The sequence below is a fragment of the Salvelinus namaycush genome, chromosome 1 (assembly GCF_016432855.1).
Source record: "Salvelinus namaycush isolate Seneca chromosome 1, SaNama_1.0, whole genome shotgun sequence".
NCBI lineage: Eukaryota > Metazoa > Chordata > Actinopteri > Salmoniformes > Salmonidae > Salvelinus > Salvelinus namaycush.
In genome coordinates this window covers 31450669-31521975 of record NC_052307.1, presented here as the reverse complement: position 1 = coordinate 31521975, position 71307 = coordinate 31450669, and the positions used below count along the sequence as shown (strand labels likewise).

Sequence of the window (71307 nt, the reverse complement as noted above, 5' to 3'; positions counted from 1 at the left end):
TCCTGTCTCGGAGCTCTGCGGACAATTCCTTCAACCTCATGGCTTAGTTTTTGCTCTGACATCTATTGTCAACTGTATATAGACAGGTGTGTGCCTTTCCAAATCATGTCCAACCAATTGGACACCACAGGTGTACTCCAATCAAGTTGTAGAATACTTATGGAAATAAGGTTTTCGCTTTGTCATTATGGGGTATTGTGTGTAGATTTTTATTTATTTAATCCATTTCAGAATAAGGCTATAACGTAACAAATTTTGGGAAAAGTCAAGGGGTCTGAATACTTTCTGAAGGCACTGTATATACGGTGCAACGTGATCGTACTGTTTTTAATGTGGCTTCTATGACAGTGAACTGTGTTTGCAGGTGATCAAGGGTGTATTCTGCCAATTCTGCTGGAAAACTTTTCTTAAACGGAAGCAAACAGAATGGGGATAAACATACTTGAACTTGTCCAATTGAAACTCAAATTTGCAAATACTAGACTAATGATTACATCCTATATCAGCTAGATGCAGGCAAGAGTGTGCAAGGCAGTATTGAATGTGTCTCTGTCTGTCACCTTGATTACTTAAAATTCTCTCGACCTGTAAACTTTCGTTCATAGGCTAGGTTGTAGTAACCTCATGATGGGTATAGGGAACATTTGAGCATCATGTTGTAGTCTAAACCTATCGGTCTTACATTGAGCTGGGTGAATGGAATGTGAATGACAGTCATCCGATATGCTGCGATAGAAATAAGGCCATGCTCATAAAAAAATTATCATCCTCCCTCATCTTAAACAGGATCGACCACCACTGGTCTACATGATGCTGATGAAAGCCCCCTTGCTGGACTTCTCTATGCTGTATGTTCGGCTGCAAACTGGACATCTCTCTTACAACCGCAGCAGGCGATCTTATGAGGTGGTGTGGACTGGGAGGGCCTGTGACAGGCGGATATAATAGACAGCCAAGTGGTAAATTGCATTCTGTTCTAAAGAAAGGACTAAGCTTTTTTGCTAATGCACTTCACAGCCAAAATGACCCTGCTAGTTGTATCTGCTTGGCAGGGGAATTAGCCTACTATTTTATCAAGCCGGGTAGTTTTTTAACACAACTTTTCACATTTCACATAACACAGATTACCTGTCGTTGTTGATGAAGCCGTCTGTGTCCTCAGGGCAGTAACTCGGGTCACTATCAGAGGCCTAATAATGGGATGTCCTTTTCATAGGAGTCGAGGGAGACTGGCAACAACGGAGGAGGTGTCACAAATGTATTTTTATTCTTGCCTGACAAGCTGTGAAAATAGCAAGTGAACATTCAATTAAATTATTTCTGGAGGTCACTAAACCATTGAAATCACATTGGTGGACATGTTATGATACCCACCTTTGCTCCTTCTGATAGGTCCCGGCATCCGTTCCTGACCAGGGGATCAGTCTGACACCCATCTGGGCACTTTGTCTAACAGAAAAACAGGGTCAACGATTGTCATCATCCCTCAATTATAAACATAGCTTCGAGAAATAACGTAATCTTGTTTGGAAGCTAATTCTATGCTTTACAGACGTAGACACTGGCTCCAGATTGGATTAGATTCAGGCCTGTGATGCCATTACACTATGCAGTCAACTGTGACATGATTTGCTATAGCCCTGGCTTGGTTTGAGTTTGTTGCTACAACTTAGTACAACGTTGTAGTCCGACATGAGTTAGCAAGTACCACCATAGCTGCATCCAATATTTATTTGTGCCCTAGACATGGGTTGCACCTCGGAGACTGGTGACTGTTTCATCTAAATTACACTAACTTAGAGTGGCATGGAAATAATAAATAACTAAATAATTAGTAGGAAACAACTTTGCCATATTATCAAATTTACTTCAGAGAGATTGCAATGCTGCCATTACTGTTACTAGCAAACGTCATCAAAAATAGCTAGCAATGCTAATGTTCGCTAGCTAAAATACGGTGGTTCCCTCAATCTTAGTCAGCTGGCTACGGTTATACTGCATCTAAAGTCAATCTGGCGACATCACAATCATGACAAAAGGTTTTCCTACTAATTATTTGCCTTTTGAAATGTTATCGTTTTTCCAAGCCAAATCCGAGTTGTCATGAGGTAGACTAACGTTAGCTCGCTAGGCTTTTCAGTCAACCGTGATCCTTTGAACTTGTTCATTAGGGGCGATGAAACAACCAAAAGGGTTCTAACTGGAACCAAAAAGGGTCCTCCTATGGGGACAGCTGAAGAACCCTTTAGGAGCCCTTTTTTTCTAAGAATGTTGACTGGGTGATGCTGAAGGGGTTTGAGTCAGTGTTCTGCAGTGTTCAGGTTGTGTGTGTGTTGATACTGAATGTGTTCCCTATCCCCCAGGTTGGCCTGCTGTCTGCTCTGAGGTGTGTGTTCTCCTTGCTGTGCAGCAGCAGACAGAGCGGCAGTGTGAGGATCCACTTCACCCATCCTTTGGGGTCACTTAGAAATGTTCTTGTTTTTGAAAGAAAAGCTATTTTTTGACCATTAAAATAACATCAAATTGATCAGAAATACAGTGTAGACATTGTTCATGTTGTAAATGACTATTGTAGCTGGAAACGGCTGATGTGTAATGGAATATCGACATAGGCGCACAGAGGCCCATTATCAGCTACCATCACTCCTGTGTTCCAATGGCACGTTGTGTTAGCTAATCCAAGTTTCTCATTTTAAAAGGCTAATTGATCTTTAGAAAACCCTTTTGCAATTATGTTAGCACAGCTGAAAACTGTTGTGGTGATTAAAGAAGTAATAAAACTGGCCTTTAGACTAGTTGAGTATCTGAAGCATCAGCATTTGTGGGTTCAAAATGACCAGAAACAAAGAACTTTCTTCTGAAACTCATCAGTCTATTCTTGTTCTGAGAAATGAAGGCTATTCCATGTGAGAAATTGCCAAGAAACTGAAGATCTCGTACAATGCTGTGTACTACTCCCTTCACAGAACAGCGCAAACTGGCTCTAACGAGAACAGAGAGAGGAGTGGGAGGCCCCGGTGCACAACTGAGCAAGAAGACAAGTACATTAGAGTGTCTAGTTTGAGAAACAGACGCCCCACAAGTCCTCAACTGGCAGCATCATTAAATAGTACCTGCAAAACACCAGTCTCAACGTCAACAGTGAAGAGGTGACTCCGGGATACTAGCCTTCTAGGCAGAGTTTCTCTGTCCAGTGTCTGTGTTGTTTTGCCCATCTTAATCTTTTCTTTTTATTGGCCAGTCTGAGATATGGCTTTTTCTTTGCAACTCTGCCTAGAAGGCCAGCATCCCGGAGTCGCCTCTTCACTGTTGACGTTGAGACTGTTTAAAAAGCTGCCAGTTGAGGACTTGTGAGGCGTCTGTTTCTCAAACTAGACACTATAATGTACTTGTCCTCTTGCTCTGTTGTGCACTGGCGCCTCCAGATATTCACACACACACACATTCATCCATGAGGCTGTCGATGGTACATGTGTGTGCAAATTCATTACCACATTCACAATCTTGGTTGGTTAGTTTGCTTTAAAGATTCATTATTTATATGACTATTTTTCATAAAACTGAAAACTGTGTGTGTGTGTGTGTGTGTGTGTGTGTGTGTGTGTGTGTGTGTGTGTGTGTGTGTGTGTGTGTGTGTGTGTGTGTGTGTGTGTGTGTGTGTGTGTGTGTGTGTGTGTGTGTGTTCATATTATGCCTAAGGATGGGAATATTACCTTTTCTGACTGTTTGAGTACTCTAGTGATTTTTTAAAATGTTGAGTACTCCAGTACAAAAACTGGAGTACTCAAGAAAAAAAGATGTGCACATTTATCTATAGGCCTATGCCAACAGTGTACAACAACGCCTAATTTATCATAACCATTACAGATAACAAATCCTAATTGCCTCATATACAGTATATTCAGTCAATAAAAAAGCAAGTGCCATTTAAGATGAATTTATTGGAACAATAATGTGAACTGATTATACTGTATTATATTGTGGAGGCAGTAACCTCAGCAGGGGCGCTTGCTTCTAGAAAAAGAAAGCCTATGGCTCTGCAATGGCATAGCGTTGCTTAGAACATTTCTGCAGACAAGACGCTCCTATTTCCCGAGCCCTTATCACAGTCAAGACACCTATTTTATAGTAAAAAAAACAACATCATGTAATAAGACAGAATAAAATAGAACAGAATATTTTTCTAAATGAACAAAGTTGCCACTGCGAAGTGATGCGCATCTCGCTTCTGGAACAGTTATTCTGAAAGAGTGATCATTTGAAACGGGGCTCAATTTGGTGAGTTGAAAGGCATTTATTTCAGGGTTACAACAAAAAATATGTCGATATACAGGCATTCAATTTAATTGTGCCTGTTCTTTGGATTTTTCTAAATGGATAAAAAATTCCACATTGAACACTGCATGGTGATGAATAATGGCCACAACATCTGTTTGGTGAGTAGGCCTATGCTTAATGATTCTGATGAAAATATGCTCTTTATCTTTAAAAAAAACGGATGTTTTTTTTGTATTTTCAGAGTGGAACCTGCCTACGTTTAGGAGGGTTATAGCCTAGGCTAACAAGTTCTAAATCACACTAGCAGTTTGCAAAGTAGCCTCAGCGTGAAAATAGACGGGACGCAATTATTCCAAAACAGCAGCTCGTTGTTGGAACACATATTTCCCTACTTCAGTCAACCAGTCCATTTTCAATTTGTAATAACAGGTTGTCACTTGTCAAGGAATGTAGCTTGTGTATCCCATCAGTTAGATACGTTTTTGTAGTCATTTATTTCTGTAGGCCTAACGTGAGCTTGTGTGTGCACTCAGCACGCGTGTGTGTAGTATGTGGTCAGAACACAATTGAGTGAATGAGACACGGAGGGGAAAGGGAATTTAGGGAGAAGAACTGTGTGATGCTTGGCTTGGTTTCATTTTTGTTGTGCCCCGCAAAAGCACATGTACAAATGGAACACTAGAGTCAAAGCAAATGAAAGTTGTCTTCAAGTCAACATTTCACTTGCCCGTTCGGCCAGCCACAAGGCATATTCCACCAAATAGTTTTACAGTATATATTACTTTTTTATCACTGGTTAAAGATCAAGCTTTGACGTCCGTTCGGGTACTAGAGTACTCGATTACTCGTACCCATCCCTAGTTATGCCGACCAATATTGTTGCAACTTGCAATTCTTCTTCAAGCATATCAAAACTTTGTTTGCATCCTGCGAAACTTTTAAAATTGAGTTATGAGCCTTTTCACAGCATTGTCACAGCATTGTCCAAATGAGTAGCAGGGTTCCATAACAATAAAATACAAGTCTTTCTGACAGAGAAGATAACAGAATAAATCACATCTTATCTCAATCTCTGTTATTCAGTGCTCACTTCTTCTGAAATTTAGAGGGGGATGAAGAGACAGGAGGAGAGAGGGAGATAGAAAAAAAGGAGAGAAAGAGTTGGCAGCGATTATCAGCAGTGGGCACTGAAGATGGAAGGAGAGAAAGAAGACACAACAAGATTACATTTAGTCAATCTGTATGGCTTTTCTTGGTTTATTGTTTCTGTTTGAAGTCTCTATTGTTCACAGCTCAAATAATAAGCACACCGACAGCAGTCAACAGGAGAGCTGGCCAAATTAAGCTGGGGCCTGGCGGGACACACAAACACACACTTTTGACCTCACTCAAACACACAGGTTTAAAGTGCCTAAGTGATGCACACACACACGGCCTGCAGTCTCTAGTCTATCTGTTTTATGTTTCCTGTAGTCTATCCAGCGTCACTAATTGAGATCATTTCCTGTTTTGAATTAGCTGATTTGTTGAAAGGTCTTCTGGCTGATATTTCTGTCTGTCTGTCTGTCTGTCTGTCTGTCTGTCTGTCTGTCTGTCTGTCTGTCTGTCTGTCTGTCTGTCTGTCTGTCTGTCTGTCTGTCTGTCTGTCTGTCTGTCTGTCTGTCTGTCTGTCTGTCTGTCTGTCTGTCTCTCTCTGTCTGTCTGTCTGTCTGTCTGTCTGTCTGTCTGTCTCTCTCTCTCTGTCTGTCTGTATCAACTGTCTGTCTGTCTGTCTGTCTGTCTGTCTGTCTGTCTGTCTGTCTGTCTGTCTGTCTGTCTGTCTGTCTGTCTGTCTGTCTGTCTGTCTGTCTGTCTGTCTGTCTGTCTGTCTGTCTGTCTGTCTGTCTGTCTGTCCGTCCTTCCTCTAGGTCTGATGTGATATTTGGCCAGAAGATGATATCATGGGTTCTGCCCCCTCATTATGTGCCTGAGCTCAGCCAATCAGAAAGAGACCCCAGCATCGCCCTCACACTGGACCTCACCTAATGTGAATCACACACACCAGGGTTTTTTCTGGATCAAAAATGGGCTTAGGTGGTAGGTGTCGTAGGGGGTTGGCAGGGGGTGTGGCAATGATCGCGGTTGGCAGTTGTGTGGCTACATTTCAGAGAAAATTATAGAGGCCCCCATCTTTGTGCTGTAGAGATAAAATAAATAAAAAGTAAGCCAATTTCCTGCAATTCTACAAATTTCTCCATTAAGGGTGGCTACTTTGAAGAATCTCAAATATAAAATATATTTTGATTTGTTTAACACTTTATTGGTTACTACATGATTTCATATGTGTTATTTCAAATTTCTCCAATCTGATGCAGTACTCCATCACTCTCCTTCTTGGTCAAATAGCCCTTACACAGCCTGAAGGTGTGTTGGGTCATTGTCCTGTTGAAAAACAAATGATAGTTCCACGAAGCGCAAACCAGATGGGATGGCATATCGCCACAGAAGGATGTAGTAGCCATGCTGGTTAAGTGTGCCTTGAATTCTAAATAAATCCCAGACAGTGTCACCAGCAAAACCCCCCACACCATCACACCTCCTCCTCCATGCTTCACGGTGGGAACCACACATGCAGAGATCATTCGTTCACCTACTCTGCGTCTCACAGAGACAGCAAGTAGAACCAAAAATCTCAAATTTGGACTCATCAGACCAAAGGACAGATTTCCATCGGGCTAATGTCCATTGCTCATGCTTCTTAGCCCAAGCAAGTTTCTTCTTATAATTGGTGTCCTTTAGTAGTGGTTTCTATGCAGCAATTCGACCATGAAGGCCTGATTCACGCAGTCTCCTCTGAACAGTTGATGTTGAGATGTGTCTGTTACTCATTTATTTGGGCTGCAATCTGAGGTGCAGTTAACTCTAATGACCTTATCCTCTGCAGCAGACGTAACTCTTGGTCATCCTTTCCTGTGGCGGTCCTCATGAGAGCCATTTTCATCTTAACGCTTGATGGTTTTTGAGACTGTACTTGAAGAAACTTTCAAAGTTCTTGACATTTTCCAGATTGACTGACCTTCATGTCTTAAAGTAATGTTGGACTGTCGTTTCTCTTTTCTTATTTGAGCTGTTCTTGCCATAATATGGACTTGGTCTTTAACCAAATAGGGCTATCTTCTGTATATCACCCCTACCTTGTCACAACACAACTGATTGGTTCAAACGCATTAAGAAGGAAAGAAATTTCACAAATTAACTTTTAACAAGGCACACCTGTAAATTCAAATGCATTCCAGGTGACTACCTCATGACGCTGGTTGAGAGAATGCCAAGAGTGTGCAAAGCTGTCATCAAAGTGTGGCTACTTTGAGGAATCTATATGTTTGTATATGTTTGTGGGAGAGAGAGGTGATTATGTGAGAGAGGGAGACAGAGAGAGTGTGTGAGGGAGGTAGAGAGAGTGGGTGGGTGTGTGTGTGTGGGGGGGGGGGGGGGGGGGGGGGCAACTGGGGACATTTTGTTGGTCCCCACAAGGTCAAATGCTATTTCTAGGGGGTTAAGGTTAGTGTTAGGGTTATGATTAGGAGCTAGGATTAAGTTTAGGGTTAGGTTAAGCTTAGTGTTATGGTTAAGGTTTTGAATGGGACTGTATTGTGTGTCCCCACAAGGTTAGGGTTAGGGTTGTGTGTGTTTATGTGTGTGTTACAACTGAAGAGTAAAGGTTTCAGATGTGCATAATGTTTAGAAAATGGGAACAAGCACCGGGCGACGGAGCAAACAGGACGCTAGGCCACTGAATTCTCACTCCTGTGGTATCTTAATACTACTCGGTATCGTGAAACTTGGCCTGGTGTTGTATCGTATCGTGAAACTTGGCCTGGTGTTGTATCGTTAGTAAAATGTTGGTATCCAAACAACACTAATTTCTAAAGATAAATATTGACATATGAATAGCTCAAAACATCTTAGCCTGCTATATGACAAGTTAATCAGTGGGTGATGAGGATTTCAGATGAAAGGTGGTGGGACAACAACATAAATTACCCCCCCCCCCTATCTGATAGTGGTAGATACTCTCAGTCTGCCCTATGGCTCAGCTCACACATCACATCGTTCAGACACACACACACACACACACAGGGCCCATCAACACAGAAAAGTCAGCTCAGACAGATCCATCTCAGCTCCTGAGCTCCATCAGTATGGGATATTAATTAAACATGGAAAATGTATGTGTTCATGCAACAATTGTTAGTGCATCGAACCGAATCGCATCGATTCGTTCCACTAATAAAATCGAATGGCACTGACTTGTTTAAAACTAAAAGTAGCGTTCCTGTATCTAGATGCGTATCGAATCGTGCTTGTAAGGAGAGATACACATACCTAATTGAACGACTGCGGAATGCAATTGCTTGACTGCCGGGAGATTAGCACAATATCATTCGAACTGCAGCAGCCCCAAACGATTCGTTCTCTAATTCGAGTGTTTAGCAGAGGCAGGGTATATATGGTTTCGTTTTACAAAGCTGTGTCCATCGATAACATTCAATAATCAATTAATTGCATTCATTCTTTCACCATTCAATCAATTATCATGTCCTTATCATTCGTTTTTTCTTCTCTATGCCTCCTGCAGCATTATCTATTTGTCTGTGCGCACATGATAGACAGTTGGTGGTCGGAGGACGCCGCTGAGCTCGTATTTATCCTGCAGAATTAATTGCGACCAGCAGGTCAAACGAACAACAAAAATTAATGTGTCACTCGGGAAAAACTTTAAAAGAATGACAAATTGTTCTTGAACTGCACATCGCTAGCTGACGCTGACTCTTTATGCTCAACGGGTCAAAAAAGTTCCAGTCTGCTCAGCTCACCCCATTTTCTCTCTATCCCTCTGACCCACTATTTCTTTCTTTCTTTCTGTCTCTCTCTCAGTTTCTCTGTCTCTCTCTGTCACTCTCTCCCTCAATCTCTATATGATTCCCTCATTGCTCCTGACCCCTCTCTCCCCACCCCTCTCCCTCCACCACTCCCTCTCTTGCCCACCAAGTCCAGATACTCACACACACACACATTCATCCATGAGGCTGTCGATGGTACATGTGTGTGCAAATTCATTACCACATTCACAATCTTGGTTGGTTAGTTTGCTTTAAAGATTCATTATTTATATGACTATTTTTCATAAAACTGTGTGTGTGTGTGTGTGTGCGTGTGTGTGTGCGTGTGTGTGCGTGTGTGTGCGTGTGTGTGCGTGTGTGTGTGTGTGTGTGTGTGTGTGTGTGTGTGTGTGTGTGTGTGTGTGTGTGTGTGTGTGTGTGTGTGTCCAGCGTGTGGAGTGTAGGCCATGCTGTGTGAGGTGGCAGGGGGCAGCATCAGGGGCAGGGGCAGGGGCAGGGGCAGGGGTGAAGAAAATAAAGGTAAAGAGCTCAGAAGGGAGATGGAGTTTGAAGTGAAGCTGTGTCAGGATGAACTGACTTGAGAGAGCCCTGCAACTCACACACCTACTTCCCCCAGGGTACACAGTGCTTTCGGAAAGTATTCAGACCCCTTGACTTTTTCCACATTTTGTTACGTTACAGCCTTATTCTAAAATGGATAAATAAATAAAATATCCTCAGCAATCTACACACAATTCCCCATAATGACAAAGCGAAAAGGCCACTGTGTTCTTGGGGACCTTCAATGCTGCTGACATTTTTTGGTACCCTTCCCCAGATCTGTGCCTAGACACAATCATGTCGCTGAGCTCTAAGAACAATTCCTTCGATTCCTTCAAATACAGGTGCACCAAGCTTGTAGCTGTCACACCCTGATCTGTTTCACCTGTCTTTGTGCTTGTCTCCAACCCCCTCCAGGTGTCGCCCATCTTCCCCATTATCCCCAGTGTATTTATACCTGTGTTCTCTGTTTGTCTGTTGCCAGTTCGTTTTATTTCCTCAAGCCTACCAGCATTTTTCCCGTGCTCCTGTCTTTCTCTAGTTTATTTTTTCTAGTTTTCCCGGTTTTTACCATTCTGCCTGCCCTGACCCTGAGCCTGCCTGCCGTTCTGTACATTTCAGACTCTGCTCTGGATTACTGACCTCTATCTACCTTTGACCTGTCGCCCCCACTGTTTTGGTATTAAACTTCTGTTACTTCGAAACTGTCTGCATCTGGGTCTTCTCCTGAGCCTTGACAGTACGAACTGGCCGTGACAGACCGAGCAGACTTGGACCAGCTCCGCAACGTCATCTCCTCCCAAGGAGCCACCATTGAAAGGCACTAGGAGTTGCTTCGTTGTCTTATGGAGGGGTTCCAGACCTTGGCCGAACGACATGACCGCGCGTCAAACATATTGCTGGAGTAATTCCGCGGGTTGTCTGTCAGGCAGCCTACCACGATGGTAACTTCCAAGCCCCTTAGTAACCTGGCTGTTTGCAGCTCGGCCTTCCCCATTACCCCGGTTTCCCGAGAACCCCGCTTACCTCCCATAGGAACGCTTCGCTGTAAAGTCGGGAACCTGTTGGGCGTTTCTTGCAAAGTGTTCTCCCCTCCTCCTTCCCCTCGGACCACTCGATGATAGCGTACCTCATCAGATTGATGTCCGGGCGGGCTTTCGCCTGGGCTCTGGCCGTGTGGGAACAACAGTCGCCGTATGCTTCAGTCTGGAGGAGTTTGTGGTGGAGGTGAAGAAGGTTTTCAATTCTCCATTGTCCGGGAGAGAGGCTGCCCAAAAGTTACTCTAGCTTTGGCAAGACTCCCGCAGTGTGGCAGACTATGCAGTGGATTTCTGCACGTTGGCAGCTGAGAGTGCCTGGAACAAAGAATTGCTGTTCGACACGTTCCTGCACGGATTATCAGAGGAAGTGAAGGATGAGCTAGCAGCCCGGGAGCTACCCGAGTTCCCCTGAGAGTCTCCGAAGTCTGCCGATTCACCTCTTCCCGATCCGAATGTCTACACCGGCTTCACACAAATAGTTGCCTGTATTGCGGGACTACTGGTCATTTTGTGTCCCTCTGTCCACTAAAAGACCAGGCTCAATGGTAGGGCGGAGTACTCTGGTGGGCCATACAGAAAACTTTTCCTCTCCCCTTACTCCTACCCCTTTGCATGCCATCCTGCTGTGGGGGAACCAATCAAAATCTCTCTGAGTACTCATCGACTCCTGGGCCAAAGAGAGTTTTTGGATGCTACCCTGGCGTCCGAGCTGGGCATCTCCACTCAGCCCCTCTCCACTCCCATGGACGTTAGAGCGCTGGACGGGCGCTCTATAGGCCGGGTCACCCACAATACCACTCCCATCAACGTACGACTGTCAAGGAACCACAGCGAGGCAATTTATGCAAATGAAGTCTCCTCAGGTTCCCGTGGTATTGGGATTCTCTTGGCTCCAGTGACACAATCCCCTCATAGACTGGACTGCTGGTGCCATCCTGGGCTGGAGCCCGTTCTGCCACGGCCATTGTCTGAAGTCAGCGCAGCCTGCCCCGAGACGTCTTCCTGTGGGCTTGGAAGTTGCCCCAGACCTCTCCGCCATTCCCGCAGAGCACCAGGACCTCCGGTAGGTTTCCAGTCAGGCCCGGGCTTCTTCACTTCCTTGCACCGACCCTATAACTGCGGGATTGACCTTCTCTCTCTGTCGGGTCCGGAGACCAAGGCTATGGAGACCTACATCGGGGACTTCCTAGCTGTAGGGTTTATCCGTCCTTCTGCCTCCCCCACCGGCGCAGGGTTCTTCTTTGTGGCTACTGGGGCCTCAATGTTATCACAGGGAAGAACCATTACCCGCTACCACTCATCGCCTCGGCCTTTGAGCCCACCGTTTTTGCCAAGTTGGACCTGCGGAATGCCTACCACCTGGTGCGGATACCGAAGGGGACGAGTGGAAGACTGCCTTTAACACGGCCAGCAGTCACTACGAATATCTGGTCATGCCATTTGACCTTACCAACGAACCAGCTGTGTTCCAGGCCCTGGTTAACTTCTTGACGCACGGATCCCTTTAGAGAGGGATCATTTTCGTAAACAACCGCTGAATTGCAGAGCGCCAAATTCAAAAAAAATACTAAAAATATTTATTTTCATGAAATCACAAGTGAAATATACCAAAAAACAGCTTAGCTTGTTGTTAATCCACCTATCGTGTCAGATTTTGAAAATATGCTTTACAGCGAAAGCAATCCAAGCGTTTGTGAGTTTATCGATCACTAGACAAAACAGTAAGAACACCTAGCAGCCATGTAGAATGGTCACGAAAGCCAGAAAAGCAATAAAATTAATCGCTTACCTTTGATGATCTTCGGATGTTTGCACTCACGAGACTCCCAGTTACACAATAAATGTTCCTTTTGTTCGATAAAGATTTTTTTAATATCAAAATACCTCCATTTGGGCCTCCCGGGTGGCGCAGTGGTCTAGGGCACTGCATCGCAGTGCTAACTGCGCCACCAGAGTCTCTGGGTTCGCGCCCAGGCTCTGTCGCAGCCGGCCGCGACCGGGAGGTCCGTGGGGCGACGCACAATTGGCATAGCGTCGTCCGGGTTAGGGAGGGTTTGGCCGGTAGGGATATCCTTGTCTCATCGCGCTCCAGCGACTCCTGTGGTGGGCCGGGCGCAGTGCGAGCTAACCAAGGGGGCCAGGTACACGGTGTTTCCTCCGACACATTGGTGCGGCTGGCTTCCGGGTTGGAGGCGCGCTGTGTTAAGAAGCAGTGCGGCTTGGTTGGGTTGTGCTTCGGAGGACGCATGGCTTTCGACCTTCGTCTCTCCCGAGCCCGTACGGGAGTTGTAGCGATGAGACAAGATAGTAATTACTAGCGATTGGATACCACGAAAATTGGGGAGAAAATGGGATAAAATAAAAAATAAAAAATAAAATAAAATAATTCCTCCATTTGTTTGGCGCGTTATGTTCAGTATTCCACAGCCTTAGGCAAGTCATCAAGGCTTGACGAAAATTCCATATAGTATCCGTAAAGGTCGTAAAAACATGTCAAACGTTTTTAATAATCAATCCTCAGGTTGTTTTTAACATCAATAATCGATAATATTTCAACCGGACTGTAAACTATTCAATACTGAGAGAAAGAAAATGTCAAGCAACGAGTGTCTGGCTTAACAACTAATGGAGGGACATCCGCCTATCCACTGACGCGTTTTGATAAATCTCGCTCATTTTTCGAAATAAAAGCTTGAAACTATGTCTAAAGACTGTTCACACCCTGAGGAAGCTACAGGAAAAGAAATCTGAGAAATAGGCAGCTTACAATGGGAATGTTATTTTTCCAAACATAAAAATTCTAGCTTCAAGAGGTTAATGACGTTCTCTGCGACCTGTTGAGCCGGTTCGTCTTTGTCTACCTCGACGCCATCCTCGTTTTTTCCCACTCAGCCCAAGAACACGTGCTCCACATCCAACAGGTCCTCCAGTGCCTCCCTGAGAACCATTTTTTTGTGAAATGAAGAAATGCAAATTCCATCGCTCCACCATCCCCTTCCTTGGTTACATCATTGCTGCAGGGAATGTACAGATGGATCCCGGGAAGGTGAGAGCGGTGGTGGATTGGCCCCAGCCTACATCCAGAGTGCAGCTGCAATGTTTCCTGGGATTTGCCAACTTTTATCGTCACTTTATCCGGGGTTACAGAATCCTGGCTTCCCCCCTGTCTGCACTTACCTCTCCCAAGTTTCTGTTCACGTGGTCCCCAGCCGCTGACCCGGGCATATCGGGCCTCAAGCACTACTTCACCACTGCTCCCATATTGATTCATCCTGACCTATCCCATCAGTTCGCGGTGGAGTCTGATGCTTTGGATGTCTGAGTGGGGGCTGTCCTGTCCCAGTATTCTGCCCAGGACCTCAAGTGACATCCCTGCACCTTCTTCTCCTATCGCCTCAACGCCACGGAGAGGAATTACGATGTGGGGAATCGTGAGCTTCTCGCTGTGATGGCGTTGGAGGAGAGGAGACACTTTTTGGAGGGGGCGGAACATCCGTTCATTGTGTGGACGGATCAAAAGAACCTGGAATATCTCCGGACCACCAAGCGTCTCAATTCCAGGCAAGCTAGGTGGGCCCTGCTTTTCACCCGGTTTAACATCTCCCTCTCCTACCGACCGGGATCCAAGAATATCAAGCCGGATCCTCTGTCATGCCGCTATAGCCCCGCGACTACACCCTCGGAACCCTGAGACCATACTTCCCACCTCGTGCCTGGCGACGGCACTCAGCTGGGGAATTGGGAAGCATGTCTGTGAGGCGCAGCTTTCCCAGCCTGAACCCCGGGGGGCAGGTAACCCGGATGTTTGTTCCTGACACTGTCCGCCCCTCGGTCCTGGAGTGGGCCCACTCCTCCACGCTTACAGACCACCCGGGCTCCCGTCGGACCCTGGCCTTTGTGCGGCAATGCTTTCGTTGCCTACCAATGGCTTCGGACGTCTCCGCGTCCGTCGCTGTCAGCACGATCTGTGCGCAGAATAAGACTCCTCGGCAAGCTCCGGCTGGTCTCTTTTAACCACTGCATGTCCCTCATCGAACACCCTCCCCTGCTCTGCCACCGGGCTCTCGCCTTTCGAGTGTTCCCTGGGTAATCAGCTCCCGCTCTTCCCGGAGCAAGAGGAAGAGGTCGGCCACCCTCGGCCCAGATGTTTGTCCGCCGCTGTCACCGTACCCAGAAGAGAGCCCAGTCGGCTCTTCTCAAGTCCACTTCCAGGTATTGGTGACAAGCGGTCTGCCACCGGACCGCGGCTCCCCGGTATTGTCTCGTGCAGAGGGTATGCCTGTCCACTCGAGATCTGCCCCTCCGGGTGGAGTCCCGCAAACGTTCCCCTCATTTTATTGGTTCTTTCTCCATCTCCAAGATCATTAGCCCCTCTGCTGTTTGTCTTCTGTTGCCCCGTACCCTCCGTATACATCCCACTTTTCATGTGTCTAGTATTAAACCTATACCTCACAGCCCTTTGTCTCCTGTTTGTGTGTAGATTGATGAGGGGGAAAAAACGTTTTAATAAGAATAAGGCTGTAACCTAACAAAATGTGGAAAAAGTCAAGGGGTCTGAAAACTTTCCGAAAGCACGGTATACCTATGAGTCAGGGGTTGGAACCAAAATTATTTCCCAATCGTTCTGAGCAGAACCATTGTGCTTCTTTTTGTTCCGTTCTACCGTTCCGACAAGCAAAATAATGTTCTGAACCGGTAACAGTTTAAATCTTACTTTTTTTATCCTCTGAAATATATATATATTTTTTACATTTAGCTCGATATTAAATTACTTCACCAATCAGTGCGGATAGAGCAGCTTGCTATGGAGCGGGCAAGCTATAACAGTTGTTTACATTCATTGGACAGACAAGTGTAGGGCGCGGGATGCGACTCAAATTTTGCGGGTGGGATAAGAGCAAGAGAGGGTGGAGGAAGAGGCTTGGCTTGAAGCACTGGGCATCTTGTTATGATGACATGCATTATCTGAATTAGGCTCACAGTATTATACCTACGGAGGAACGGCTTCTATGAAGGAACTTTGAATGTCTTTGCTCTTCCGACGGTTGTCTTAAACTTCTTATGGCTGCAGGGGCAGTATTGAGTAGCTTGGATGAAAAGGTGCCCAGAGGTGCCCAGAGTAAACTGCCTGCTCCTCAGTCCCAGTTGCTAATATATGCATATTATTATTAGTATTGGATAGAAAACACTCTGAAGTTTCTAAAACTGTTTGAATTGTGTCTGTGAGTATAACAGAACTCATATTGCAGGCAAAAGCCTGAGAAAAAAATCTAACCAGGAAGTGGGATATCTGAGCTTTGTAGGTTTTCAACTCATCACCTATCGAATACACAGTGGGATATGGGTCAGTTTGCACTTCCTACGGCCTCCACTAGATGTCAACAGTCTTTAGAACCTTGTCTGATGCTTCTACTGTGAAGTGGGGCCGAAGGAGAGGGGAATGAGTAAGGTCTGCCATGACCTGAACATGCACTGACCATGCGCGTTCATGTGAGAGCGAGCTCTGTTCCATCGCACTTCTGAAGACAATGGAATTCTCTCCGGTTGGAACATTATTGAAGATTTATGTTAAAAACATCCTAAAGATTGATTCAATACATCGTTTGACATGATTCTACTGACTGTTACGGAACTTTTGGGCATTTCGTCTACTTTTAGTGAACGCGCTTCGTGACTTTGGATTTGTTTACCAAACGCGCTAACAAAAGTAGCTATTTGGACATAAATGATGGACATTACCAAACAAATCAAACATTTCTTGTGGAAGTGGGAGTCCTGGGAGTGCATTCCGACGAAGATCAGCAAAGGTAAGTGAAGATTTATAATGCTATTTATGACTTTTGTTGACTCCACAATTTGGCGGGTAACTGTATGGCTTGCTTTTGTGGCTGAACGCTGTTCTCAGATTATTGAATATTGTGTTTTAGCCGTAAAGCTTTTTTGAAATCTGACACAGCGGTTGCATTAAGAACAAGTGTATCTTTAATTCTATGTAAAACATGTATCTTTCTTCAAAGTTTATGATGAGTATTTCTGTTATTTGATGTGGCTCTGCAATTTCTCCAGATATTTTGCAGGCATTTATGAACATGGCGCCAATGTAAACTGAGGTTTTTGGATATAAATATGAACTTTATCGAACAAAACATATATGTATTGTGTAACATGAAGTCCTATGAGTATCATCTGATGAAGATCATCAAAGGTTAGTGATTAATTTTATCTCTATTTCTGCTTTTTGTGACTCCTGTCTTTGGCTGGAAAAATGGCTGTGTTTTTCTGTGATTTTGCGGTGACCTAACATAATCGTTTGTGGTGCTTTCGCTGTAAAGCCTTTTTGAAATCGGACACTGTGGTGGGATTAACAAGAAGTGTATCTTTAAAATGGTGTGAAATACTTGTATGCTTGAGGAATTTTAATTATGAGATTTCTGTTGTTTGAATTTGGCGCCCTGCACTTTCACTGGCTGTTGTCATATCGATCCCGTTAACGGGATTGCAGCCCTAAGAAGTTATTAACCGGTTCCCATGATTTCTGGTTTTCTTTATTTTCTGGTTTTCTGCTCCCTGAACCGGTTCTAACCCTTGCTGTCTGTGAGTACACACACACACACACACACACACACACACACACACACACACACACACACACACACACACACACACACACACACACTGCCCCAGGTATATACCGGTGAGTAGTACACAAACACATCTATTGCCCCGGGATATACTGGAAAAGTCACTAAACAAACACACACACTATCTCTGTAGTTGAGCCAGCCCAGCCAGTGTCCAGAGCTGCTATTCTTCCTATGCAGTCTGATTGCTGGCAACCCGGGGCCCGTCTGCTGGGCTACAGAAAGACTGCACCTCCTAAACTTTCCCCTACCAGATGTGTGTGTCTCCCCCTGCAGAGGCTGTATGTTTAGCCCAGATACACTCCCACCTGTGTGACACCGCCCAGAGGGACAGGTGACACTATGGTGAGATTAGAACTACACAATGACACACACAGAATGCTAATACCCGTACTTCAGATATTTGTCTAATGAAAAACACCCCTCTTTAATAACCAGCTTATTTCTTTGGAGGCTACGCACTCTACTCACACATTCACATTTACTCCGATTTACACACCATTCCCAAATACTGGTGTGTGTGTGTGTGTGTGTGTGTGTGTGTGTGTGTGTGTGTGTGTGTGTGCGTGCGTGCGTGCGTGCGTGCGTGCGTGCGTGCGTGCGTGCGTGCGTGCGTGCGTGCGTGCGTGTGTGTGTGTGTTTCACAGAGAGCTGCTGATGATGTGTGTTCCTGGGAGTCAGTCCACCCTCCCAACAAACAGAAAACAGACAGAAACTCCACAGCTTTGTATCCCAGTCGCTAAGCATGCTCTTATTGATTTTCATGTGTTTACGTGATCAAGTTGTTGACATTAAGTTTACATGTTACATTTCATTTTCTCATCAGGTTGTTTAGTGTTAAATCTGAATGTGTTTTTCAGTTCAGTGTTAGACTTTACATGAGTCTATAAGGGAACAGAACTTTGGTTCTTGCTTCAGTTCAGAAGTTGCCTTTGGCCAAGGATGTACAATACGTAAAAATATTTGTTTTCTCATCCATCAACACACAATACCCCATAATGACAAAGCGACAACATGTTTTTTGAAAATGTGGCTAATTTATTGAAAATGAAATGCAGAAATACCTCATTTACATAAATATTCACACCCCTGAGTGAATACATGTCAGAATCACCTTTGGGAGCGATTACAACTGTTAGTCTTTCTGGGTAGACAGAAATGGCAGCTCTGCTTCTAGCTCCTAAGCAACTTTGTAGTTTTTGTTTTTTGTGTGTTATTTCTTAACTTTTTTGCCCAGAACGTTTTTTGTGTTATTATTACATACAGGCGGAAATAACTTTTGGATATCAGAGCGGTGGTAACTTAGCATTACGACCAGGAATATGACTTTCCCGAACTCCCAGGGAAATGTAACTTATCCCAGAGGCTGCTCCAAGATGCCGCCAGCAGAGAAGAGGTATTCGGAGTGGAATTCTAGTCCAACTCAGGAGGCGTGCACACCATCCACCGCTTCCGAGTATATTAATCGCTAATATTCAGTCTCTGGACAATAAAGTAGATGAGCTCAGGGCAAGGGTCTCCTTCCAGAGAGACATCAGGGACTGTAGCATTCTCTGTTTCACAGAATCATGGATCTCTCCAGATATACTGTCCCAATAGAGAACTAACCATTTGATTAGATGTTCAGGAATCTTATGGCTTGGGTGTAGAAGCTGTTTAGAAGCCTTGTGGACCTAGATTTGGCTCTCCGGTACCACTTACCATGCGGTAGCAGAGAGAACAGTCTATGACTAGTGTGGCTGGAGTCTGACACCGCCTGATATAGAGGTCCTGGATGGCAGAAAGCGTGGCCCCAGTGATGTACTGGGCCGTACGTACTACCCTTTGAAGTGCCTTGCGATCGGAAGCCGAGCAGTTGCCATACCAGGCAGTGATGCAATCAGTCAGGATGCTCTCGATGGTGCAGCTGTAGAACCTTTTGAGGATCTGAGGACCCATGCCAGATACTACTGTACTGTTGGAGCTAGGAACACAAGCATTTTTTCGCTACACCCGCAATAACATCTGCTAAATCTGTTTGTGACCAATAACATTTTATTTGATTTGTAAGTCTCTAAGAGCTTTGCACATCTGGATTGTACAATATTTGCACATTATTCTTTTTAAAATTCTTCAAGCTTTGTCAAGTTAATTGTTGATCATTGCTAGACAGACATTTTCAAGTCTTGCTATAGATTTTCAAGCCTATTTATGTCAAATATTTTAACTATGCCACTCAGGAACATTCCATGTCGTCATGGGAAGCAACTCCAGTGTATATTTGGCCTTGTGTTTTACATTATAGTCCTGCTGAAAGGTGAATTTGTCTCCCAGTGTCTGTTGGAAAGCACTCTGAACCAGGCTTGCCTCTTGGATTTTGCCTGTGCTTATAGCTCTATTCCATTCATTTTTATCCCCAACAAAACTCTAGTCCTTGCCGATGACAAGCACACCCATAACATGATGCAGCCACCACCATGCTTTAAAATATGAAGAGTGGTAGTGATGTGTTGTGTTGGATTTGCCCCAAACATAATGCTTTGTATTCAGGACATAAAGTTAATTTATTTGCCAAATGTTTTGAAGATGCAAGATGCATGTTTTGGAATATTTTTATTATGTACAGGCATCTTTCTTTTCACTCTGTCATTTATGATAGTATTATGGAGTAACTGCAATGTTGTTGATCCATCCTCAGTTTTCACATATCACAGCCATTCAAGTCTGTAATTGTTTTAAAGTCACCATTGGCCTCAAGGTAAAATCCCTGAGCGGTTTCTTTCCTCTCCAGCAACTGAGTTTAAGAAATGTATTTTGCAACGCTCAGCATGTTAGGTTGGAGTCATTAAAACTTGTTTTTCAACCACTCCACAAATGTCTTGTTAACAAACTATATTTATGGGAAGTCGGTTAGGACATCTACTTTGTGCATTACACAAGTAATTTTCCCAACAATTGTTTACAGACAGATTATTTCACATATAATTCACTGTATCACAATTCCAGTGGGTCAGAAGTTAACCTACACTAAGTTGACTGTGCCTTTAAACTGCTTGGAAAATTCCAGAAAATGATGTCATGGCTTTAGAAGCTTCTGATAGGCTAATTGACATAATTTGAACAAATTGGAGGTGTACCTGTGGATGTATTTCAAGGCCTACCTTCAAACTCAATGCCTCTTTGCTTGACATCATGGAAAAATACAAATAAATCAGCCAAGACCTCAGAAAAAAATTGTAGACCTCCACAAGTCTGGTTCATCCTTGAGAGCAATTTCCAAACGCCTGAAGGTACCATGTTCATCTGTACAAACAATAGTACGCAAGTATAAACACCATGGGACCACGCAGCCGGCATACCGCTCAGGAAGGAGACACGTTCTGTCTCCTAGAGATGAACGTACTTTGGTGCGAAAAGTGCAAATCCATCCCAGAACAACAGCAAAGGACCTTGTGAAGATGCTGGAGGAAACAGGTACAAAAGTATCTATATCCACAGTAAAAGGAGTCCTATAATCGACATAACCTGAAAGGCCGCTCAGCAAGGAAGAAGCCACTGCTCCAAAACCGCCGGGGTGCTTTGCTGCAGGAGGGACTGGTGCACTTCACAAAATAGATGGCATCATGAGGTTGGGGAAATTATGTGGATATATTGAAGCAACATTTCAAGACATCAGTCAGGAAGTTAAAGCTTGGTCGCAAATGGGTCTTCCAAATGGACAATGACCCCAAGCATACTTCCAGAATTGGGGCAAAATGGCTTAAGGACAACAAAGTCAAGGTATTGGAGTGACCATCACAAAGCCCTGACCTCAATCCCATAGAAAATGTATGGGCAGAACTGAAAAAGCGTGTGCGAGCAAGGAGGCCTACAAACCTGACTCAGTTACACCAGCTCTGTCAGGAGGAATGGGCCAACATTCACCTAACTTATTGTGGGAAGCTTGTGGAAGGCTACCAGAAATGTTTGACCCAAGTTAAACAATTTTAAAGGCAATGCTACCAAATACTAATTGAGTGTATGTGAACTTCTGAGCCGCTGGGAATGTGATGAAAGAAATGAAAGCCGAAATAAATCATTCTCTCCTATTATTCTGACGTTTTACATTCTGAAAATAATGTGGTGATCCTAACTAACCTAAATCAGGGAATTTTTACTTGGATTAAATGTCAGGAATTGTGAAAAACTGAGTTTAAATGTATTTGGCTAAGGTGTATGTAAACTTCCGACTTCAACTGTACAAGAACAACTGAGACAAGCTCTGTGTTTCTAGTGTGATAGGTCAGTGGAAAGTGTCTAGCAAGGTTCTTTAAATATATAATGCTCTTTGTTATGTTTGTTTTTATGAAACCTAGAAATGTGTGTTTGTTTCCTGAATCCATCATTGATCTACTTTCACTAACATGAAGCACCACAGTCCATCAGAAATGATACGGATCGTAATGATTGAGAACTCTACCTTTAAAACTAACATGTATGCAGCCATTATTTTCATTGGTGCCAATAGCACCCAGGCTGTTTTAAGATACTGCAGAGAAAAACATGCTCTTCAGTCACAATGTCAGAAGACCTCTCTTATATGACACATCACTTCCACCTTGTGGTGGTCTGAACAAATAGCAGCATTTGAAATCTGAGATGTGGATGACTCACAGTGTGAGGCTGTGCAGGCTGTGCATTTTACCTCTCTGTTGCACTTTGAATACTTACTAGCCTTCAGCTCTCTCTGTCTCTCACACTCTGCATTAAGATGGATTGTTTAAATCTGAGGTCTGTATGACACAGTTAACACTTGTGTTTGTGTATGTGCTTCAGGAGAGGCCATCACTGTGTGTTGGTGTGAGTGCATGTGACTATCCAGGTATCACCTAACTGCCAGACACTAAACATTTCCAATACTTCATTTGTATCTACACTACAGTAAAGCATCAAACTGCAGATGATACAGATATTTAATATTTCCAAGGTCATACAGATATCTGATTGAATCATGGAGACCAAACCCACCATGTCCATACAGTTCAGGGGCCTCATTTATAACCATTGCTTAAATCTCACACTAAATTTTAGCATGCGCTATTTCTGAAAAGACTGCCCACGCACAAAAATATTGAGATTCATAAACTTGGAGCACAGCATACATTATGCATGTTTCCGGTGGTGGAAAAAGTACCCAATTGTCATACTTGAGTAAAAGTAAAGCAACCTTAATATAAAATAACTCAAGTAAAAGTGAGTCACCCAGTAAAAAACTTATTGAGTAAAAGTCTAAAAGTATTTGGTTTTAAATATACTTAAGTATCAAAAGTAAATGTAATTGCTAAAATAGACTATCAAAAAGTATAAACAAAAAAAAATAAGTATCAAAAGTAAAACAAAGTATAAATCATTTAAAATTCCTTATATTAAGCAAACCAGACGTCACAATGTTAGTTTTTAAAAAATACGGATAGCCAGAGGCACACTCCAACACTCATACATAATTTACAAGCTAAGCATTTTTGTTTAGTGAGTCTGCCAGATCAGAGGCAGTAAGGATGAACAGGGATGTTCTCTTGATATATTTTTCGGATGGGACGTTAAACGGGTGTCCTGACTCTCTGTGGTCACTAAAGATCCCATGGCACTTATCATAAAAGTAGGGGTGTTAACCCCAGTGTCCTGACTAAATTCCCAACCTGGCCCTCCAATTGGCTCATTCATCCACCCTCCTCTCCCCTGTAACTATTCCCCAGGTCATTGCTGTAAATGAGAATGTGTTCTAAGTCAACTTACCTGGTAAAAAAAAAGGGGGTTAAAACATTTCTGAATTGGACCATTTTCCATAGCCACCGGGAAGTAGTGGTGCTGAGGGTGATTCAGCACCCCATGAAAAATCTGAATAAAAACATATGGAAATAATATTTTTGCACAGAGTAGTAGAGTAGGGCCTTTACCAGTATTAGTAAACCGATATAAACATCTGTAGCCCTGGCAAAACCAAAAAAAATTGCATCTACACTTGGGCAAAAGAAAAGGTAGTTGTATAATTAGGAACAGTATCTTGCAGGATTCAACAGTAGGAATTGTAAAAGTTGTTGTCCTGTCCCTTTCTCTGTGATTGGCATTCTAATTGAATCCAGAAAGAACAAAACCCTGTCCTCAAACATTTACATCAAAAGGTGCAAAATTATGGGCAAAGACACAAAACATCCACATCAAATAAAATATTTTTCTTGATCAAATAACATGGAAAACAGACACTTTTTGTGCAGTATTTATTTACCATCCTTACAAACCACTTAATATTGTACATAGGTGTAACGTCCTGACCAGAGTTCTTATGTGTTGTGCTTGTTTTAGTGTTGGTCAGGACGTGAGCTGGGTGGGCATTCTATGTTGTGTGTCTAGTTTGTCTGTTTCTGTGTTCAGCCTAATATGGTTCTCAATCAGAGGCAGCTGTCAATCGTTGTCCCTGATTGAGAATCATATATAGGTGGCTTGTTTTGTGTTGGGATTTTGTGGGTGGTTGTTTCCTGTGTCAGTGTTTGTGCCACACGGGACTGTGACGGTTAGTTCGTTTGTTTGTTATTTTGTATAGTGTCTATGTCTAACGTTAGTAGCTTGTGTCTGCACTTTCGTTTGTAGCTTCACGTTTGTTGTTTTGTATTAGTTTGTCAGTGTCTTGTCTTCGTGTATTATTAAATCATGGAAAACTACCATGCTGCACATTGGTCCTCCGATCCTTCTCGCCTCGTCTGAAGAGGAGGAAGAGCTAGACTGCCGTTACAATAGGCTGGTCATCTAGGTTTGGTACCTGTGAACAAAAACAATGTACAATACAATAATTGAGCACATTAAGACACACGTGGTTTGTGATATGATGTGGCTCAGTTGGTAAAGCGTGGGGCTTGCAACACTAGGTTTGTGGGTTCCATTTCCATGGGGGACCAGTACAAAAAAGTATGAAAATGTATGCACTCACTATTCAAATCAAACTTTATTTGTCATACGCCGAACACAAAAGATGTAGACCTTTCTGTGAAATGCTTACTTACAAGCCCTTAGCCGACAATGCAGTTCAAGAAAGAGTTAAAATATTTACCAAAAAAACTAAAGTAAAAAATAATTAAAAAGTAACACAAAATAACAATAACGAGGCTATATACAGGGGGTACTGGTACCGAGTCAATGTAGGGGGGTACAGGTTGGTTGAGGTAATTTGTTCATGTACTGTAGGTAGGGGTCAAGTGACTATGCATAGATAATAAAAAGTGAGTAGCAGCAGTGTAAAAACAAATGGGGGGGTCAATGTAAATAGTCCGGGTGGCCACTTGATTAATTGTTCAGCAGTCTTATGGCTTGAGGGTAGAAGCTGTTAAGAAGCCTTTTGGTCCTAGACTTGGCGCTCCGGTACTGCTTGCCGTGTGGTAGCAGAGAGAACAGTCTATGACTTGGGTGACTGCAGTCTTTGACAATGTTTGGGGCTTTCCTCTGACACCACCTAGTATATAGGTCCTGGATGGCAGGAAGCTTGGCCCCAGTGATGTACTGGGCCGTACGCACTACCCTCTGTAGCGCCTTATGGTCAGATGCCGAGCAGTTGCCATACCAGGCGGTGATGCAACCGGTCAGGATGCTCTCGATGGTGCAGCTGTAGAACTTTTTGAGGATCTAGGGACCCATGCCAAATCTTTTCAGTCTCCTGAGGGGGAAAAGGTGTTGTCGTGCCCTATTTACGACTGTCTTGGTGTGTTTGGACAATGATAGTTTGCTGGTGATGTGGACACCAAGGAACTTAACTCTTGACCCGCTCCACTAGAGCCCGGTCGATGTTAATGGGGGCCTGTTCGGCCCGCCTTTTCCTGTAGTACACGATCAGCTCCTTTGTCTTGCTCACATTGAGGGAGAGGTTGTTGTCCTGGCACCACACTGCCAGGACTGCCATAGGCTGTCTCAGCGTTGTCGGTAATCAGGCCTACCACTGTTGGGTCATCAGCAAACTTAATGATGGTGTTTGAGTCATGTTTGGCCATGTAGTCGTGGGTGAACAGGGTGTACAGGATGGGACTAAGCGCACACACCTGAGGGGCCCCAGTGTTGAGGATCAGCATGGCAGTCATGTTACCTACCCTTACCACCTGGGGGTGGCCCGTCAGGAAGTCCAGGATCCAGTTGCAGAGGGAGGTGTTTAGTCCCAGGGTCCTTAGCTTAGTGATGAGCTTTGTGGGCACTATGGTGTTGAACGCTGGGCTGTAGTCAATGAACAGCATTCTCACATATTCCTTTTGTCCAGGTGGGAAAGGGCAGTGTGGAGTGCGATTGTGTCATCTGTGGGGGCAGTATGCAAATTGGAGTGGGTCTAGGGTATCCGGGATTATGGTGTTGATGTGAACCATGACCAGCCTTTCAAAGCACTTCATGGCTACCGACGTGAGTGCTACGAGGCTGTAATCATTTAGGCAGGTTACCTTCGCTTCCTTGGGCACAGGGACTCTTGTCAGGGAGAGGTTGAAAATGTCAGTGAAGACATTTGCCAGTTCGTCCGCGCATGCTTTGAGTACACGTCCTGGTAATCCGTCTGGCCCACGGCTTTGTGAATGTTGACCTGTTTAAAGGTCTTGCTCACATCGTCTACCGAGAGCGTTATCACACAGTTGTCCAGGAACAGCTGGTCCTTTCATGCATGCTTCAGTGTTGCTTGCCTCGAAGCAAGCATAAAAGATATTTAGCTTGTCTGCGAGGCTTGCGTCCCTGGGCAGCTCGCGGCTGGGTTTCCCTTTGTAGTCCGTAATAGTTTGAAAGCCCTGCCACATCCGACGAGTGTCAGAGCCGGTGTAATAGGATTCAATCTTAATCCTGTATTGATGCTTTGCCTGTTTGATGGTTCAACTGAGGGCGTAGCAGGATTTCTTATAAGCGTCTGGGTTAGTGTCCCACTCCTTGAAACCAGTTGCTCTAGCCTTTAGCTCGATGTGGATGTTGCCTGTAATCCATGGCTTCTGGTTGGGATATGTACGTACGGTCACTGTGGGGACGACGCCGTCAATGCACTTATTGATGAAGCCGATAACTGAGGTGGTATACTCCTCAATGCCATTGGATGAATCCCGGAACATATTCCAGTCTGTGCTAGCAAAACTGTCCTGTACCGTAGCATCCGCGTCATCTGACCACTTCCATATTGAGCGAGTCACTGGTACTTCCTGCATATTTTTTGCTTGTAAGCAGGAATCAGGAGGACAGAATTATGGTCCGATTTGACAAATGTAGGGCGAGGGAGAGCTTTGTATGCGTCTCTGTATGTGGAGTAGAGGTGATCTAGAGTTTTTTTTCCCTCTGGTTGCAGAGGTGACACGCTGTTAGAAATTAGGTAAAACGGATTGCCTGCATTAAAGTCCCTGGCCACTAGGAGCACCGCTTCTGGATGAGCATTTTATTGTTTGCTTATGGCCTTATACAGCTGGTTGAGTGCGGTTTTAGTGCCAGCATCGGTTTGTGGTGGTAAATGGATGGCTATGAATAATACAGTTGAGAACTCTTGGTAGATAGTATGGTCTACAGCTTATCATAAGGTACTCTACTTCAGGCGAGCAATAACTTGAGACTTCTTTAATATTAGACATCCCACACCAAAAAAATCTTCGTCCAGTTCGAGGTGAGTAATCACTGTTCTGTGTGTTCCAAATGTCACTTGACTGGTCCTAAATGGCACCCTATTCCCTATATAGTGCACTACTTTTGGTCCCTAATAAAAACTAGTCACTATGTAGTAAATAGGGTGCCATTGGAAAGCACAGTGTTATAGGAGACATGATTTCGTGAAAACTAGTCACACATTTAGCCATGTGAGTGGTACTGTAGTATCATGACAGTATATGTTTTGTATAAGAAGGATCACAGAAAACAAGAATAAAGAACTTGGATTTATAAAAGTAATCTTCAATTCTATAGACATTCCACAAAAAAATGTGCAACTTTAGTTAGATTGATAGTTTACAAACCTAATTCACCATCTTTGGCTGTTTACACAGGCAGTCTAATTTGGATCCTTTGACCAATCAGATTAGAGCTTTTGCCAATAATTGGGAAAAATGTCATAATTGGGCTTCCTGTGTAAACAAAGCCTTTCAAACATGGATTAGATCTGATTTACAGATTTACAGTAGACTAGATTAATGACACTTGGGTCCAAAGAGAGCTGAATCAAGATTGAAGAGAGAGCTGTCCAATAGGCTGGCTGCTTCAGGGGTCAGAGTTCAGACAACATTGTTGCGTATGACCCCGACCTGGTCTATTTGACATTCCACCACATCTCCTTTCTGAAACACACACAGGAACACTTCATTACACCTTTCACAAGACAGGACCACAACAGGCAACACTTGTAACTCGTGTGCCCTATCTGATCTTTTCAGATCTATGGGAAGTGCCTAGCCCTATAAGAGCTTGGGGTGGATGTGGAGTTCATTACTACTATATGTAACAATATGGATTCATTCCAGGCTAACTACACAACAGACATATGTCAGATCTCAAAATGCTTTGATAGGTGTTTAACATATCAGCTAACCAAATCATATGATTTAGCAATCAGTCGTAGTGGCACACAACCATTGATTGATTCATTACAACATCTGCAAAGTAGTCAGCCTGGTACACAACGAATGTCTTTATATAAGTGTGTGATGCTGACCTTGAGGAAGACAGGTGGGTTCCTGAACACACCCACACCTGGAGGAGTCCCTGTCAGAAACACGTCACCTGGAGACAACGTCACAAACCTAACACAGGAGAAAACACACACATGCAAATCTTTGTTATCATAGAGCAACTGTAGACTACTCATTAGCCGTCACAAATATTGGTTTTGTGATGACAGTGTAACTCAGTTGTCATAACTGTTAGTGACTGGGTTATGTATACCTTGTGATAGAGGGCTCAAGAAAAGTATTACCATCACAAGAACTATGAACACATTGTGTGTGTGTGTGTGTGTGTGTGTCACTCACTGTGAGACCCAGGCCACCACTTGCTCAGTCTTAAAGATCAGCTGGTCAGTGTTACTGTTCTGGACTGCAACTCCATTCACCAGACAGCGGATACCCAGATTATGGGGGTCTGACAACAAATACAGATACATTTTAGCAACCACTCTGCCAAAGTAAGCAAATTATATGTATACATTTTATCTTGTGTTTCTCCCTGCCTCTCTCACCCGTCACAGCGGAGGTGGTCACTAAGGCGGGGCCGAGAGGACAAAAGCTGTCAAAGGTTTTTCCCAGCAGCCACTGGTTCCCGTTGCGTTTCATCTGCCAATCACGTGCGCTGACATCGTTGGCAACGGTGAAACCTGCCACGTAAGACATAGCATCCTCTTCCTTGGAGAGAGAGTAGAGGGGGGGGGCGGGTTGTGTACGCATAGGTAGAGTGAGCTCATCTGTGGGACATGAAACCCCTGTGTCTGTCAAGTTGTATTCAGACTCACCTTAATGTGTTTCCCCTTTCGTCCAATCACAAAGGCTAGCTCCACCTCCCAGTCCACCTCCTCCAATCAGGGATAACCAGGAATAAGAATCCATCAATTAAGTTATAACACCCAGACTACAGTGCCTATGTTAATTATAATTGTATCAGGCACGGATCTAGGATCATGCAAATCTACTGATTCTCAATCTTCTCCTCTGGGCCTGACAGGGGTCGTGTTCTCCTGCTCAGAAGTTGCGTGCCACGTCATCGACTGTGCCGTCGGGCACCAGATTGCTATAACATATTATGTGGTTAGCTGATACGTAAAATACCTATCCAGGTGTTGTAGGATCTGGCATGCGTCAGCAACACCTGGGCAGAGGAACACGCCCAGTGACTAAAGCTGCTCTCACCTGGCTCTCGTCGGGCAGTGTGATGTCATCGAAGGGCCCAGTAATGGCGCTGGGGAACTTGCTGAAGATGATTGGCTCTTTAGGGATAGGGGCGTTCTGCTCAAGGCAGTGGTCCCGGTAGTTCATCCCCACACACACCACCTTCTCTGGGGCTAGGATTGGGGACAGCAGCCTCACCTCAGCAAAGGGAACCACACACTGAGCAGGACTAACCTCCAGTGCCCTGAGAGAAAGAGGAGAGTATTTGCTCTGGGTGGAAAGGATGGCTACTGACAAGCAACAAGACAGTGTGTGTTGTGTATGTGTTACCTCTGTGCACACTGCATGCCCTTCGTTCCCATCTCCAGCAGTTCTCTCATTGTCATGGGCATCGAAGGGTCAAAGGCCTTAAGGTCAACGACCCCTAGCCCCTCCCCCCGATCAACGCCGACTCTAACCCCTCCCTCATCGCCTTGGCGGCAGAACTGCACCAATCGCATCGCAGCGCCACACACTCCCCGCCTACCGGGGATAGCAGACAGCCTGTCAGACAAGCTCCTCGAGATGAGAGACAAGGAGTGAAGAGGAAGTCTCATCTACTGAGAACAGAGAGCAGGAAAAATACTGAGAGAGAAAAGCAGAGACAACGAGTAAATGTACAAAAAGGAAAGAAAGTGAATGGGTGAATTTAATAGTTTCAGAACACAGGGTGGGCTAAGAATTGTCCAATCCCAATTAAGGAAGTACTGAACAATTTCTGTAGATAACCTCAAAGTGCAGTGGCCTATATACTGTCTTATGATGCAGTAAAGTGACTCATGAGTTCAGAGCTCTAGCGTAGCTAGTTGCACATTGACATCTCAGAAACCCGAATATGGACAGAGCAAAGGAATTGCCAAAATATCTAATAAACCCTTGCGGGTTTCTTCAAACTCTTAGTTGCAATGTAAATTATTTTATTAGTGATAACCTTATCACCCTGACCGCAAACTCTACTCCTGTAGATAACATACAGTTACAGTATCTTTACAATCAAGATAATATAAAGTCGTACAGTAACTATATTCAGTTAAAACCGTCCTACCTGAAAACCAGTGATTACTGACTCCGCAAATGCAAAATAACCACAAGCCAACAACAATGTTGCACAACCAAATCTGCAAATATATTCAAATCAATCAAGAGTAGCTAATTTTACTGATATCATATGGTCAGTCAGGTGAAAAGTCTAATAAACCGTCTCATTCTTGCACTTTGGACCAATGATCAGGCACTCACCTTGCTGGCTTGTCTACTGACCAGACAACATGCACAGGATTGGACTTCCTGGTTCGGTATTTGTAGTTCAGTTTATTGGCTACTGTCACTCAATTATATATAATCTGAAGTGTAGATACTTCTCTAGTATGTACATCATATATATAACACTTCCAATTGATACTATATTTGGATACTTTTTTATGTGTAGATAATCTGCATATTTCCGCGTAGTAATCAGTATGTAAAAATTACAACTCCCAGGACTACGTTGAAAGGACGTTGATAAATCACGTGATTGACCGAGGAAGCTTCGTTGTGTCAGCTGACGGTTTAGCTTGCTGTCTTTTTCCCTCAAAACGTCGGAATGCCAGCAACGTGTACCCAGTAAGCCCATTTTATTCATACATTTAGCCGTTCCGTGCAAAATTTCCGTCAGAATATGTACTTTATGAAATGCATGTGTGCAGGATCTGTTGTTATTGCGTATTAATTAATTAATGAATGAGCAATGGTATTTATTGAGACGTGGTTTTCCTAAACAGGATTGAGTGCACACAGTGCCTTCAGAAAGTATTCACACCCCTTGACTTTTTCCTAATTTTGTTGCGTTACAGCCTGAATTTTAAATTGATTAAATTTAGATTTTGTGTCACAGGCCCACACACAAAATAGCCCATCATGATAACGTGGAATGGTTTTGGATTTTTTTTGCTATGGCAAGCCTAAATAAGTGCAGGAGTAAACATTTGCTTAATAAGTTGAATGGACTAACTTTGTGTGCAATAATGGTGTTTAACATGATTTTTGAATGACTACCCCATCTCTATACCCCACACATACAATCATCTGTAAGGTCCCTCAGTCGAGCAGTGCATTTCAAGCACAGATTCAACCACAAAGACCAGGGAGGTTTTCCAATGCCTTGTAAAGAAGGGCACCATTGGTAGATGGGTATAAATAAATAAAACAGACATTGAATATCCCTTTGAGCATGGTGAAATTATTCATTACACTTTTGATGGTGTGTCAATACACCCAGTCACTACAAATATACAGGCGCCCTTCCTAACTGTTGCCAGAGAGGAAGGAAACCACTCAGGGATTTCACCATGAGATCAATGGTGACTTTTTATAACAGTTCTAGTTTAATGGCTGTGATAGGAGAAAACTGAGGATGGATAAACAATGAAATTACTCCACAATACTAAGGTAAATGACAGCGTGAAAAGAAAGAAGCCTATACAGAATACAAATATTCCAAAACATGCATCCTTTTTGCAATGTGGCAAAGAAATTAACTTTATGTCCTGAATACAAAGTATTATGATTGGGGCAAACAACGCATCACTGAGTACCACTGTCCGCATGGAGTGGACTGTCCATTGTCTTTGCAGACAGCTACTTAGCCAGATAGTTGCAATTTTTCCTCCAAGTACCAGCAAGCTAGCTTTCTATTAAAGCCCTATTGGCCTATCTAATCTGCCAATTTGTACTTTCTGTTGCTAGGTCATGTGCCTACTTCTTGTTACTTCCCTCAAAACAGTATCTCAAATTGAAATGTTCCCCATATGACGTCATAACATATTATTCTCGTTCCAAATGCATGAATCTACACACATGACAGGAAAGGGAGGGTGAGAGAAAGGGAACAATGTCCTTTTTAGAATACTGCATATCATTCAAAGCATGGTTTGTGCAATGGAAAGATGAGTACTAAGTCAGGCTCATATAGTCTGCAACTCTGCATAGCACACAGGGTGCATCTCATGGTCCTTTGTATCTCTCTAGAACCCAAGGGGGTATACCCAGTTTACAGCCGGTCCCCCTTATCCCCCTGATGATAAGGACCACAGCTGGCTCCATGTGAACTACAATCCCCACGCTCTGTTTAATTTTGGCGCTCTGTCTGAACACAAATACGCTTAACTTGCGATACGGTTTTGGAAACCTTCCGAACTTAACTTTCATATAAGCGAAAAAATAATCTTTAGAATACAAAAGATACACTTACTGTGCGCATTTTAGCAAAGTTGCACCCTGATGTTTTTACACACAGCCTCTGCTACGACACATCCTCTCACCTTGCGCTTGCATTTCCATTGGACCATTCCATTCCACATTACAGGTGCAATTTTCCTTAACTGCGTACAGTAAGTGTTTCTTTTGTATTTGAAAATGTATATCTCCCATATATGAGAGTTAAGTGCCAAATGTTTCCAAAACTAACGGGTGCCAGGCATATTTGCGTTTAGACAGAGCATTTGGGAAGCGTTGGGGAATTTGCCTCAAGTGGCAAACAGCTTTGTGAATAGACGGTATAACGTTTAACCTGATCGTCTATTGAATGGGCTGGGTCCTCTGTAGCTCAGTTGGTAGAGCATGGCACTTGCATTGCCAGGATAATGGGTTTGATTGCCGGGACCACTCATGCTTAAAGTGTATGCACGCATGGCTATAAGTCTCTTTGCATAAAAGTGTCTGCTAAATGGCATATATTAAATCACAGGGTGCATCTCAATGGTCTAAAGGTATGTCCTTTCCTCATCTCCTTTCTGCATTTGTACTAATGTGAATAGACTGGACAGGTGAACGCAAAAGAGCTGCTTTAGACTAATGAGATGTCAAAGTGTGCACAAGTCCTGCAGATTATCTGGAGACCAAAGGTTTCTCCGAAGCCAGACTTTGACCCAATGTCACTGATATCACTAACCCTGCAGTAGAGAATACCAGACAGGAATTTAAAGCAATTTTGTATCACCATTTTCTGAGTTGGTAACCAGTGCTGTCTGTTTGTGCTATAATTGTAGCCAACTCCTTGGTCACCCATTGTCATGTCAAACAATGTTTGGCTTAACAATGACAGCAATGGAGTTAGTAGGTAAGAGCACAAACAAATCTGGTACCAGGCTACTGAGTTAGACCTTCAAGACCAATACAATTGAGCCTATATTGAGCTGTATTGAATGTGTGTTTCTCTCTATAGTGTCCAGCCCATCGAGTGGACCACTGACTGTAAGAACCAGAAGTGAGTATTGAGGAACTGCTGGTCAGGTCACATGTCATGAGTGTGTGTGTGTGTGTGTGTGTGTGTGTGTGTGTGTGTGTGTGTGTGTGTGTGTGTGTGTGTGTGTGTGTGTGTGTGTGTTGGGGGGGGACAAGGAAACAAGGAAAATTCTCTCCTGGGGACAGTCAAATGCTATTTTAAGTTTAGGTTTTGGATTAGGGGTTAAGGTTGGGATTAGGGAAAATAGGATTTGGAAATGTAAATTTTATTTCGCCACAAGTGTGGAAGAACAAAATGTGTGTGCTCTGTGTGTGTTTTCTCCTAGTTATGATGGCATAGTGTTGGTGACCCAGAGTTATGACACGCTGCCCAAGGAGCTGGAATGTCTGAAAGCACCTCTGCAGGACTACAGCTCTGTGAGTCATGCACACACCCACACCAACAACATAGATAGATGAATATACCCCTACTTTCTCTTCTCCTCTCTCATTTCTCCTCTCTCCTTTCTCCTCAAGGTGGACTGTGGTCTGGGAGATAAGGTGGTGGTATTGATGGTTCCGGGGTTGCCTGGTAAACGCTTGGTGTTTGCGTCCACCGGGCCCGTTAACCGGGACTACGATGACGTCCGACGCTTCAGCGATGCAGCCGTTAATGGCATCAAGAGGTCCAAGTCAACACCAAATATATACACACACACAAAATGTACCAAGAGGTTACTATATATCTGTATTCCTGTCCTGTGTGTATCTCTCCCATTCAATACCATGTACTGTGGGTATTTCTTCAGGGCCATGAAGGCAGGCATGCAGCGCCCTCTGCTGGTCTGTCCTCGTCACAGCAGCTATGACAGGAGCACCATGGTTGCTGCCCTAGGGGCCCTGCACGCCCTCTACATGGTGAGAACACTGTGAAATAAGCAATAGATACCTGAACACTGACGATTTCTCCCGTTGTTTTATTGTGCAATGTTTCGAGCTGAAGGCACTCCTATGCCCAATTTAAAAAATAAAAAAAAAACAGACCCTTTGCACACAGGTGGAGCTCAATTGTCTTTTGCTCCAAATGTGGTGCTGACATTTATCCTTTATCCACAATCTCTCTCTTTCCCCTCTCTCACTCTCTTCCAGCCTCTGGAGGTGAGGGAGGTGTCTGTAAAGCCCAGCCTGTATAAAGTGTGTGTTCTAGGGTTGTGGGTGGACCAGGAGGCCCAGGGGAAGGAGTTGGTGGATCTGGTCTCTGCTCTGGAGAGTGGACGGTGAGTTGCGCACAGCCATATTTTCATCTGTAACAAAGGAGAGATCTCTCTTATGGGGAGACATTTTTATATGTTAAATGTGATCATGCTGAACAGATTTTCCTCCATCTTGGAATATATATATATATTTTTTAATGTTTTAATAACGTATTCTCAGGAACCATACGTCCAAATCACACCAATGTTGGCCCATGGTACATTTCTTAACTTAGTTTGAAAACAAAATGTAAAGATTGGTTAAAAGATGGCTGGGTTATTGATAAATAAGGAAATCAGATTTTATGTGTTCATTTAACCCACTAGAGTCTGTCTGTGCCCCAGAGGAAGCCTAATTAGCGTAATAATAAAAATCCCCATAAAGATCCGTCGGTTTAAGGTAAACTTATCTGTTATCTGTCTCATCCGCCGATGTCGCACTTCCCCATCTGCGGTGAAAGGTGACGGCACTAGAGCGGTGTCAGACCATGAGACATCGGTTGTTTTGCTTTAGGACGGCAACAGGCCTCACAAGACTCATGTGAAGGTCGCCCGATAGAGTTGAAAAAATGTATGGAAGTATATATGGAGACTGTTTAGTGCCAAAAATAAATGTTTACATACATTGGCGGACTATATGTTGTTCCATGTAGTGAATCTGTTATTGTATGGGCTAATAGCAGTAGGGCCAAAAATAATTGTTCATCAATTATTTTTTTTATTTTTTTTTTCATACTTTTGGTCTTCACGATGGCCTGTCAACTTAAGGGTAATCAAAGACGTTAACATAAGGAACCATGTGAAGTTTGGCATTGATATCTTCAATTAACTTATTTGACTATTTAATTATAAAACAAATCTTATGGTCTGCATTCAAAGATGGCCACACTATACCAGGAGATCCATATTAGCACAAACGCTAATATGCCAAAATATGCAAAAAAAAATACTTAATCTTCTTGTCAGGAACAATAGGAACAAATGACACCACATTTGGAATGTATGCCTACGGTGGTACATGTCTTAACTTAGTTTGAGAAAAGCTAAGGGATTGGTCAAAAGATGGCTGAGTTATTGACAAACCAAAAATAAGATTTCACGTGTCCATCTTACGTGGCCTAACAACTTGAAACTTTTCATCGCTATTATGCACGTACCTAAGATGAATCACACTGAATTTGGTATTTTTATCTAAAAATACAAACAAGGAAACTATTAACAACTAATTCTTTGCGTATGTAACGCTAATGCTCAAAAATGATCTTCTCATGAACTATACGTCAGACTCACTCCAGATCCATGATTGCAAATAAAGGAAGATAGTTCCTACAGTGCATTCGTAAAATATTCAGACCCCTTCCCTTTTTCCACATTTTGTTACGTTAGACTTATTCTAAATTGGATTAAATTAATTGTATTCCTCATGAATCTACACACAATACCCCATAATGATGAAGCGAAAACAGGTTTTTAGACATTTTTGCACATTTTAAATAAAAAAACATACCTTATTTACACAACTATTCAGACCCTTTGCTATGAAACTCGAAATTGAGCTCAGGTGCATCCTGTTTCCATTGATCATCCTTGAGATGTTTCTACAACTTGATTGGAGTCCACCTATGGTAAATGCAATTGATTGGACATGATTTGGAAAGGCACACACCTGTATATATAAGGTCCCACAATTGACAGTGCATGTCAGAGTGAAAACCAATCCATGAGGTCAAAGAAATTGTCTGTAGAGCTCTGAGACAGGATTGTGACGAGGCACAGATCTGGGGAAGGATACCAAGACTCTTCCTAGAGCTGGCCGCCCGGCCTAACTGAGCAATCGGGAGAGAAGGGCCTTGGTCAGGGAGGTGACCAAGAACCCGATGGTCACTCTGATAGAGCTCCAGAGTTCCTCTGTGGAGATGGGAGAACCTTCCAGAAGGACAACCATCTCTACAGCACTCCACCAATCAGGCCTTCATGGTAGAGTGTCCAGACAGAAGCCACTCCTCACTAAAAGGCACATGACAGCCCGCTTGGAGTTTGCTAAAAGGCAGTTAAAGGACTCTTAGACCATGAAAAAGACCATGCCTGAAAATCTTCCTCTTAAAGGTAGGCTATATCCTATAGGCCTATGCAAAACCTAACAAGTGTCGCTGTCATCATTCTTGCTGCTTCCAGTTCAGTAGCCATACTTACGAGATCAGGTACGCGTGTGGTCTCAATTAAATAGAGTAGGCTATAGCCTATACATGGGCGAAGAAGCACAGGGTAGTTGTCTTTCCAAGGAAATGTACTTCTAAATAGGCCTATGATTAGGTTACATTGCCTAGAAATAGGCTTAAATATTGATCACCCATATTTCTCGTCTGAAAATCTTCCCACTCCTAAAAGGTAGGCTATAAAAATAGCTCAAGAGAAAGTACAATTCTCTTCAACTCTGCTTTCTTCAAACTACATCTAGCACATTGGCTGAAATAGGCCAGTAATACAATGTAAGGGCCGTGTGAGAATCTCTGATCATTTAACCTATTTCTTAAGTTATTGTTGCGCATTTGATGTTGCCTATAGGGCGCAAAATTGCTGGGACCGTGAGCTGTTTCACATACGCCTGAAATTCAGGCTGCATCACATCCGGGCGGTGATTGTGATTCCCATAGGGCGGCGCACAATTGGCCCAGCTTAGTTAGGGTTTCACCAGGGTAGGCCGTCATTGTAAATAAGGATTTGTTCTTAACTAACTTGCCCAGTTAAATAAAGGTTACATTAAAAAAATAACATTGCGGGACTGCAGTTGGGTTTGGGAACATGGGAGTCGGACAGAAAGCCAGCGAGTGTGGGCAGGAGCAGGATGAAGAAAACGGTCTCGTGCGGGCCTCTACTGTGCACCATGTTTACATATCTGGCATTACTCGTCTCATGTGTTTTCTATACTATTCTACGGTATCTCATTCACGTAATAATGCGTACATATCTTGCATTAATAATCTCAAATGTATATTCTGTTTTTCTATACTATTATACTGTATCTTAGTCCTTGCCGCTCTGAGATCGCTCGTCCATATGTATATAGTCTTACTTAGATTTGTGTGTATTGGGTATATGTTGTGTAATTTGTTAGATATTACTGCACTGTCGGAGCTACAAGCATTTCGTTACACCCGCATTAAGATCTGCTAATAACGTGTATGTGACCAATAACATTTGATTTGACAGTGAAGCCTGTAACGTTAGAGCTGTTTATTACTGTGTCAGTGTGAAAATTAGGGAATTGGCTAGGGTAACTGACCAATCAATAAAAACAAAACACCAATCTCAATGTCAACAGTGAAGAGGCGACTCCAGGATGCTAGCCTTCTAGACAGAGTTGCAAAGAAAAAGCCATATCTCAGACTGGCCAATAAAAAGAAAAGATTAAGATAAGGCACAAGAACAGACACTGGACAGAGGAACTCTGCCTAGGAGGCCAGCATCCCGGAGTCACCTCTTCCCTGTTGACGTTGAGACTGGTGTTTTGCGGGTACTATTTAATGAAGCTGCCAGTTGAGGACTTGTGAGGAGTCTGTTTCTCATACGAGACACTAATGTACTTGTCCTCTTGCTCAGTTGCGCACCAGGGCCTCCCAATCCTCGTTCTATTCTGGTTAGAGACAGTTTGCGCTGTTCTGTGAAGGGAGTAGTACACAGCGTTGTATGAGATCTTCAGTTTCTTGGCAATTTCTCACATTGAATAGCCTTAATTTCTCAGACCAAGAATAGACTGACGAGTTTCAGAAGAAAGTAATTAGTTTTCTGGCCATTTTGAGCCTGTAATCGAACCCACAAATGCTGATGCTCCAGATACTCAACTAGTCTACAGAAGTCCAATTTTATTGCTTCTTTAATCAGGACAACAGTTTTCAGCTGTGCTAACATGATTGCAAAACGGTTTTCTAATGATCAATTAGCCTTTTTAAAATGATAAACTTGGATTAACTAACACAACGTGCCATTGGAACACAGGAGGGATGGTTGCTGATAATGGGCTTCTGTATGCCTATGTAGATATACCATAACAAATCTGCCGTTTCCAGCTACAATAGTCATTTACAACATTAACAATGTCTACACTGTATTTCTGATCAACTTGATGTTATTTTAATGGACTTCTGTGTGCTTTTCTTTCAAAAACAAGGACATTTATAGGTGACCCCAAACTTTTGAATGGTAGTGCATATATGATCTTTCTCTCTCCAGGCTTGCTTGCCGTGACATAGGAGGGTCTGACCCTGAGAGGATGGCTGCTCCTCGTGTAGCTGAGTACGTCCAGGCCCTCTTTAAGGAGAGCCCAGTGCAGGTGAGAGAGAGAGAGGCTTTAATCATACATCCAAAAAAAGAAAAGGTGATGGTATCTCCCAAAAAGACATCAACAAAAGTATTTTATTCATAGGGGCTTTTTTATTGATTGAAAAAAAACTGTTGCTGTCATTGTCAAAGCTCTTAGTTGTGGACTTTTTGGGAGATGCCATCACCTTTTCTTTTTTGGAATATGACTTTATGTAGATGAGCACTCCATTCCATAGAAGCCTTTAGTAGCGCCAGCATATGTCACTTCTACTTCTCTCAAGTACTGGATCTCACTAATGTATTAGTGTTAATGTGATAATGCTGAACCGGCCTGTCTCAGGTGGATGTGGTGAGTGATCTGAAGGTGCTGGAGAAGGAGTATCCCTGCCTCGCTGCTGTGAACCGCTGTGCCAATGGTAAGTGTGTGTACAGTGCATTCGGAAAGTATTTAGACCCCTTAACTTTTTCCACATTTTGTTTCGTTACAGCCTTATTTTAAAATTGATTAGATTGTTTTTTTCCCCTCATCAAGCTACACACAATACCCCATAATGACAAAGTAAAAACAGGTTTGTAGAAAGAAAAAAAACTACACTGAAATATCTAATTTACATAAGTATGCGTTGTCTTGGCTTTGTGCTTATGGTCGTTGTCCTGTTGGAAAGTGAACCTACGCCCCAGTCTGAGGTCCTGAGTGCTCTGGAGCAGGTTTTCATCAAGGATCTCTTTGTACTTTGCTCCGTTCATCTTTCCCTCGATCCTGACTAGTCTCCCAGTCCCTGCCGCTGAAAAACCTCCCCACAGCATGATGCTGCCACCACCATGCTTCACCGCAGGGATGGTGCCAGGTTTCCTCCAGACGTGACGCTTAGCATTCAGGCCAAAGAGTTCAATCTTGGTTTCATCAGACCAGAGAATCTTGTTTCTCATGGTCTGAGAGTCTTTAGGTGCCTTTTAGCAAACTCCAAGCGGGCTGTCATGTGCTTTTCACTGAAGAGTTCTGTCTGGCCACTCTACCATGAAGGCCTGATTGGTGGAGTGCTGAAGAGATGGTTGTCCTTCTGGAAGGTTCTCCCATCTCCACAGAGGAACTCTGGAGCTCTGTCAGAGCTCCATCGGGTTCTTGGTCACCTCGCTGACCAAGGCCCTTCACCCCGGATTGCTCAGTTTGACCGTACTCCAGCTCTAAGAAGAGTCTAAGTGTTTCCAAACTTCTTCCATTAAAAATGATGGCGGCCACTGTGTTCTTGGGGACCTTCCATGCTGCAGAAATGTTTTTGTACCCTTCCCCAGATCTGTGCCTCAACACAGTCCTGTCTCTGAGCTCTACGGACAATTCCTTCGACCTCATGGCTTGGTTTTTGCTCAGACATGCACTGTCAACTGTGGGACCTTTCTATAGACAGGTGTGTGTGCCTTTCCAAATCATGTTCAATCAATTGAATTGACCACAGGTGGACTCCAAGTTATAGAAACATCTCAAGGATGATTAATGGAAACGGGATGCACCTGAGCTCAATTTCACGTCTCATAGCGAAGGGTCTGAATACATATATAAATAAGGTATTTCTGTTTTTAAATATTCCTTTTTAGAAAAAGGCTGTAACGTAACAAAATGTGGAAAAAGTCTAGGGGCCTAAATACTTTTTGTGTGTGTGTGTCTTTGTGTCTTTTTCATCCATGTGGGTTTGTCTTCTGTAGCTGTGCCTCGTCACCAGGCCAGAGTAATCAAGCTGCAGTACTGTGGAGAAGGACCCGTTCAACACACACTGATGCTGGTCGGCAAGGTGAGCAGGAGAGAGAGGAAGGAGGGGGGGTGGAAGAGGGGGAAATTATGAATTGATAATGGCGTGGGGTGTTCCTGTCATGACCGTGTTTTTCTGTGTGTAACATGCATGCATTTATGTGTGTGTGTCTCTCTCTCTCTCAGGGCATCACCTATGACACCGGTGGAGCTGACATCAAGGCTGGTGGCATCATGGCTGGCATGCACAGAGATAAGTGTGGTGCTGCTGCTGTGGCTGGGTTCTTCCAGGTAAATAACTAATACTTTGATACCCTTCAATGATCACTAGTGGACTCATAGTCCCTGACATAGTCTGTTACTCCTGCTAACATGTAGCTGTGTCCTGTCAGGTCCTGGCCAAACTCAAGCCCAAGCATCTGAAGGTGGTGGGTAGCATGGCGATGGTGAGGAACAGCGTGGGCTCAGGTCAGTGTGATGTCGTGGGGTGAGGGTTTCACCCATAGAAATAGAATCTAGAATATAAAAATCGAATATAGATTATATTTCAATGGTTTCACCTACTGAGTAGTTGGCCTCTTCCCTCTCCTAAATATGTGTGTGATGTGTTCTGTCTCTCTGACAGAATGAGGGTTTAAGGATTGTGTGTTGTGTTTCTCTCTCTGTTCTGTCAGACTGCTACGTAGCTGATGAGCTGGTGGTGTCCCGTGCGGGTCGCAGGGTTCGCGTAGGGAACACAGATGCTGAGGGACGCATGGTGATGGTCGACCTGCTTTGTGAGATGAAAGAGAAGGTAAAGGATACACAACTCTATTCCACGTCCTCCCTGTTCCTCCTGTGAAACCTATTCTCTGTCACCTTAATCTCATGTCTTCCTCTACAGGCGGTACGTGAGGTATCTCCTCAGCTGTTTACCATCGCCACTCTGACAGGACATGCCATCAGAGCCATGGGACCCAACTACTCTGTGAGTACTGGACCTTACACACACACACACACACACACACACACACACACAGTATCTGTACTGTACCATACACAGACTCTTTATATAATAGCATACTGGCCATGGTGAGAATGATTGCTAATAATGTAAAGTTGTTGATTTAAACTCTTTCGGTTATAGATCATCATGGACAATGGAGCTGCCCATCGCTCTGGCAATGCCCGTCAGTGGCAGAAAGGTGAGACGCTCGACACACACTATTCAAACAAATCAGCAAACCAGGGTTTACAGGTCGAAACATGGGTTTTCTGGTATGAACACGGTGTATGTAACCTGTTAGTCCTTTATCTCTCCCTCTCTGTAGCAGGGGAGGTTCTGGGTGATCTGTTTGAGGTGTCCAGTATCAGGCGTGAAGACTATGACTTCCATAAGGGGAAGTCAGAGTATGAGGAGATTCTGCAAAGCAACAACCTACCATCCTCTGCTACCCCCCGTGGACATCAGACCCCCGCTGCCTTCCTCATCATGGCCTCTGGGCTGGACAAGGTACACACACACGCTCCACAGCCCTGTTCATAACCCTGAATCTAAACTAATCGCTTCTTTTTGTGTTTGTCTTGTTTCCTTCCATCAGCACGGCGTGGACTCTGGCACTCCTCTGCCTTACTCTCACATCGACATCGCTGGCTCTAGCGGCCCCTTCCCTGGTGTTCCCACCGGCGCTCCAATCCTCGCCATGGCTACCAACTACATCCTGCCCCGTGCCTATCAACCCAACGACGCCCTGCCCAGAGCCTAGCAATTTGATGATAGAAATAGAATGTGTCAAATGGACCCTATTTTCCGTCTCATGAGAAATATCACATAGAGCAGTCCTGATAGTGCCAGTTCAATTGATGTTTCACAAAGTATTCATGAACACAGATATCCATCAATGATATTGGCAGTTAATTTTGATCATTCCAATACCTCTAAGATCTGTTGTTCTATAGATTATATTTCTAAGATTCTGCTACTGTTTATCATTCAATCTCAAATGTCCATTTTTTTTACCCCTATTTCTAACATGAGTCACTGTATTGAATACACTCTCAATTACCAAACACGCTTTGTTGTTCATGCAGCGATTTTGTGAGTTGCAGGTCAGGTGGTTGTGTGCCAGACAATATCAAGTACAATATCAAGCATAATACATTTTGTTTTTGTTTATTTCAATCAATGTTAGCTGTTGCTAGTTCCAGGTATTGCGAAATGGGTACAGGTTACATAGGTAGGCCTATTAGGTCAGCAATCATATGGTTGTAAGTCTATTTGTATTCATTAAGGATCCCCATTAGCTACTCTTCCTGGGGCCCAACAACATTAAGTCAGTTTTATACAATTAAAATATTATGTTACATTTGATAACACTTCACAACCAATTGTGTGCTCTCAGGTCACCACTCTACTACCACACAGGGGTGCAACTTTCACTGGGAACATGCCCCCCCCCCCCCCCCCCCCCCATACTGAAATTGTATTTTTGTCCCTCCCCAGTTTTATCATTGGATAAAGCAGTCGGGTAGGCTGTTTGGAGTGTTTATCTGACAAAAGATATATATCATAATTATGTGTGTGTCCCTCCCCCCCATTTCTAAAACCACAGTTGTGCTCATGCTACCACATAGCTACAATTTTAAAAAGTACCCTTAAGGAAGTCATAGTCTGCAGCGTTGGTTTCTCTTTTCTCTCATGATTGTCTTAACTCACCACGTACACCGCACCTCTGATTCAGAGGGGTTGGGTTAAATGCGGAAGACACATTTCAGTTGAATACATTTTTGGACAATTGACAAGGTATCCATCCCCCTTTCCCTTTCACCTCACACAAGTCAAAAGTATTTTTTTTTTTTTTTTTACATCCATTTGAAAAATCTTTCCAACACTCCCGACCGCGATAATCACCAAGACTCAGTGTGAAAAAACAAAATATTATGATCCCATATATCGAGTGGAAATGTCATAAACTGCTTGAAATTCTCTAGCAATAGCTCAAGTCAAGACAGATCAAAATTAGGCAGACAGGTGGAGAAGATGGATGAATATGATTGAAAGAACCAGAATTTATCAGGATATTTTCTTCTGTTCTTTTTTTCAGCTTTAGGCCTATGTATTTTAGTTAGTTGAATGTAAGTAATAGGCCAACAGCTGCATTGGCCTATAGGCTATATCTGAGTTCCATGCTGTCATTTCTTGAGCTGCCAATAGAGTACCAAAGTATGAGTCATAATACCCATAAAACCTAGCGGTCAAAACAGGGAAATTGTTCCAATTGTTTTCCACCATTAATTTTTCCCCATAGGGGATTTTAGAAACCCTAAAAATAAGGGCAGTGTTTCATGTAGGCTAACACTGGCATGACGTTTTGATAACTGTGTAAATCTCTCTCCGACAAGGTGACTTATCAATATAGTTGCCTGTATTTACCCCCAACAAATGAAATGCTAATTAGTTGCTAATGTGGCTATCATAAAGAACTACAAATACCATGATGATATGGAGGAGACTCGAATCGAGGCAAAGGTAAAAATTTCTGGATTAACTATGTTAGCTAAATGTAGAAATGAATAAATTGGCTACATTTCTTTAAATGTACCTGTTAGCAAAGGTGCCAGCTAGAGATGACGTGCAGGGATTTGTAGTCTTGTATAATGTCTACTTTGATGCTAATTAGTGTGTTTTGAATCAGAGTAAATGGAGCCAAATATATTGATAAGCCACCTTGTCCGAGAGATTTAAACGGTTATCAAAAAGTTACGGCAGGGTAAGCCTACACAAAACACAGCCCCTTTTTTAAAGGTTTTCTAAAATCCCCTATGAGAAAAATGAATGGTGGAAAAACAATTGGAACCATTTCCCTGTTTGACTGCTAGGTTTTATGGGTATTATGACACCACTGTGGGGCTCTATGGATCACATTCTATCAATATGTCCATATGGTCGTTTTATTATTTTACTTCAGATTTGTATGATTAACCACGTGACAAAAACGTTATTATTGAAGTTCAACGAAAATGTGCATAAATAAATATAACTGGCACGCAGATCAGTATAAATCATAAGCTTCCACAAACTAATGAGCTGCCTATAGACACTTTTTCGAGTACATCACACAGATGCGCGTGACTTGGTGGCAGTAAGAAAGTCATCGCCATCTATGCCCATTCAACATAGCCTAGATTTACAGTATTACTTCTAAACAAAATAACTTTGGGTTCTCATGCGCTTACAATTGTGTTTTGATTCTTGCTTGAACAGTCGCTATGATTATATTTGGATGTGATCTTTGCAAAATAAATATGTTGGATGCCGCAGTTATTAGCTAGAATGCTAATGCTCATTGACATTTTTGCTGGTGTTCTAAAATAACTACCCCATTCTCTGTCATCAACTTGCGCGCATCGCCCTTGTGCGGCAATGTATGCAAACAAAGAAAATGGTCTATGGTCTTTATTATTGCACCAAATATTTTTTCATAACTAAACCGACAGACCACAGCTTGTCGTTTCCAATGGGCACAAATGAGTCATAGTGGGCAGGTATTATGGGCAGAGCCCAGTACGCGATAGCGATATCCTATTGGCGCAACGGCTACAATGTGAAGTGTGCGTGTGCAATAACATAATTCGCCTTTGCACTCCTAAACAGCGCGATTTTTGTAAACTTTTGCAAAGGGTAAAGTCTACAAAAATTTGTCCACTCTGTTCATAACAGATTTTAGTTTTGGAAACTGAAAACTGTATTGAGATCAAATGTTTAATCGATGTAAAAATGTGCAGTATGTCGGACTTGCTTATTTTGATCACTTCCTTGCATTTTGGAGAGGCGGTGGCAAATAGGTTGTAACGCATACCATTTTGGCTCAATGCATGCGTATGACGGGTATGTACAAGTGGCTAAAATTAGATCAAGATGGAGAATAGCGTACCTCAGTTTCTTTCGTGGGAGGAGCCGGATTAGCACGTTTCTACGGAAATGACGCTTTCGCATTAAAGCAAGTTTAGCGCGCGCGAGTGAGCTGCACAAACCAGTTTCCCTCCAGAAAGAGAAGAGACAACTTGTGTCGCGAGAATAGGAGCTCTTTTGTAACCAAGCTAGCAACATTTAGACCTAAAAACACTAAAGTTGACGGGAAAACGTCTCAGTAAATATTTTCTTAGTTCTACTTGAACCAAACACAGATTCCATCATGTTTGAGGCTCGCTTGGTACAGGGATCCATCCTGAAGAAAGTTTTGGAGGCTCTGAAGGACCTGATCACAGAGGCCTGTTGGGACGTGAGCTCGTCGGGTATTTCTCTCCAGAGTATGGATTCGTCCCACGTCTCCCTAGTTCAGCTTACCCTCCGCAGCGACGGGTTCGACTCTTACCGCTGCGACCGCAACCTCGCCATGGGAGTCAATCTTAGCAGGTGAGCAGAACTGATTGAATATGGCAGTATGATTGAAGTTTAGCTTGCTAGCAAGCCAGATAACGATAACTTAGCGTTACGTTTAGCAGGAACGTAGTTATATATTTTATGATTTGTCTAATTGGCTGGATTTACAGCCAGTTAGTAAGGTAACTAGCGTTAGTCTGGCTTCTTGAGTTGGCGTCTTGAAGGTGTACTCTCCTGTCATACAGTTTTTTTTACTGTAATAAGAGGACATATTAGATGTTAAGTTTTAGTTACGGGTAAATCGGCATGTTACTGTTATACTGCAACATGTATGGTGCAAAGCCATCTTTTGAAAATGTGTGACGTAATTTGAGCGCCAAATCCACTGCGTTCTCTGCGTGATGGTTGGCGCGAATTTCTCGAACCCGTGAAGGTCAGCTGACGTCAGTCACTATTGTTCTGAAATTGGCTAAATGGATCAAATGATCACGCTTACCAACCACATACAATCACATTATCATACTATCTAACTTTTAGTAGATCTTGACTTCGACAATGGTGCTTCATGTAGTGGCATGATGACTTGCATTTGAATCACATGGCTACATAGCCAATGAAAGAGCAGAGTTAAATTATTCAAATACGCCAATTATTCAAATAGCCTTACACACAACATATCGAATCTATTTGTTGTCTTTACAGGGCGTCAGCAATTTAAGAATATATGGTGTTTTTGAGTAAAATGATGGCATATCATCTTTCGGGACAGACCTGATAATGGTGACAACTTTTTAGACTGATCACTCAAAAGAGGGAATATTGTTTTAAAACTTGTTCCTTTAACAGTATGCCAGATGCTGACTGGTCTGCCACCCTCTTCCTCCTAGTATGTCAAAGATCTTGAAGTGTGCGGGGAATGAGGACATCATCACTCTCAGAGCAGAAGACAACGCAGACACACTCGCCCTTGTCTTTGAGACTCTCAGTGAGTACCTTTATCCATCTATCCGTATCAATAGCTCTACTCTTACTGTAGGGATTTCATTTCGAGCTTGATTTTCTATATATTCCCCAAATAGAGGTTCATACCATTAGTAAGACTTGAAGAGTCAGGAACCATGATAAACCATTGTTATCATTTATGTATGCTTGGTAATGTATTTAGATGTTTAATTAGAGATGAGTGTTAATCTGTCTCGCTCTTTCAGACCAGGAAAAGGTGTCCGACTATGAGATGAAGCTGATGGATCTTGATGTAGAACAGTTGGGAATCCCAGTAAGTGTTCTTCTCCCGACATTCCATTAAGTAATGATAGTCGTAGTGGCAGTAGCATTTGTCACCAGATCACACTACCTCAGTAGCCACATTCTCACATCTTTCTCTTCCCTACCCCAGGAGCAGGAGTACAGCTGTGTGGTGAAGATGCCATCAGGGGAGTTTGCTCGTATCTGCCGTGACCTTTCTCAGATTGGTGACGCCGTTATGATCTCTTGTGCAAAGGATGGCGTTAAGTTTTCTGCCACGGGAGAGCTGGGCACCGGCAACGTCAAGTTGTCCCAGACCAGCAATGTGGACAAGGAGGAGGAAGCTGTAAGTATGGGGGGTGTTCTGTGTCCCAAATGAGGACTCGTTACCTGTATAATGCACTATATTATTTGAGACCAATCCCTCCCTCCTTCCTTACACTCAGGTGACTATTGAGATGAACGAACCAGTCCAGCTGATCTTCGCACTGAACTACCTTAACTTTTTCACCAAGGCCACACCCCTCTCCAAGACCGTCATCCTCAGCATGTCTGCAGACATCCCCCTCGGTAGGTACCCTGCCCCCTAACGAGACCCATAAACACACATCTTAGTATGTACTGTGGGGTTTTGTTTCCTGGTGTCTGACTGATCTAATTTGACTAATCTGTTCTTTGACAGTGGTGGAGTACAAGATAGCTGACATGGGCCACATTAAGTACTACCTGGCACCCAAGATCGATGAGGAGGCATCCTAAACCTCCCTGGTCAAAAGTCCAATGGAAAAACAGGGGGTTGGTTCCTACTTCCTGTGGATGGGGAGGAGGAACTTCCTGTTGTGAGAGAGGGAAAGGGATGGCATCGTTGTTGGGTTTTGGTTTTATCTGTATTCTACATTTCTGTGTGGTGACTGTTTGGCTAGCTCTTCCAGCATCCATGAGAGGGTATGGTAATATGGGTCTAAATACAGGTTGATGTATCTTTCACTGATATCAGCTTGATATATCAGTTTGATTAATGCATCTGAATTGAGATGGCTAGACAACGGTGAAAGGGTTCTACTAATGGATCCCCCTGTCTTTTCTATAATCAGTGTTCTTATTCAAGCTCATTTGTTAACCTGTGACCTATCCAGCCCCTGAGGAAGATCAACAGACTTGTCCACTCATCCCTCTTTCTCACTCTCCCTGTCATCTGTTTGCAAAACAAATTCTCATTCCGATTTGTAGATATGTCTGTAAATATTTTCTGTTGTCATGTTAACCACCCCAATTTTGTATTCATGAACTCAATGTCCCAATAAATAATTTGATTGTAATTTATGTAGTATGCATGTTTTATTTGCAACCACAAGGTGGTGCCCATAACCATACAACTATCTGAACTGACTGCGCAGTTTAATTTGGGGGCTGGATTCCTGGACACAGATTCAAATTCATTTTGGACTAAGAAGCACTTGCAATGGGAAATCCTTTGCATGTCAGTTTTATTACAGGATTGGCTTAATTTGTGTCCCTGAGAACTGGATTTTTTTTTTAAACGTACATTTATAATGGACGCTTTATCCTGAACAATTTAAGTGTATTTAAACTAATGGTGCATGTTTTAATGCTAATACCAATGAACCATCATAGGTGTAATACCAATGAACCATCATAGGTGTAGGCATACATTCTCACTAAACATATCGGGTCAGGTGGTTCTTCAAATTAAGGTTTGATTGGGATAAAATAATCTGATCACATTTGTGGTTACTACCTAGAGCCTTAACATAATTCCTTGCAATCTTGCCTTTCTCGTTGTACACATGCAACATTAATGCATTACTTTGTGTTGCCATAGATGTGATAAAGCTTTTTGACTGGAAAAAATCTTGGCTTTTGACTGCAGTAAAAAGTACCCTGGCCCCAGATCTGTTTGTGCCTTTGACAACTATTGCTGACATTATCAAGCCAAACAATTTTTGCCATGATGGCACAAACAGACTGGCGCTAAGGCTATAAGTAAATGGGCTATGTACTGTATGTCATCTGGCAATTATATCTCTATGGGGCTGGCCAACACAGCTCAGTAATTCTGGGTTTTCTAAACTAAATCCTTAATCCCATTGGTACGTCTGGCTCCAGTTACACCACTCCCCTTCCTCCACTGTACTCTCAACCTTGGCATATCACTGGGTTCAAACAGCCCAAAAGCAACAAGGGGGGGACTGGATTACAATCCTACTGTAGATAGCATTTCTATATTCCATTCCCAGCTACCACAGGCTCTCACAAAACTAATCTGCTGACCTGCACTGAGTTAGTATTAAAAGCAACCAGGGGAAATAGTTTTTGATCTAGAAAATGTTCTCTAAATCTCTGATGCTCCCTCATAAAACCTTTATTTCCATGTTTGCAGTGTTCTGTGACGAGTTTACGCTTCACTGGGATTCAGTGAAAGTGACCAACTTTAAAATAAAGACTGCCTTTCATAGGTTGCTCACTCCAGGCAATGATTCCATCCTTCCCCCTCATCCGGGAGGAAGCCTAGGTAGGGACTTCTTCCCCTGAAGACTTTAATTTCATAAAGTAATTAATCTTTATCTTGATGTGAGTGGTTAATTAAATATTGAGGGAGCTATCACAGCTTAACTGAACATGTCTTTATCAGTCTAGTCCTCTGGTGACAGGTCTGTCTCTTCTCTGGTTAGCCCCTGCATTTCTCTCCTCCATCCTTTGTCTCTTTCTATCCTTCTCCCTTGCTTTTCACTTCCTCCAGCCATGTTTATTAAATGGTTATTTCTGATTATTTATGCCCATGCATTCTAATAATTTTAAAAGTACAGTAGCAACCTTTCTATTTTAATTATTGCTGCACAATCCTTAGTCATTTATCACACCACATCTCTTGAGCCAGGCAACTCATAAAGATTCACCCAGTAGCCTATATGAAGTATGATTGTTCTTGCCTGGCTATACCCATCCATATCGCTTCGGTCAAATGCCTCACCCACTAACGTTTCTGCTCCACGGTGAGTCTGGATTTGATCTCCTCCCCGACAACTTCTCTAATGTTAACCTAATGTAGCAGGCGTAAAATAAATGCCTGAAACTAGATCCCCTACATAGTGGTCTTGACGAGAACAAAAAAAAACTGTAGAGGGAGGTTCTCTTCTGCACTGTTCAACCAATCCAGTAAATGTGGAGGAGGAGTTAAGATGGAGTGTCGCCTTGTTAACATCCAAAAAGCTCTTCATTTCCCCTGAAAACCGGAACATCCAGTTGTTGGGGACTCAGCAGAAATGTGAACACATTCCAATCATTGTCATTGGTCCCAGAAACCGATTGGTTGGGCCAGAGCCTAAACACCTGGGTAAAGCATACTTTGGTTGGCTTTAATGCTCTGATTGGTTATGTAACGGATGTGAAATGGCTAGCTAGTTAGCGGGTACGCGCTACTAGCGTTTCAATCAGTTACGTCACTTGCTTTGAAACCTAGAAGTAGTGTTGCACCTTGCTCTGCAAGGGCCGCGGCTTTTGTGGAGCGATGGGTAACGACGCTTCGTGGGTGTCAGTTGTTGATGTGTGCAGAGGGTCCCTGGTTCGCGCCCGTGTCGGGGCGAGGGGACGACTTAAAGTTATACTGTTAGAGTTAGAAACGATCCAATCGCTAATGACTTGTTTTGTACAACGCCCCTCTCTTTGACGTCAGCATCTACGACTTCTACGATGGCAGTCTCAGACTGAATATCTGTAGCGATAGATAGAGCAGTGGAATTATACTGAACAAAATATAAATGCAACATGCAACGATTTACAGTTCATATAAGGAAATCAGTCAATTTAAATAGATCATTGCGACATGGGGCCGTGCATTAACATGCTGAAACATGAGGTGATGGTGGCGGATGAATGGCACGACAATGGGCCTTAGGATCTTGTCACGATATCTCTGTGCATTCAAATTGCCATCGATGAAATGCAATTGTGCTCATTGTCCGTAGCTTATGCTTACCCATACCATAACCCCACCGCCACCATGGGGCACTCTGTTCACAACGTTGACATTCTCACGATGGCGCCGGAGGGGAAGGCTGCCATCTTATTGGCTCTCAACCAGCAATTCTATTTTGTTTGTTTTTTCGCGTTGTTCGTAATTTGTTTTGTACATAATGTTGCTGCTACCGTCTCTTTATGACCGAAAATAGCTTCTGGACATCAGAACTGCGATTGCTCACCTCAAACTGGACAAAGAGTTCTTCTTCAATGAGTCGGATGGGAGGGATATACCACTACAGACACCCGACCAGGCCAAGATCCCCGTGATTCGCTGGAGAAGGAAAGTGAGATTTAGTGGGAAAAGATCTGGGTGCCTTGTGTAGGTAGATAGTGTGGTCTACAGCTTAACATGAGATACTCATGCAAGCAAAAACCTTGAGACTTCCTTAGATATCGTGCACCAGCTGTTGTTCACATATATGCATAGGCCCCCGCCCCGTGTCTTACCAGAGGCTGCTGTTCTGTCCTGCTGATGTAGTGTATAACCCGCCAGCTGTATGTTCTTAATGTCGTCGTTCAGCCACGACTCGGTGAAACATAAGATATTACAGTTTTTAATGTACCGTTGGTAGGATATATGTGCTTTCAGCTCGTACTTTATTTTCCAGCGATTGAACATTAGCTAGCAGGATGAAAGACAAGGGAAGATTAGCCACACGTCACCTGATCCTCAGAGTTCATCTGTATTGGCACTGAAAAAGCGCTCAATGAGCTGTACACTGCCATAAGCAAACAGGAAAACGCTCATCCAGAGGCAGCACTCCTAGTGGCCGGGGACTTTAATGCAGGGAAACTTAAATCAGTTTTACCTAATTTCTATCTGCATGTTACATGTGCAAGCAGAGGAAAAACATTTGAAGACCACCTTTACTCCACACACAGAGACGCATACAAAGCTCTCCCTCGCCCTCCATTTGGCAAATCTGACCATAATTCTATCCTCCTGATTCCTGCTTACAAGCAAAAATTAAAGCAGGTAGCACCAGTTTTATCAATGGCTTTATCAATAAGTGCATCGAGGACATCGTCCCCACAGTGACTGTACGTACATACCCCAACCAGAAGCCATGGATTACAGGAAACATTCGCACTGAGCTAAAGGGTAGAGCTTCCCCTTTCAAGGAGCGGGACTCTAACCCGGAAGCTTATAAGAAATCCCGCTATGCCCTCCGACAAACCATCAAATAGGCAAAGCGTCAATACAGGACTAAGATCGAATCGTACTACACCAGCTCCGACGCTAGTCGGGTGTGGCAGGGCTTGCAAACTATTGCAGACTACAAAGGGAAGCACATCCGAGAGCTGCCCAGTGACACGAGCCTACCAGACGAGCTAAATAACTTCTATGCTCGCTACAAAGCAAGTAACATTGAAACATGCATGAGAGCATCAGCTGTTCCGGACAACTGTGTAATCACGCTCTCCGCAGCTGAGGTGAGTAAGACTTTCAAACAGGTCAACATTCACAAGGCCGCAGGGCCAGACGGATTACCAGGACGTGTACTCCGAGCATGCGCTGACCAATTGGCAAGTGTCTTCACTGACATTTTCAACCTCCATGTCTGAGTCTGTAATGCCAGCATGTTTCAAGCAGACCACCATAGTCCCTGTGCCCAAGAACACTAAGGTAACCTGCCTAAATGATTACCGACCCGTAGCCCTCACATCGGTAGCCATGAAAAGCTTTGAAAGGCTGGTCATGGCTCACAACAACACCATTATCCCAGAAACCGTAGACCCTTTCCAATTATCATACCGCACCAACAGATCCACAGATGATGCAATCTCAATTGCACTCCACACTGCCCTTTCACACCTGGACAAAAAGGAATACCTATGTGAGAATGTTATTCATTGACTACAGCTCAGCGTTCAACACCATAGTGCTCTCAAAGCTCATCACTAAACTAAGGACCATGGGACTAAACACCTCCCTCTGCAACTGGATCCTGGACTTCCTGACGGGCCGCCCCCAGGTGGTAAGGGTAGGTAACAACACATCCGCCACGCTGATCCTCACACGGGGGCCCCTCAGGGGTGCGTGCTCAGCCCCCTCCTATACTCCCTGTTCACTCATGACTGCACGGCCAGGCATGACTCCAACACCATCATTATGTTTGCTCATGACACAACAGTGGTAAGTCTGATCGCCGACAATGATGAGACAGCCTATAAGGAGGAGGTCAGAGACCTGAACGTGTGGTGCAAGGACAACAACTTCTCCCTCGACGTGATCAAGACAAAGGAGATGATTATGGACTACAGGAAAAGGAGGACCGAGCAGGCCCCCATTCTCATTGACGGGGCTGTAGTGGAGCAGGTTGAGAGCTTCAAGTTCCTTGGCGTCCACATCCCCAACAAACTAACATGGTCCAAGCACACCAAGACAGTCGTGAAGAGGGCACGACAAAACCTATTCCCCCTCAGGAGACTGAAAAGATTTGGCATCGGTCCTCAGATCCTCAAAAGGTTTTACAGCTGCACCATCGAGAGCATCCTAATGGCTTGCATCACTGCCTGGTATGGCAACTGCTCGGCCTCCGACCGCAAGGCACTACAGAGGGTAGTGCGTACGGCCTAGTACATCACCGGGGCCAAGCTTCCTGCCATCCAGGACCTCTATACCATGCTGTGTCAGAGGAAGGCCCTAAAAATATTCAAATACTCCAGCCACCCTAGTGATAGACTGTTGTCTCTGCTACCACACGGCAAGCGGTACCAGAGCGCCAAGTCTAGGTCCAAGAGGCTCCTAAATAGCTTCTACGGCCAAGCCATAAGACTCCTGAGCAGCTAATCAAATGGCTACCCAGACTATTTACAAAATTTGATTTGATTTAGCATGAGCAAACCTCTCACCCACACCCAGCGCCGTCGTTTTAGAGGATTTTTCAGAATGTCCAACAGGCCTCCCAACCGCAGACCACGTGTATGGCATTGTATGGGTGAGCATTTTGCTGATGTCAAATTAAATCAAATTTTATGGTAGAGAAATTAACATTCAATTCTCTGGCAACAGCTCTGGTGGACATTCCTGCAGTCAGCTTGCCAATTGCGCACTCCCTCATAACTTCAGACATCTGTGACATTGTGTTGTGTGACAAAACTGCACATTTTAGAGTGGCCTTTTTGTCCCCAGCACAAGGTGCACATATGGATAATAATCCTACTGTTTAATCAGCTTCTTGATATGCCACACCTGTCAGGTGGATGGATTATCTTGGCAAAGGAGAAATGCTCACTAACAGGGATGTAAACAAATGTGTGCACAAAATTTGAGAGAAATTAGCTTTTTGTGCATATGGAATATTTCTGGGACCTTTTATTTCAGGTCATGAAACATGGGACCAGCACTTTACATGTTGCGTTTATATATTTGTTCAGTGTAAATTCAGTGGTCAGGCAATGATTTATTTCCTCTACATATTCAGTATACAGTATGCTTTTCACTCTGTCCTGGAGTGCCCTTTCTGCCTACTCAGCTTTTCTGCTCATTACTCTACCTTACTTATCTCTCTAGTGCATTCCTTTCTCTCTCTCTCTTGTTCTCTTTCTCATTCTGTCTCATTCTCTCTCAGTGCTCTCTTGCTCTCTCTGTCTAGTCTGTAAATTGCTTTTTAGAGATGTGGGATTTGGGCCAGAGACAGGGCGAGATAAGGGGACAGGGCGAAACGCCCTCTTCTCAGAGGGAAATTAGTTAACGCTGTGAGAGCTGCGTTACAGATAGAGGAGTGCAGGTTACTTTGGTTTTACTCTGGTTATAGATGGGTGTAGAGGGAGCAGCGACTACCCTCTAAGAAAAAAAGATGCTGAGTAGATCCATACAGGGTTCTTGGGTTTGTCCCCATAGGGGAACCCTTTTTAGTGCTGGGTAGAACCCATTGCAGAGGGTTCTACCAATAACTATTTTATCATCTAAGGCAGTGGTTCCCAAACTTTTTATAGTCCCGTACCCCTTCAAACATTCAACCTCCAGCTGCGTACCCCCTCTAGCACCAGGGTCAGCGCACTCTCAAATGTTGTTTTTTGCCATCATTGTAAACCTGCCACACACACACACTATACTATACATTGAGTGTGAGTTTTTGTCACAACTCGGCTCGTGGGAAGTGACAAAGATCTCTTATAGGACCAGGGCACAAATAATAATATAATAATAATCAATAATGTTGCTCTTTATTTAACCATCTTACATATAAAACCTTATTTGTTCATCGAACATTGTGAATAACTCACCACAGGTTAATGAGAAGGCTTGAAAGGATGCACATAACTCTCCAATGTTGGGTTGTATTGGAGGGAGTCTCAGTCTTAAATAATTTTACACACACAGTCTATGCTTGTATTTAGTTTTCATGCTAGTGAGGACCGAGAATCCACTCTCACATAGGTATGTGGTTGCAAAGGGCATCAGTGACTTAACAGCGCGATTTTCCAAGGCAGGATACTCTGAGCGCAGCCCAATCCAGAAATCTGGCAGTGGCTTCTGATTAAATTAAATTTTCACAGAACCGCTTGTTGCAATTTCTTTTGAGGCTCTCTTGTTCAGATATCGATAAGTGGACTGGAGGCAAGTCATGAAAGGGATAACGAATCCAGTTGTTTGTGTCATCCATTTCGGGAAAGTACCTGCGTAATTGCGCACCCAACTCACTCAGGTGCTTCGCTATATCACATTTGACATTGTCCGTAAGCTTGAGTTCATTTGTACACAAAGAATCATACAATGATGGAAAGACCTTTGTGTTGTCCTGGTTAATGCAGACAGAGAAGAGCTCCAAATTCTTAATCATAGCCTCAATTTTATCCCGCAAATTGAATATAGTTGTAGAGAGGCCCTGTAATCCTAGATTCAGATCATTCAGGCAAGAAAAAACATCACCCAGATAGGCCAGTCTTGTGAGAAACTCGTCATCATGCAAGTGGTCAGACAAGTGAAAATTATGGTCAGTAAAGAGAACTTTAAGCTCGTCTCTCAATTCAAAAAACGTGTCAACACTTTTCCCCTTGATAACCAGCGCACTTCTGTATGTTGTAAAAGCATTACATGGTCGCTGCCCATATCATTGCATAGTGCAGAAAATGCACAAGAGTTCAGGGGCCTTGCTTTAACATTTTCACTGTAGTGTCCAAAACGTCTTTCAAGCTGTCAGGCATTCCCTTGGCAGCAAGAGCCTCTCTGTTACGGCTCTCGTTGGTGGTGTGAAGAGTGGACCAAGGTGCAGCGTGGTAGGCGTACATTTTTCTTTATTAAATGTTCCACCAAAAAAACAAAAAAAACACAACGAACGTAAAGCTTCGGAGTGCAACACATGCAACAAACAATGACAAGATCCCACAACCTAAATGTGGGAAACAGGGCTGCCTAAGTATGATCCCCAATCAGAGACAACGATAGACAGCTGCCTCTGACTGGGAACCCCCGCTGGAGGCTCCGGACTGCATTACGTCGCTGGAGACTCCGGACGGAGGACCGTCGCTGGAGACTCCGGACGGAGGACCGTCGCTGGAGACTCCGGACTGGGGACCGTCGCTGGAGGCTCCGGACGGAGGACCGTCGCTGAAGGCTCCGGACTGGGGACCGTCGCTGGAGGCTCCGGACCGGAGACCGTCGCTGGAGGCTCCGGACCGGGGACCGTCGCTGCAGGCTCCGGACTGGGGACCGTCGCTGCAGGCTCCGGACTGGAGACCGTCGCTGCAGGCTCCGTGCCATGGATCGTCTCTACAGGCTCCGGGCCATGGATCATCACTGGAGGCTTCGTGCCATGGATCATCACTACAGGCTCCGGGCCATGGATCGTCACTGGAGGCTTCGTGCCATGGATCATCACTGGAGGCTTCGGACCATGGATCATCACTAGGGGCTTCTAACGTGGACCCGGAACAGGTCTCACCGGACTGGGGAGATGCACTGGAAGCCTGGTGCGTGGAGCAGGCACCGGATACACTGGGCCGTGGAGACGCACTGGAGGTCTCGAGCGTAGAGCTGGCACAACCCGTCCTGGCTGGATGCTTACTTTCGCCTGGCAAATGCGGGGCGCTGGCACAGGACGCACTGGGCTGTGAAGGCGCACCGGAGACACAGTCTGGAGAGCACTGGAGAGACAGCGCACTGGAGAGACAGTGCGCATCACCGCATAACACGGTGCCTGACCGGTCACTCGCTCCCCACGGTAAGCACGGGGAGTTGGCTCAGGTCTAAACCCTGACTCCGCCAATCTCCCCGTGTGCCCCCCCCCCAAAAAACATTTTTTGGAGCTGCCTCTCGGGCTTCCATCGTTGCCGTGACTCCTGGTATCGCCGCCGTTCCTCCCTCGCTGCTTCCGCCTGTTTCCACGGCAGGCTCTCATGCCCTGCCATTACCTCCTCCCATGTCCATGATGTCCTCCACTCCGGGGCACGCTGCTTGGTCCGTTGGTGGTGGGATCTTTTGTTACGGCTCTCGTTGGTGGTGTGAAGAGTGGACCAAGGTGCAGCGTGGTAGGCGTACATTTTCTTTATTAAATGTTCTATAATTTTTTTTTATAAACAACACAACGAACGTAAAGCTTCGGAGTGCAACACATGCACAAAACAAAGACAAGATCCCACAACCTAAATGTGGGAAAAAGGGCTGCGTAAGTATGATCCCCAATCAGAGACAACGATAGACAGCTGCCTCTGATTGGGAACCACACTCTGCCAAAAACAAAGAAACAGAAAACATAGAATGCCCACCCAAATCACACCCTGACCTAAACAAATAGAGAAATAAAAAGGCTCTCTAAGGTCAGGGCGTGACACTCTCGGTGGATAATGCAGTGTACCCAAGTGGCGTTGGGAGCAACTGCTTGCAAGCGCGTTACCACTCCACTACGTCTCCCTGTCATGGCTTTTGCGCCATCAGTACAGAAACAAACACATCTTGACCACCAAAGTCCAATTGATGTCAGTACTTTTAAAAAAAATATCTCCTGTTGTCCTGGTTTCCACTGGTTTGCAGAAGAGGATGTCTTCCTTAATTGACCCCTCCGTAAACTTAATATACATATACCAGGAGCTGTTTTTATTTTTTATTTTTTTATTTAACCAGGTAAGCCAGTTGAGAACAAGTTCTCATTTACAACTGTGACCTGGCCAAGATAAAAACAACAACACAGAGTTAGTTACACATGGGATAAACAAACGTACAGTCAATAACACAATAGAAAATCTGTATACAGTGTGTGCAAATGAAGTAAGGAGGTAAGGCAATAAATAGGCCATAGTGGCAAAGTAATTACAATTTAGCAATTAACTCTGGAGTGATAAATGTGCGGATGAGGATGAGCAAGTAGAAATACTGGTGTGCAAAACAGCAGGAAAAAAACAAATATGGGGATGAGGTAGGTAGTTGGTTGGATGGGCTATTTACAGATGGGCTGTGTACAGCTGCAGAGATCGGTAAGCTGCTCTGACAGCCGGTGCTTGAAGTTAGTGAGGGAGATATAAGTCTCCAACTTCAGTGATTTTTTTCAATTTGTTCCAGTCATTGGCAGCAGAGAACTGGAAGGAAGGGCGGCCAAAGTAGGTGTTGGCTTTGGGGATGACCAGTGAAATATACCTGCTGGAGCGCGTGCTACGGGTGGGTGTTGCTATGGTGACCAGTGAGCTGAGATAAGGCGGAGCTTTACCTAGCAAAGACTTATTGATGACCTGGAGCCAGTGGGTTTGGCAACGAATATGTAGTGAGGGCCAGCCAACGAGAGCATACAGGTCGCAGTGGTGGGTAGTATATGGGGCTTTGGTGACAAAACGGATGGCACTGTGATAGACTGCATCCAATATGCTGAGTAGAGTGTTGGAGGCTATTTTGTAAATGACATCGCCGAAGTCAAGGATCGGCAGGATAGTCAGTTTTACAAGGGTATGTTTGGCAGCATGAGTGAAGGAGGCTTTGTTGCGAAATAGGAAGCCGATTCTAGATTTAATTTTGGATTGGAGATGCTTAATATGAGTCTGGAAGGAGAGTCTAGCCAGATACCTAGGTATTTATAGTTGTCCACATATTCTAAGTCAGAACCGTCCAGAGTAGTGATGCTAGGCGGGCGGGTGTGTGCAGCGATCGGTTGAAGAGCATGCATTTAGTTTTACTAGCATTTAAGAGCAGTTGGAGGCCACGAAGGAGTGTTGTATGGCATTGAAGCTCGTTTGGAGGTCTGTTAACACAGTGTCCAAAGAAGGGCCAGATGTATACAGAATGGTGTCATCTGCGTAGAGGTGGATCAGAGAATCACCCGCACCAAGAGCGACATCATTGATATATACAGAGAAAAGAGTCGGCCTGAGAATTGAACCCCGTGGCACCCCCATAGAGACTGCCAGAGGTCCGGACAACAGGCCCTCTGATTTGGCACACTGAACTCTATCTGAGAAGTAGTTGGTGAACCAGGCGATGCAGTCATTTGAGAAACCAAGGCTGTTGAGTCTGCCGATAAGAATGCGGTGATTGACAGAGTCGAAAGCCTTGGCCAGGTCGATGAAGACGGCTGCACAGTACTGTTTTTTATCGATGATGGTTATGATATTGTTTAGGACCTTGAGCGTGGCTGAGGTGCACCCGTGACCAGCTCGGAAACCGGATTGCGTAGCGGAGAAGGTACGGTGGGATTCGAGATGGTCGGTGATCTGTTTGTTCACTTGGCTTTCGAAGACTTTAGAAAGGCATGGCAGGATGGATATAGGTCTGTAACAGTTTGGGTCTAGAGTGTCTCCCCCTTTGAAGAGGGGGATGACCGCGGCCGCTTTCCAATCTTTAGGAATCTCAGACGATACGAAAGAGAGGTTGAACAGACTAGTAATAGGGGTTGTGACAATGGCAGCGGATAATTTTAGGAAGAGAGGGTCCAGATTGTCTAGCCCTGCTGATTTGTAGGGATCCAGATTCTGCAGCTCTTTCAGGACATCAGCTGTCTGGATTTGGGTTAATTATATAAAGCAATCATTTGCAGAGAGTAGCCCCAATCGGCCCGAGACCAAAGTAATATATTTGGGCCAGATAACTCACACCGGAATCGGCCTGAGCCCCAAGTAATACATTTGGGCCAGATAACTCTCACCGCAATCGGCCCGAGTCCCAAGTAATACATTTGGGCCAGATAACTCACACCGGAATCGGCCCGAGCCCCAAGTAATACATTTGGGCCAGATAACTCACACCGGAATCGGCCTGAGCTCAATCCCTGCATCCTAGCCATAAGTAAGGCGGCCCAGACTCGGGCCACATGACGTCGGCCGAGTCTGACTCGCAGCCGAGTGCCCCGACTCTCAGCCGGAATCAGCCCAGATCCACTGTGCTATCTGGGTGGCTCTCGTGCTAGAAAAGGTTGGCGATCTCTGCCTTAATCCAAATTGATTTATAGTTAACTTGTCCGACCGTGCGGGAATCAAACCCACGTGGATTAGCATATGAATTAGATGTCCTCTTTGTCCACATTCTGTCAATCATATTTCCTAAGGACGAGAGATAGGAGAGGATAAAAAAGAGTGGAGAAAGGGAGAAGGGATGGAGAGAAGAAAAGAGAGAACGGATGTTTTAGTTCAACTAGGGATCAAGAGGAATGAACTGAAGTGAGGGGAGATTGAATGGAAATGTTGTGTGTGTCGTGCGTGCGCGTAATTGTGCATGTGTTCTTGCGTGTGTGTGTCTGTAGGCTACTGTGATGTAGGACAGCCAGACCCTGGTTATTTTTATCCTACCAGCCAAAGACAGGGTCCACAGAGGGTAAAAGCACTTTAATGCTCCATGTTTGTGTGAGTGACTCGATTCACAGACTACTGTTACACACACACACACACACACACACACACACACACACACACACACACACACACACACACACACACACACACACACACACACACACACACACACACACACACACACACACACACACACACACACACAGAGCAGCCCAAACTTCTATCTCTCTTTTATCAACACTGTATGCAAAAGGTTTTATTGTCTTCTCAGGAATCTAGCCTTCTCTGTGTTGCTCTCCACGATCCCCAATTCCGTCACACTTCTGTAAAGCAGTAGGTGCTGTTGTGATGGCATCCTGTAGGTCTGATATCTGATTGGAAGTTAGCTCAACAGTAATGCTATTGGTCAATAACTCAGATTTGGATTTCTAAACATGTTCAAATGGTGATAAAAGGGTCTTAGCTTCACTTTGTCTCTCTTTCTCTGACCTTTGTTCCTGACCTGCTGTGGTTAGATATACAGTCTCTCTCCCATGAGCTATGGGCCATGGCTCAAGACATGGATCTTTTGTCTCTCTCTCCCTGTCTGACCATGTCTATATACTAAATTCCTTGATTAATGTCAGCATTGCCTTGTAACTTAAGCTTATGCCTTGTATAATGTTATCATTCATTTTACAATGTCATTAAATCTATTTGCCTTTAGTATTCCACTCTCAGACCAATTTTGCTAGTCAACATCAACTCTTTGCCTAATGCTTGCTTGCACATTTTTATAATCTTTATGGAGTCAGATAATTCATTTAATAGAATTTGTTAACATACAAATGAGATACTCTTATCATGGGTCGCATGTGATGTATAAATAAAAGACATAGGCTATATGATATATATTAACACACGCACGCGCACACACACACACACACACACACACACACACACACACACAGGTCTCCCCCACTTTTCTCTCCTCTTCCCTCCTCACACCCTCACAGTTCCATCTCTGTCCCTCTTTCCCTGCATCCCTCGTTCCGCTACTTAGCAACAGTTTCCAGGGTTACAAAGTTTCTCCCTCCATCGCCCCCTCCCCACCTCCAAGATTAGTCTCTGACTGTCGCTGAGCTATGTTCTGTCCACTTCCTAAAGCTCCACCATGAAGGCTTTATTGAAGGCTAAACATGGTGGTTTTAATGAGAAGTAAATACCTTTTATTGAACTTCCATTTTCCTCCCAAAGTAATCTTTATGGAAGTGTAGATTCTGTCCACTTCGTCCAGGGTCTTTCTCATGGATCAAACTGGTTGTTTGGCTGTTCATTGATTTTGACAAATACATCTTTGTCTCATAGCCATCTTTATCTATTTGATTTAGAATTTTAGGTCCCCTGTAGGTATAACAAGAATATATATATACAGTACCAGTAAAAAGTTTGGATTCTTTAAAGTAGCCACCCTTTGCCTTGATGACAGCTTTGCACATTCTTGGATTTCTCTCAACCAGCTTCATGAGGAATGCTTTTCCGACAGTCTTGAAGGAGTTCCCACATATGCTGAGCACTTGTTGGCTGATTCTCCATCACTCTCCTTGGTCAAATAGTTCTTACACAGCCTGGAGTTGTGTTTTGGGTCATTGTCCTGTTGAAAAACAAATGATTGTCCCACTAAGCGGCAACCAGATGAGATGGTGTATCGCTGCAGAATGCTGTGGTAGCCATGCTGGTTAAATGTGCCTTGAATTCTAAATAAATCACTGACAGTGTCACCAGCAAAGCACCCCCATACCATCACACCTCCTCCTCCATGCTTCACGGTGGGAAACACACATGCGGAGATCATTCATTCACCTACTCTGCGTCTCACAAAGACATGGCGGTTGGAACCAAAAATCTCAAATTTGGACTCATCTGACCAAAAGACAGATTTCCACCGGTCTGATGTCCATTGCTCATGTTTCTTGGCCCAAGCAAGTCTCCTCTTCTTATTGGTGTCCTTTATTAGTGGTTTCTTTGCAGCAATTCAACCATGAAGGCCTGATTCACGCAGTCTTCTCTGAACAGTTGATTTTGAGATGTGTCTGTTACTTGAACTCTGTGAAGCATTTATTTGGGCTGCAATCTGAGGTGCAGTTAACTCTAATGACCTTATCCTCTGCAGCGGAGGCAACTCTGGGTCTTCCTTTCCTATGGCGGTACTCATCAGACCCAGTTTCATCATAGCGCTGGATGGTTTTTGCGACTGCACTTGAAGAAACTTTAAACGTTTTTGACATTTTCCGTATTGACTGACTTTCATGTCTTAAAGTAATGATGGACTGTCGTTTCTCTTTGCTTATTTAAGCTGTTCTTGCCATAATATGAACTTGGTATTTTACCAAATAGGGCTATCTTCTGTATACCACCCCTACCTTGTCACAACACAACTGACTGGCTGAAATGCATTAAGAAGGAAAGAAATTCCACAAATTAACTTTTAACAAGGCACACCTGATAATGGAAATGCATTCCAGGTGACTACCACATGAAGCTGGTTGAGAGAATGCCAAGAGTGTGCAAATCGGTACTCACTGTACTGGGCTGTGCTGTTGTGAGCCAGGGATGGCTCAACGAGTGAAATATCTCCACTAAAAACATCAGTCCATAATCTGCTATGAGGACTTTTTCAATTATGTGAAGTGAAATAATTTTGCGGTTGAGATGGAATCGACCCTCACTCTGATTATTTGCCCTGCCGAGCCACTCAATCTTCTAATAACTGTAATCCTTCCTCAATGTAGCTATAGACATACACACTGCTACGTGCACGCACATGTGTGTGTGTGAGACAGTGGTCTGCAGTGAAGCATCCGTGTGTGTGATGAGTATTGACCCAAGGAAGACCGCTTGCACTGGGTAATATGGCTACAAAAGAGAGAGGGGAGGCTGATCGCAAGAGAGATGGAGACAGAGAGAGACACCCACACAGACAGCCATGTCAGTGAACAGTGTACAGTAGTGTGAGTGTCCAGCAGTTGATGACTGATTAATAATGCACAACACACAGGCATCTATGTTTGGTTCAGATTTGGTGCGTTCCGGACCGGCCTTGATTTCAACATCCATGATCTCCCATTAGGGTTTTAACCAAGCCCAGCCCTGCTTACCTTTGACATTTGTCACTGACTACTACCAATTTGTTATTGTGAGAATGAATGTTGAGAGATCTCCACTTAAAAATGTAAAACATTCACTGTTGCTGTCGAAGTCATTCCAAAGGGTAGGTTTACCAGAGCAAATTAAATGTAACTACTTAGGCCTTTATAGCCGTTCGCAAAGTTATCAAAAGCTAATGTTTCAATTCAACCCTGAATTCAACTAAAAATAAACAACACATATAATTTGGTTGATTTCAAATGTAACCTACAAGTTAATAATTTATATGTTGGATTCATGTCTCCATCTCAAACAAAAATCTAAGTTAAAGAATAGGACTAAATCAAATGAAACTTTATTTAAAGTGCATTTAAAGTGTGGTTTCATTTGATTTAGTCCTATTCTTTAATTAAGATTTTGGGTTGAGATGGAGACGTGAATCCAACATATCAGTTATTCATTTGTTGACAAACTGGAATTAAAGCCTGACTAAGTCATTGGCACAGATGGAACTATCAAAGCAGAAGATACATCTCCTCTAAATGTTGATATTTGGTTGCGTTGACAACAAAACACAATTCAATATCACTTTTGCAATACAGTACATAATCTATTAACTTGTCGACAAGTTAACAATACATATAGCCCCAGTGTTTCAAGATTTGGTTGATTTCAAATGGCATCGACAAGTTAATAATTGATATGTTGGATTCACATCTCCAACTAAAGGAAAAATAAAAGTTCAAGAATAGAATTAAGCCAGTGGCTTAGATAGAACTATTCAAGCACTAGATGCATCTCCTTTAAATGTTTATATAATGGTTGTGTTGTCCACAACAATTGAATACCGCTTTTGTAATACAGTAAATAGCCTGAAGTGAATGTAACAGTATTTATTCAACCTTTTAATGAGTTACACATCCATGGCCACATTTGGAGTTTACTGTGTTCTATAAATGTATTCTTACGTAATCAAAGAAAGTGTGCATGTTCAGAACTGCAAGTCTGTGGAGATCTTCACAAGTGCTATAATAATCTGCCCAGAATCTCAAACCACATTTGTACTTTTAATGTAATCTCAACTGCAATCCAGGTAATTTGGTTATGCTATTAGCTGAAGCACAGTGATAACACATTAAACTGTTGTATAAATAAACTAAATAACATTGAATTACCCATTTGAACTGTGTTGTGCTTTTAAATAGAATGAAGTGCAGTGATTACACATTTATTTGACAACTAAACCAAAAATCAGACATTGTTTTTCCATTGGAATTTGGTTGTGCTTTTAGATTGTTGAATGCATGTTGATAACACATTGGGAATTCAACAAACGTGTGCCTGTCTTTGTGAGTGGGTGAATCTACAGAAGGTTGTAATCTCATTGATCAATGTCTCAACCAAATATTACCCCATTTTCCAAGTTTAAATGGTGTGGTGTGCCCAGTGGGTAGGCAGGATTTATTAAACTTACAGAAGGCAAATCATTTCTGCAAAATGAAATATAAATGTTGATATTAGTTGGAATGGGTCTTTACTTCAAGATTATTGGGTTGTGATGTATTTCTGATAACTTTTAATACTTTTTCTGCGAGATGTTTTCGAAGACCCGTTTTCCATCTGTTTGACCATAAATCAAAGAAAGCCGTTGCTTATTACACATTTTTAGCATGAAAAATGGTTGAAACATGAATATATGCTTTATAAATAGACTCTTAGCTTTCCTTTGACACCACGTTTTAACATGACATGTTAGAGCTCATGGGGCTTTTTACATGGAAATGGCTTTAGCTAAAGTAGGACAACAGCTGGGACAACCTTTTTGCCCTCACTCACGTGACCTCTGTTTATGGTTTCCTTATCAAATCATTTTATTGGTCGCGTACACAGTTTAGCAGATGTTATTGCAGGTGCAATGAAATGTTTGGATTGCTAGCTCCTAACAGTGCACAAATAAAAAGTTATCAAAAACTACAAACAAGAAATCAATCAGTAATCCAAATGCAACTCATGCGAATATATACCAAAAATATATAGTAAGAATATGTACAGCAGTATACAGTACCTTCGGAAAGTATTCAGGCCCCTTGACTTTTTACACGTTTTGTTAGGTTACAGCCTTAATTCTAAAATATATATATTTTTCAATCCCTCATCAATCTACACACAATACCCCATAATGACAAAGATTAATAAAAAACTGATATCACATTTACATAAGTATTCAGATCCAAAGTACTCAGTACTTGTTGAAGCACCTTTGTCAGCAATTACAGCCTCAAGTCTTATTTGGGTTATAACACTACAATCTTGCTACATCTGTATTTGGAGAGTTTTGCCCATTCTTCTCTGCAGATCCTCTCAAGCTCTGTCAGGTTGGATGGGGAGCGTTAATGCACAGCTAGTTTCAGGTCTCTTCAGAGATGTTCGATCGGGTTCAAGTCTGGGCTCTGGCTGGGCCACTCAAGGACATTCAGAGACTTGTCCCAAAGCCACTCCTTCATGAGGTAGTCACCTGGAACGCATTTCAATTAACAGTTGTGCCTTGTTAAAAGTTCATTTGTGGAATTTCTTTCCTTCTTAATGCATTTGAGCCAATCAGTTGTGTTGTGACAAGATATACAGAAGATAGCCCTATCTGGTAAAAGACCAAGTCCATATTATTGGCAAGAACAGCTCAAATAAGCAAAGAGAAATGACAGTCCATCATTACTTTAAGACATGAAGGTCAGTCAATCCGGACAATTTCAAGATCTTTTAAAGTTTCTTCAAGTGCAGTCGCAAAAACCATCAAGAGCTATGATGAAACTGGCTCTCATGAGGACCGCCACAGAAAGGGAAGACCCAGAGTTACCTCTACTGCAGAGGATAAGTTCATTAGAGTTACCAGCCTCAGATATTGCAGCCCAAATAAATGCTTCACAGAGTTCAAGTAACAGACACATCTCAACATCAACTGTTCAGAGGAGGCTGCGTGAATCAGGCCTTCATGGTCGAATTGCTGCAAAGAAACCACTACTAAAGGACACCAATAAGAAGAAGAGACTTGATTGGGCCCAGAAACACAAGCAATGGCCATTAGCCCGGTGGAAATCTGTCCTTTGGTCTTATGAGTCTAAATTTGAGATTTTTGGTTCCAACCACTGTGTCTTTGAGAGACGCAGAGTAGGTAAACGGATGATCTCCGCATGTGTGGTTCCCACCATGAAGCATGGAGGAGGAGGTGTGACGGTGTGGGGGTGCTTTGCTGGTGACACAGTCAGTGATTTATTTAGAATTCAAGGCACACTTAACCAGCATGGCTACCACAGCATTCTGCAGCGATATGCCATCCCATCCAGGCTGTGTAAGGGCTATTTGACCGAGAAGGAGAGGTCAGATGACCTGGCCTCCACAACCACCCGACCTCAACCCAATTGAGATGGTTTGGAATGAGTTGGACCGCAGAGTGAAGGAAAAGCAGCCAACAAGTGCTCAGCATATGTGGGAACTCCTTCAAGACTGTTGGAAAAGCATTCTAGGTGAAGCTTGTTGAGAGAATGCTAAGAGTGTGCAAAGCTGTCATCAAGGCAAAGGGTGGCTACTTTGAAGAATCTAAAATCTAAAATATATATTGATTTGTTTAACACCTTTTTGGTTCCTACATGATTCCACATGTGGTATTTCATAGTTTTAATGTCTTCACTATTATTCTACAATGTAGAAAATCTTAACAATATATAAAAACCCTTGAATGAGTAGGTGTGTCCATACTTTTGACTGGTACTGTATCTGGGGAAGGGTATAAAACAATTGCTAGAATGTTGAAAGTTTCCAAGAGCACAGTGGTCTTCATCATTGTAATGTAAAAAAATATGGAAGTACCCAATCTCTGCCTGAGCTGGCTGCCCGACCAAACTGAGAAACTGTGCAAGAAGGACCATGGTCAGAGAAGTTCCTTACCTGAGATAGGAGAACCTGCCAGACGGACAACAGTCCCTACAACACTTTACAAATCTGGGCTTCATGGGAGAGTGGCCAGACGGAAGCCACTCATGAGAAATACAGGCAAATCCTTGATGAGTGCAAACGACCTTAGACTGGAGCGAAGATTTACGTTCCAACAGGACAATGACCCCAAGCATACAGCCAAAGCAACACTGGAACGGCTTCAGAACAAGAATATGCAACTCCTTGAGTGGCCCAGCCAAAGCCCAGACTTGTATCCCATTGAAAAAATGGTGGAAAGTCTTAAAGATTGCTGTTCACCGCAGCTCCCAATCTAATTTAACAGAGTTTGAGAAAATCTGAAAAGAAGAATGGGAGAAAATCCCCAAATCCAGATGTGCAAAGCTGATACAGACATACCCAAGATGACTCAAAACTATATTTTCCACCAAAGGTGTTTCTACAAAAATATTGACTCAGGGGCATGAATACTTATGTATATGAGATATATCTCTATGTCATTTTTAATAAATGTACAAAAATGTCTAAAAACATGTTTTCTCTTTGTCATTATGAGGTATTGTGTGTAGATTGGTGAGGGAAAATGATCATTTAATTCATTTTGAATTCAGGCTGCACCCAACAAAATGTGGAATAAGTAAAGGGTTATGAAATCTTTCTGAAGGCAGTGTATATTAGAATGAGCTATGTGAAGAGTACAGTATACGAATACACAGTGTGAAAAACTATATAAAAGAAACGTGAAACTTGAATTGTCCAGTGTGTTTGTGAGTATGGGCGTATGTGTGTGAGTGAGTGTATATGTGAGTACAGGTGTGTGTGTGTGTGTGTGTGTGTGTGTGTGTGTGTGTGTGTGTGTGTGTGTGTGTGTGTGTGTGTGTGTGTGTGTGTGTGTGTCTGTCTGTCTGTCTGTCTGTCTGTCTGTCTGTCTGTCTGTCTGTCTGTCTGTCTGTCTGTCTGTCTGTCTGTCTGTCTGTCTGTCTGTCTTTCTAACTACAGGAGATGGTGTGATGGCCTGGATTCGGCCGAGGCTTTGATGTACCTGTACTGTCTCTGTCTGCTAGATGGTAGCAGAGTGAATAGACTGTGACCTGGGTGGCCGTAGTGCAGGGTCACTGTACTAGGGAGTACAGTATGTTCAGAGTAGATTAAGTTTAGGCCTGTGGCTCCTGCAGGCTATCTTAACTTGTTATTATGCAATAAACACTTCCAGAAAATGACTGACCTGATTGATTGCTATTCCACCCAGGTCTCTCTCTCACGCCTCTCTCCTATCCCCCCCCCCCCCTTTCCTCTCTCACAATCTCCCAATCCACCACCAATCTCTCTCTCTCCTTTCTCCTATCTCTTTCTCTCCCTTCCCTCTCTCACACCCTCTTTCAATACAATCCTCCTCTATGTCTTTGCCCCCTTTTTCTCTCACACCCTTCTCCTATCTTCCTCTCTCCATTTCTTCCCCCTCTCTCTCACACCTTCTCCCACTCCAACCCCATTCTCTCTCGCTCTCGCCCCCTTTCTCTGCCCCTGGCAGCCTCAGACCAAGCCTAGGTCTCCTAAATTGATTTGGTTTTCACAGAGCAGGGTTTTAATTGTGTTTCTGTACCAACCATCACACACAAACACATACTCATACTCATACTTATACACATACACGTGCCACAGTCTTTCCCGTCTTCTCCACCTGACGAGAATAAATTGGATGCATAATGAAACAGTAATGAAAGAAGAGCCCTTTTTGTGGGAAAATAATTCCCCTCGCAGCTCCCAGTTGATACTTTAACAATCCATTACTTTGTGAGTTTTTCAAATTTACGAAACTGCAACTGTTCTCTCCTCAAATAGGTATATTAAATTGCGTTTCTATTTACATATTCAAATTGATTATGGAACATGCAAACGGCATAGCCCATAAAACGGTTAGAGTTCGAGAGAGCACACCGCGCATCGTCCTCCTCGCGCCCCCTCTCTCACTCTCACTCTCTCTGACTCTCCCTCCCTCCTTCCATCTCTCTCTGTGCAGTGAGATTCCTGGGGACATCACAGCGCGAGGCAAGTCTGCTTTGAGGAGAGCGCAAGGACAGATTAACCCTTCATATCGGAGAGCAAGCCTACTTCACATCAGACAACATGCAGGTAAACAAACTCAACTTCATTCATTCTATTAACGTGGTCATGGTTGTTTTACATTGTAGCCTACCATTGCTTCTGAAATTGCGCGTCAATCCAAAACTGCATGTTTCACACCTTATAGGGGCAATCCGCAATAAAAAACTGAGGGATGGGGCTATAGAAAGAGCTATGGATGCAAGGACTGACCATTCATGATATAAAAAGTATCGTTTTTGAGGCTATACAGTGACGTTTACATTTACTTTGTTTCCAAACATTGGAGTAAAACAACCTTATATTTGGGGTTCTGTTGTGGTATGACAGTTGAACTAAGCTCATGAGGCATTTATAAATTACATTCTTCAAGAATCAATGGGCACATATCATTAATTTATTTACTGTAAGTCCAAAAAGGAATGTAGCTACTGCAGATTTCCCATTTAATAATTGAGAGGAGAAATTGCTGTAAATCATAGTAGCCTAAACAAATAGACAACTTGTTGTGTGTTTGCTTCCGTCCTTCCATCCACATGTCCTTCAGCAGCACATTTCTCCTATTTGAGCCAAAGCAGAGAAGTTAAGTAATTAGCCTGCTGGTAATTCTACAGTGCTGTCTGTCTTCTTGGGCTGGGGCGCACGCTTTTAGCGCGTACGGCACAGGGACCTCATTCTCGGCTGCTTCCAGTGAGGTGTCACAGAGAATCATGTCTTCCACAGCGAATGTGCTGTCTCTCGCTTTCTCTCTCTCTTTCTCTCTCTCTCGTGCTCTCTGTGTGTCTGTGTGTGTCTGTGTCTGTGGGTGTATGTGTGTGTGTTTGTGTTTGTGTGTGAGTGTGTGTCTTCCAATTTTTGGTGACTAGGACCCTATAGTCCCTCCACCTGGGTCTATTGTGATGATTCATGTGTGAGCGTGACTATAAATCTTTAAATAGTCTGGTTTATAGAGGACTGTATTACCCTGTGTGTGAGAGTATGTGTTACTGTTTTTTATGTTACTGT

At 43.6% G+C, this 71307-nt stretch overlaps 3 protein-coding genes and 1 non-coding gene across 7 annotated transcripts; 3 read left to right on the top strand and 1 right to left on the bottom strand.

Annotated features, from left to right (window-relative positions):
• Positions 1-27253: 27253 nt before the first annotated feature.
• On the bottom strand, positions 27254-30471 carry fahd2a (fumarylacetoacetate hydrolase domain containing 2A). 4 transcript variants are annotated; one of them, XM_038981378.1, is made up of 8 exons: positions 30286-30471; positions 29532-29825; positions 29223-29445; positions 28829-28888; positions 28559-28721; positions 28353-28461; positions 28037-28124; positions 27254-27662 (listed from the first exon to the last, which is right to left on the bottom strand). In XM_038981378.1, exons 2-8 carry the CDS (start codon positions 29795-29797, stop codon positions 27600-27602), a joined length of 972 nt encoding a protein of 323 aa, XP_038837306.1. In that variant the 5' UTR covers positions 29798-29825; positions 30286-30471; the 3' UTR covers positions 27254-27599. The 4 variants fall into 4 exon arrangements, with proteins under 4 accessions (XP_038837306.1, XP_038837242.1, XP_038837164.1 ...); XM_038981314.1 differs by having other exon boundaries at positions 29532-29800; XM_038981236.1 differs by having other exon boundaries at positions 29532-29797.
• Positions 30472-30761: 290 nt separating this feature from the next.
• Positions 30762-42813, top strand: LOC120034515 (putative aminopeptidase W07G4.4). The gene is made up of 16 exons (XM_038981145.1): positions 30762-30845; positions 33445-33486; positions 33791-33881; positions 33981-34129; positions 34253-34361; positions 34593-34720; positions 38927-39026; positions 39357-39432; positions 40718-40803; positions 40947-41051; positions 41153-41228; positions 41435-41553; positions 41644-41727; positions 41887-41944; positions 42071-42252; positions 42341-42813. Exons 1-16 carry the CDS (start codon positions 30826-30828, stop codon positions 42503-42505), a joined length of 1590 nt encoding a protein of 529 aa, XP_038837073.1. The 5' UTR covers positions 30762-30825; the 3' UTR covers positions 42506-42813.
• Positions 42814-45755: 2942 nt separating this feature from the next.
• Positions 45756-48898, top strand: LOC120034432 (proliferating cell nuclear antigen). Its single transcript, XM_038981031.1, has 6 exons — positions 45756-46155; positions 47010-47107; positions 47331-47398; positions 47519-47713; positions 47814-47937; positions 48050-48898. Exons 1-6 carry the CDS (start codon positions 45935-45937, stop codon positions 48124-48126), a joined length of 783 nt encoding a protein of 260 aa, XP_038836959.1. The 5' UTR covers positions 45756-45934; the 3' UTR covers positions 48127-48898.
• LOC120057434 lies at positions 46858-46928 on the top strand. The gene has a single exon (XR_005477929.1). It is a non-coding gene; the product is annotated as a small nucleolar RNA SNORD2 (small nucleolar RNA).
• Positions 48899-71307: the final 22409 nt, after the last annotated feature.

What these genes read in the sequence shown, in the direction of transcription:
- LOC120034432 (XM_038981031.1), top strand. Translation starts at nt 45,935, where the DNA reads ATGTTTGAGGCTCGCTTGGTACAGGGATCCATCCTGAAGAAAGTTTTG. An exon ending in CCTTGTCTTTGAGACTCTCA is followed by an intron (nt 47,108 to 47,330) that starts GTGAGTACCTTT and finishes TCGCTCTTTCAG; the next exon opens with ACCAGGAAAAGGTGTCCGAC. An exon ending in GTCTGCAGACATCCCCCTCG is followed by an intron (nt 47,938 to 48,049) that starts GTAGGTACCCTG and finishes GTTCTTTGACAG; the next exon opens with TGGTGGAGTACAAGATAGCT.
- LOC120034515 (XM_038981145.1), top strand. Translation starts at nt 30,826, where the DNA reads ATGCCAGCAACGTGTACCCA. An exon ending in TCTGCTCTGGAGAGTGGACG is followed by an intron (nt 34,721 to 38,926) that starts GTGAGTTGCGCA and finishes TTCTCTCTCCAG; the next exon opens with GCTTGCTTGCCGTGACATAG. An exon ending in CTGTGGCTGGGTTCTTCCAG is followed by an intron (nt 41,052 to 41,152) that starts GTAAATAACTAA and finishes GTGTCCTGTCAG; the next exon opens with GTCCTGGCCAAACTCAAGCC.
- fahd2a (XM_038981378.1), bottom strand. Translation starts at nt 29,797, where the DNA reads ATGAGACTTCCTCTTCACTCCTTGTCTCTCATCTCGAGGAGCTTGTCT. An exon ending in GACCACCTCCGCTGTGACGG is followed by an intron (nt 28,462 to 28,558) that starts GTGAGAGAGGCA and finishes ATTTGTTGTCAG; the next exon opens with ACCCCCATAATCTGGGTATC. An exon ending in ACCCACCTGTCTTCCTCAAG is followed by an intron (nt 27,663 to 28,036) that starts GTCAGCATCACA and finishes TGTGTGTTTCAG; the next exon opens with AAAGGAGATGTGGTGGAATG.